The sequence below is a fragment of the Triturus cristatus genome, chromosome 10, assembly GCF_964204655.1.
Source record: "Triturus cristatus chromosome 10, aTriCri1.1, whole genome shotgun sequence".
In the NCBI taxonomy this organism is placed as follows: Eukaryota; Metazoa; Chordata; class Amphibia; order Caudata; family Salamandridae; genus Triturus; species Triturus cristatus.
In genome coordinates, this window is record NC_140593.1 from 235481326 (window position 1) to 235553414 (window position 72089).

Here is a 72089-nt window from a genome sequence, read left to right on the forward strand (position 1 = left end):
CAGCTATTTAACGTCTGGACAAGTGTCATCTGCTTTGTAGGATTGTATGGGACAAGGCAAGTGCCGAATGTGGGTCACACATCCACAGAGGGTCTGGGCTATTTCTTTAGCTACATTGTGAGTCTAGCCTTTTGCTGTCCCCACACATGATCTGACAATCCAGTGGCACATATTGGCTTTGGTGACTGATAAGGTAGTGCAGTACACCGCTGAACAGTGGGGTATTGTTGTGACAGCTACCTGTACATGTGAAATGTCATACAGGCCACTGAGGGTAAGACGTCTGTCAGTGGACACACCTTGCAAATTGAGAAGCACTTAAGAGTGATGCAAGGATGTCAAAGTCTGTCTTGACTCCATGGCACATGATGATATGTCTCAATTGGAACCCAAACTTTACAAATGTAATGCAAGTCACAGCATCCAATACCCTTTGGCCTGCCATGCGCACACTGGGCAGTGTCTGTACCATTGCTCATCCAATGCACACTAGGCCTGGGCAGTAAATTCCGCTCCGCTCGCGGAATTTGCGTAATTTGCGTAATTTCGCGTTCCGCGGAGAACGCGAAATTGCTAAAAAAGTCTGCTTTCCGCGATTTCGCGAAATTTTTGCTTGTTCGCGTTCCCGAAATGCGTGTTCGCGAGATATTTCTCCCCGAGCACGCAAACAGCAATTGTGAACAGGAAAAAAGCATCGCGAACAAGTAATTCCACGTGTTCGCGGAATTTCTGCGTGTTCGCGGAGATTTTTTACCGTTTCGCGGAGATTTGCGTAACGCAATTACGCAAATTCCGCCCACCCCTAATGCACACATCAGTTATGATTTCCTAGTTTCAATTGTAGTGGTGCGGGAAGAGACGATTTCAGTATGAATACACAATTGTGGCTCATTTAGCCAGTTGTCATGAAGAAACTAGAACTCCCAAAATGCACTCTGCCCTGTACAGTCCACATGCCACAGTGTGCCTTTAAAATCTTGGTGACTGCTGCATGGACACGGAATCAGTGAATGGAGGCATGGAACACACAATGGTACAGCACTGTTTCACTCACATCATACTCCCAGACACATTTTGCATATGGTGCACTTACCTCATCAGGACCGCCAAAAGAACCTCCTTCACAGACCGCCTTGACAACAATGTGCACAACAGCAAGGAGCTCTACACCATCGTGAAGGAACTCTTCAATGCCAGCTCCAACTCCAACGACATCCCACCATCACAAGCCCTGTGCGACTTCCTCGCCTCCTTCTTCCACAGAAAATCACCAACATCCATGACAGCTTCAGACCCCGAACGACCCCTGGCGACCACACCGCACCGAACCCACCGCACCCCACCACCCAGGACACCCAGACAACCTGGGCCAACGTGAGTCTCGAGGACACAATCAAGACCATGGGAACAATCCACTCCGGTTCCCCATCCGACCGTCTTCCGCACCACATCTTCAACAAAGCCAGCAACTCCATCGCACCCCACCTGCACAAAATCATCAACCTCTCCTTCGAGACCTCCACCTTCCCAGAGAACTGGAAGCACGCAGAGATCAACACCCTGCTGAAGAAACCCAAGGCAGACCCGAGCGACCTCAAGAACTTCCGGCCCATCTCCTTGCTTCCGTTCCCAGCAAAGGTAATCGAGAAGATAGTAAACACCCATCTCACCCGGCACCTCGAAGACAACAACATCCTAGACCCATCCCAATCAGGGTTCCGCAGCAACCACAGCACCGAGACTGCCCTCATCGCCGCCACTGACGACATCAGGATCCTGCTAGACAACGGCGAGACGGCGGCCCTCATCCTCCTGGACCTCTCTGCCGCCTTCGACACTGTCTGCCACCGCACACTACGCACGCGCCTCCACGACGCAGGGATCTGAGACAAGGCCCTGGACTGGACCACCTCCTTCCTCTCCGGCAGAACTCAGAGAGTCCGCCTCCCCCCGTTTCGATCAGAGGCCTCTAAGATCATCTGCGGCGTCCCTCAAAGATCCTCCCTCAGCCCAACGCTCTTCAACGTCTACATGACACCACTAGCACGCATCGCCTGACAGCACAACCTCAACATAATCTCTTATGCCGACGACAGTCAGCTGATCCTCTCCCTTACCAAGGACCCCCTCACCGCCAAATCCAACCTCCACCAGGGAATGAAGGCTGTCACCGACTGGATGGAGAACAGCCACCTCAAACTGAACACAGACAAGACGGAAATCCTCATCCTCGGGTCCAACCCCTCCGCCTGGGGGGACTCCTGGTGGTCCACGTCACTAGGGTCCCCCCGGCCCCCACCGACCACGCACGCAACCTGGGAGTCATCCTTGACTCAAAACTTTCCATGACCAAACAAGTCAACGCAGTCTCCTCCACCTGTTTCAACACCCTCCGCATGCTCCGCAAGATCTACCGATGGATCCCGACAAACATGAGGAAAACAGTCACCCAGACCCTAGTCAGCAGCAGATTCGACTACGGAAATGCCCTCTATGCCGGAGCCTCATCCAAGCTCATCAGCAGACTACAGAGAATCCAGAATGCCTCTGCATGCCTGATCCTCGACTTCCCGCGCCGCGCCCACATCACCCCCACCTGAGGAACCTGCACTGGCTCCCCGTCAAAAAAAGAATCTTCTTCAGGCTCCTGTTCCACGCACACAAGGCACTCCACAAAACCGGCCCAGCCTGTCTCAACAGTCGACTCTCTTTCTACGTACCCAACAGGAAACTCCGCTCCGCTGACCACGTCCTGGCCACGGTCCAACGCATTCGGAGAACTACTTCCGGAGGCAGATCCTTCTCCCATCACTCCGCCAAGACCTGGAACACCCTCCCCCGCTACCTGCGACAAACCGAAGACCTGCTGACCTTCAGGAGTCAACTCAAGACCTGGCTCTTCGACCAGTAGCAGCTACAAACCCCCCCCCCAGCGCCTTGAAACCTTCCCGGGTATGTAGTGCGCTTTACAAATTATATGATTGATTACCATGTCCCTGCTGCTCATGCTCCTCCAGCTGAGCATGAAGGGTCGGCCAAGCTGCTCGCAGGACACTCCTGTACAGTGGGGAGAGGGGAGGACGATGCACATGGTGCTGGTAAGACTGGCCCACCAGCTCCTCAGCCTTGTGCCGGAACCAGCGTTTTAGGTCCTCCCAGCGCTTGCGACATGCCCTAGCACTCCTAGTGTGGAATCCCACTGCACTGCAGAGCTCCCCGATGTTGGCCCACAGCCTGGCCCGGGCTTCATTGCTCAGCTGGTGTTCAGGGTCCCCCTATAGCTGAGGATATTTGGCCAGCACCCCCTCAGCCAAGATGTCTAACTCCCTTTCAGTGAAAGGGGGTGCTTTCTCTTCGTAACCCTCAGCCATTATGGGGAAAATAAGAATGATGGGAGCAGCAGTATGTCAGAGGATCTGATCTGTGATAGAGAATGACTCAGAATGAACACAAAATGGCTGCCAACTATTTCCTGTGATGTATTTCCTGCCTCCCACTTCCTGTAAAACATTTCCTGTATGAAATAAAGTGTTCCGGGTGATTTTCGGAGTTTACAGCCCGTAAACGCAGTTTCCGGTTCCGGAGCAGAGGGTCCGCACACGCGCATTACGCTCCGCAATCGGGACTTCCGATTTTGGGCCGTAAACTCCGAAAATTACCTGTAACACATTATTTCATACAGGATATGTTTTACAGGGTGTGGGAGGCAGGAAGTACATCCCAGGAAATAGTTGGCAGCCAATTTGTATTCATCCTGATCCATCCACAATCAGAAATCAAATCCACTGCCATTCTGCTGTTCTGTTGTGGATAAAAATGAAATGACAGTACAGGTGAGAATTATAAATATGTAACAAAAGGGGAAGAGACCATTTAATTACATTTCTGCACGGATGGGGGGGCTGACACAACATCAAACCTCAGTTTCAGTTTCTCCTACTTTGCATTATGGTACATGTAGTCCATATTGGGTGCATATTACCAGAGTTGTGTGATGTGTTACGTAACATTGGGGTGGAGCAGTGTGGATATATCACAGACACATGGTGTCTGATTCACCCATGACATCACTCATGTTGTGGGTGCATCATTTGTGGGGGAGTCACATCTGTTGAGGGCACAGGCCCGACAATGCAATGGTTATGGCCTTTTCTGATTAAGTGACCCATCCTCATGAGGTCCGGCTAGGTCTCTCAGAACATGTGTCGTTTTCCATCTGCGTCAATAGATTCTTTAGGGATATCCACTACACTGATCGCTGACATGGGCACATGAGCTGAAGCATTCTCAACCTTTTGACTACTGTCAACAGCTGTGATTTACATGCAGTTAGTGTGGATTGCAAAGTTGTCTGAGGAAGGAATTTATTGACACAGTCGTGTATATCCAAGTTTCATCATTGGCAAGAGACAGCAAACCACATTTGGTCCATGACCCTACAGGTTGCTCATGTGAAAAACGTGGCAACGAGCTGCTCACGGACTTGCATGCCCTGACCTCGGTTATGTGCAATGGCACGGTTTCCCAGATTCAGAGCTAGCCGAGGTTCCAGCAGTATGTGTAAGCCATGCGTTAAGGCAATGTTGTGCAAAACACAACAGGCTAATATGATCTTGCACATGACTTCTGGGGAGTACAGCAGCACACCTCCTGTACGGTCGAGACATCTGAATCGCGACTTCAACAGACCAAAAGTGCGCTCTATGATGGCTCGAGTCCGTATGTGTTCCCTATTGTACCTACGCTGTGGTACAGTGTTTGCATGCCTGTAAGGGGTGAGGAGATGTGGGGTGAGTGCATGCCCAGCGTCACCTGAGGAGTGGAGAAAGGGCAGTTGGTTACATTTCCCTCTTTGAATTGCACAGGACATGATCTATACTGTATTACATGCAGTATCTGTTGGGACATGTATGTAGCTTTATGATTCTTATTGTACAATGGTTAATGTTGGGGGGCATTCAGACATTTCAACAACACATTTACCTAATTTCTAACGCTTGGTACTTACCCAGTAGCCACATGTTGCCAAATTCTCCCGCAGCCATCCGCCGGGCAAGAGGTGACATGCGGAATATGAAGCTTTCATGGGTACTGCCTGGGAACACCGCATGCACATTAATGAACCTCCCACTGGCATCACAGACAGGTTGCACGTTGATGTAATGCTATTGGTGTCTGTTGCAGAAGATGTGTGCAATGTGGTGGGGTGGCTGAAGGGCCACATGGGTACAATCAATTGCACCCAGCACACATGGGATTTGTGCAATGAGATAGAAATCTCGTGCTGCCCTTTGTCTCAGGGCCAGTGTACATGACATTTGTATGTGGTTGTGTGATCTTGCAGTGATTCATCTTAGTACCTGATGCAGGCACCGCGACTGGCTCGCCTGGGATATGCCCACATGGTCACTGAAGACCCTTTGGAAAGACCCAGTGGCAAAGAAATGGAGCGCGGAAAGGATCTTGAGATATTCTGGGATTGCATGTGAGCAGCAGGTCACAGAGTCAAGTTCCTGCTCCCACTCACATACCATATCCAAGATGACTTCTGGAGGGAAACGGTACCTGGCCCTTACATCTTGGCTGGAAATTCCAAATAGGTTGATCCTCTGTCTGAAGATCCTCTCTGCTCTCCGCCTCCTCCTCCTCAAGTAATTTTGCCGCATGGCAAGGGGCAGTGCAACAAACACATTCAGTGACATATTGAAAGGGTTTATGTGTGTCTGCTCTGCATTTATACATGCTGCAGAGCTAGGATTGGCTGGAGTGTGTGAGCTGATGCATGGTGGGGGATGGTAGGGACTTGGACAGGTGTTTACCCTTGGCTCAAATGATCAATGGCCACAATTAATGTATTCTGGCCCCAAATCGGACTTTCCGGCCCGGGAGTGGAGTTTCCAGCCCGAAATTGGAGCTTCTAGCCCGGAAGCGGACTTCCCGCTCCGGGTGTGGAATTTCCGCTTCGGAGGTGGAAATTCCGGCCCGAGTGCGGACGTAAAGTTAGTAGTCGTAAGTCCATTCTGTGAATAGCAAAAGTAGTAAGTCCATTCTGTGAATGCCAAAAGTAGTAAGTGCATTCTGTGAATACCGGAAGTAGTAAGTGCATTCTGTGAATACCAAAATGGTAGTAAGTTTAGGATTTGGTCTTAAGTTAGTTCTGTGAATCTATGTTTTTTTCATTGAATTTCAAAGGTTTTTCAAATGCTTATTTCTAACTATAACATCTCTGAAACCTCAGTTTTTTTCACTGAATTTCTATGGTTTTTTAAATGCTAATTACTAACTATAACGTTCTTGAAGCCTCTGTTTTTTTCAGTGAATTTGTAAGGTTTTTTATAGGCTAATTTCTAACTAGAGCATAGTAGTCGCGTTTCCAGAGTGGTGCAGAAAGAGGGCTGGGTCTCCATCCAGCGCTTAAGAATTCTGCTGCGTAGGACTTACAGGAGGTACCAGGAGGGTTTCTTGGCCCCCAAATTCCCTCTGGAGTAAATTGGACCTCATCCCCCAACCTGTAGTGTGCAAGGAGGCGTATTTGCAGAGTGGTGGAGAAAGGGGGCGTGGCCTCTGAAGACCTCTGAGCAATACCACTGTGTGGGACTTACTGGAGGTAACAGGAGGGGTAGTTGGCCCCCAAGGACGTCTTTTGGGGGCAACTACCCCTCCTATTACCACCAGTAATTCCCACACAGCAGCATTGGTAAGTCCTCATAGCAGGCCACGCTCCCTTTAACCACCAGTCTGCAAACCCGCTCCCTGGCACGCTCTTGGATGGAGATTAAAGTCCCCTTTGCTTCTGGGGGTCTTTAGGGGCCAACTAGATCACCAGGTACCTCCAGTCAGCCCCAGATTATGGAATTCCTGAGAGGTGGACACAAGCCACCCCCCTTTCTCCACCACTCTGCAAATCTGCCTCCTGGCGCACTCTTGGTTGGGGATGAAGTCCCCTTGCCTCCTGAAGGTCTCTGGGGGCCAACTAGCCCTCCTGTAATCTCTAGTAAGCCCCACTCATATATTACCATGTCATGAGTAATGTAATAAATTAGGTCATAAGCAGTGCAGTGTGGGGACATAACTGATGAAATTCAATGATTTTTTATGAGTGAAATCTGAGCATAACTATAACTTCCCTGTACTCTTTGCTTTTTTCAGTGAATATATATATATATTTATATATATATAGATATATATATATTCGCAGGTAGGTAGTTATAATTAGGACCTAGTTTCCATAGGAAAATCGTTTTTTGTTTTGTCAATAACGTTGGGGCCACCAGACAAATCGTTACAAAATTTCATAACTTGATACAATGCTCACTTCAGCTGCTATCTTGAAAGTTTTGGGTTGATCCGTGTAGGAGGAACCGAGAACCAGGGGTTGCTTAAGAGGGGACTTCCCCCATGTTAATTCCGATAGGCCCTTTAGACACGGTTACAGCCAAACTGCTGAGCAGAATAACACCCAATTAGGCAGGAAGGTAGATGTTAGTTCAAGGAAGTGCCTTTTTGTGGTTTCAGCAATTGATGAGAAATGTAAAGATTTTTAAGACAAACAACTGAGGCCACAGTGGATCCGTTACCCCTCCCAATCTCGTGCTGAGATCTAATTGACTGCCCACACTTTAAACCAGGAAGTGTGGGCAGCCATCTTGTGACTCAGTAGAACCAAATCACAAGAAAAAACATTAAAAAAGAAAACGGTGCAGGGTAGAAACATCCTGACCCCCCTAGCCCTCGAAAGGCGGGGGGTCCCACAAGGCCCCCAGGACCCAATTTTTTAAATTTTTTTTTAGAAAAAGCATCAGTCACGCTTGATACATGCCACCCGCCAAACAAAAAGAAAAAACAAGTGCAGGCTCCTGTGGTTTGTTTAATATAGACCCACTGGTGGGCCAAGTACAGGGAGCAAGTTTAAATAATGATGGGGGGCAGTGCAGGCCCCCCCCAACTTGATGGACAGCCATGCCCCTGGGGCTAGACATCTTGAAATGCGGGGGCCATGCAGCCCCCGCTTCCCCTGGGGACTGCCATCTCCCTGGGCTCAATATAACATTAAAGGAGGACTCAGTCCCCATGCTGACACGGTGACCGCCACCTCCCCAGGGCTCACTGTTTTTTTTAAAAAGTAATGTGGAGGAGGCTGTAGGCCTCACCTGCTTCCCCGGGAACCACCCCCTCCCCAGGGCTAGATATAATATTAAAGGGGACCTCAGGACTAAAGAGTGCTTTTTTGCCCCTAAGCAGAAGTGCTTCAGGAGGCACTTTTGCAGAGCGGTGGAGAAAGGGCGAATGGCCTCTGATGACCTCTGAGCAATCCAGCTATGTGGGTATTACTGCAGGTAACATGAGGGCTACTGGGCCCCCTAGACCCTCAAGACCCATAGGTACTTCATCCCCCAACTAGTAGCATCTCAGTGGTAGTACGAGTGTGTGAGTGGGCGTACAAGAGGTTGTATCGGAGTGTGAGTAGGTGTGTGAGTAGTTCTGTGGATGGCGTCATCAATGATATCATTTGAGATGTCATCAGCGATGTCACTGAACATGTCATAAGTGAGGGGTTGTAAGTTATAGTTGGCTCAGGTAACGATAACTGCCGAATTTCACTGGTTTTGTATGAGTGAAATCAGACACTAACAACAACGCCCCTGTAACCTTTGTTTTTTTCAATGAAAAAAAATACATTTGTAATACATATTAAAAGAAATTTCACAAAAATGAATACATTATGTAATTTACATATTTATTAACCATTTAATATTAATTAACAAATAATACTTTGCATTAAAATAAAATAGATTTAAATGTATTTACCTTTCCACCCTATTCCCCTATAAACCCAGAAAATATAACTTATACTCTTTACATAATCAGCAATCAATTAAATAATTTATTAACATTTAAAAATAAATTAAGCAAAATGTGTGACTAATTATAACTTAATTAACTTCCCACCATATATCCGCGCGCTTTTGGATGGAGATTAAAGTCCCCTTTGCTGCTGGGGGTCTTTAGGGGCCAACTAGACCACCAGGTACCTCCAGTGAGCCCCAAATTGTGGAATTGCTGAGAGACACAAGCCACCCCCCCCCCCTTTCTCCACCACTCTGCAAATGTGCCTCCTGGCGCACTCTTGGTTGGGGATGAAGTCCCCTTGCCTCCTGAAGGTCTCTGGGGGCCAACTAGCCCTCCTATAATCTCTAGTAAGCCTCACTCATATATTACCATGTCATGGGTAATGTAATAAATTAGGTCGTAAGCAGTGCAGTGTGGGGACATAACTGATGAAATTCAATTATTTTTTATGAGTGAAATCTGAGCATAACTATAACTTCCCTGTACTCTTTGCTTTTTTTCAGTGAATATATATATATATATCTATATATCTATTTATTATCTACTGGCGGTCGCCAGTAGATAGTTATAGTTAGGACGGTGTTTCCATAGGAAATCTCAAAATTCTATTTTGAATAACTTTGGCGCCGGTTGACGAATCCTCGCGAAATTTTCAAAACTAATGGGGCGCTCCGCTCAGCTCCTACCCTAAAAGTCTGGGGGTGATTTGTCAAGCAGGGGCCGAGTAAAAAGGGGGGTCCCAAAACGCGTTTTCCCCATGCATTTTTCCATAGGACCTTTAGTCGAAGGTACAGCCCGAACGGCTGAACAGAATTACTTGAAATTTGGTAGTCCTCAGGTCAGGGAAGTGCCTTTTGCAGGTCTGGTGTCAATCTGTTCAGTAGTTCCTGAGAAAATAGCATTTAAAAGCATATAAATATCTATAAGCGTGTACCGTGCGCGCACCGTAAGTGCACCGTAAGCGCACGGTGCGCGCACCCTAACGTGCGCGAGCGAAATTCTGATTGGTTGTTACATGCCTGTAAACATTCGAATCGGTCGAAATCAGGAAGTGTCGGCCGCCATTTTGTCTGTCACACTGAAAAGGAAAGGTGGAGAACGTGAAAAGGGGGCAGGGAAGGGAGTTCCTGACACCCTAGCGTTTGTCAGGGGGTCACAGTGGGACCCCGAAGGGCCAAAAAAAAGATTTTAATTTTTTTGCAAAATTCACGGGGTGCAAAAATTAAAAAAAAAAAAGATTTAAAAAAGAAGATTAAGTGTTTAGATATTAGGTGGCTGTAAAAAGAGCCGTTGTGTTTATTGAGTGTTTTTGGTACCTACAAGTAAGTACCGATGCAGAGTCTAAAGTTCAAGAGGAAGACTCTGTTACCTTCATCATTGAAATGTACACCTTCTTCTCTATAAATTCCTTGCATGTTGTAACGCAAGTTGTTGTGGTATATAGAACCCATACCATAGTCTCTGAGGAAAGCAGAAACAGACTTATTGACGTGCTTTCTTGCTTTGTCAATCTGCGGACAATGTTGGTTGGACCAGTTCCACTTTTGCCTTTGGCATATATTAGAATATACAAAGGCAGTTTGTGGAAAAAGTGACATCAATTGCACAAAGGTGTCCTTAATAAGCATTTCCAGACATACCCCAGTTAAAGTGCCTAGGTCATTTCCACCACAGTGCACAATAATAAGGTTAGGCTGTGGGAGATGTAGAAAGGTTTTCACCAAAGGCATTAATTGGTGCCACTTTAACCCTCTCTGACCAATCCATTTAATGTCTACATTTGGCAAAGCAAGATCTTTCACAATACCTCTTTTTTCTGCAAACTTTTCACTCCAGAAGACATAAATGTGACCTATAATCCACACTGTGAACATCTTCCAAGGAGATCTGGATGCACTCAGAAGGTGTCTTTCAGTAGAATGGCAATATGAAAAGAAAGATAGTTGTAAAATGGAGGCTTATATACTTTTTTTTAAATAAAAAGAAATCATTGGCTGTTTCAGACCATTCAACAGTAAAAACTAGGCTGTATGTTTAAATTTTTAAAAGCATGTTTTGTATTGGTTCAGAAAAATGTGTTCCCACAGAACATTAGTTTGGATTTGCTGTTAGGTTTGAAAAGTCAAGCACTCTTGCTATTTGGATTTGAAACATTGTGTGCTGAACTTCTGACCTCTCTGCTCACACCAGTGTTCCATGACCTGTTGCTATGGTAGCAGGCAGAAGTCATGTTGGGGGAAGGGATCATTTTGAAAGGGTTGAAATTTGCAACCAATAGAAATGTGTGATTCCATTTGAAAAAATGTGGGAAACACAGTGATTTGACCGTTTGAATACTTGTAAAACAACTGCGCCAATGTAGAGTAGAACGGAAACAGTGGTGATTGGAGATCCGTTCCTGGTTTTACCGACTGCCGTCCGAGACAGCTGCAGTCCAAGCAAATGAGTGCGCGAGGAGAGAGAGACGCGCTGCTCCTCACTTCTTTCAGCCTCAATTCTACCTCAATTCCAATGCCGGTATCGCGCTGACCGACGCCCGGCTAGGCTTGCCTGCCCTGCACTACCCTTCATTTTCACCAGCAGAGGACCGGCCATTCTCGCAGCTGGTGCTCTCAGCAGATTGCAGTGACAGAGGCAGTCGAGTCGGATTGGACCTGGGGCTCGGGCCTCAACCAGGGGGGTGGCAGACGGTGGCAGAACAGAGAAAAACTGGCGGTGCAAAGTGGGATCGAGGTGAGGTAGAAGCTTTTACAACCGCTCCGAGATTGAGGCAGTGTGAGCTGTGTCACTGGCCTTGCTGGTGCTGGTGCCCGATCGTTGTTTGATCACCGTTTACTCTTTGCCTCAGCCCCCCAGCCCCTGCCCCGACCCTGTCTAGTTTGTTTGTACCTACCAGCTGCCCGCCCTCCGGCCCTTGCTCTTTATCTTTGCTAAATTCTGTAAAACGAAGCCATCGTAATTGACTAACTACAGTCCCTGCCCCGTGAACTGGAGGGTTGAGGAGCCATACCTAGAGTCTTGAAGTTCAGAACTAACTACGGACTCACGTCCATAGACCTTTGATCTAATAACCTCGGAGCCTGCTTTGCCTCTTGCTTGCCCCTGCAAGCTCCATCCTACAACAGTCGACGGTAGTCAGCGAGGAGGAAACGCTGCAAGAAGCCATAGACCTGTTTTATCTGTTTACTTGCTTGACTGTTCCCGGCTCTCGGCTCGCCGCTACCGGCGCTTCAGCCCTCTTCGGCCCGCTGTTCTGCTGCTCCCGTCCCGTTCAGAGGGCTGTGGAGGAGGGCCGTGGAGGAGGGCTGTGGAGGAGTGGTGAGAGTTGTGAGCTCTGCAAGCGACGTGAATCGTAAGAGGAGCTGCAAGAGGAGCAGTGCAGTGCAGTGCGGAGCTGAGACACTGGAAATCCGCGTAAGATATACTTCCTGCCATGCTTACCTGCTGGTTCTAATTGTTGGTCAGTGGGCGGTGGACTGGAGCAAGCGCACAGGTTCCTCTAGTAGCGGTAGTGACAGCGAAGCAGCAGCAGTAGCAGGCTGCAGGAGCCCCCAGACGCGGTATCTGCCCACCCCCCTCTCCATCACTACCGGGCTACCGGATTGTTCGGATTGCCGGACTATCGAAACACCGGCCGTCAGCCCAGGGGAGGCTGGCGTGTTCAGTCCGAGGCGAGAGCTGCCATTAGCCGCGTGCAGCTGACGGCAGCACGGAGGAAGAGCTGTGTGGAGCCGCGCGGTGCCCGGTGCCTCGAGCTTGGAGCCGAGTTGAGCGTGGAGCGAGGAGCAAGGAGGAGCGAGGCGGTTCCTCGGCAGGACAGCCTGGGGTCAGCTTCAGGTTGGTGGCCATTGCTGGGGGACGCCGGAGGTGTCGGAGGTGCCGGGGTGAAGCCTGGCCCGGGGCCTCGAGCCAGTCCTCAAGCTCGAATTTGCATTGATCCTAACTCCGGTCCCCGAGATCTCTGAGACTCCTGAGGTCAGAATCTAAACCTTTTTTCTTTTTTGTTTGAAATCCCTTGAAACTAGTGAACTGCTAGAGCAGGCGCCACTCATCTATTAACCCAACAACTTCACCAAAATTCATTCAAAAAAAGGGGGAAAAGGAAGGGCGCTTGGAATGAGGTCAGGACGAGTAAGGAAAGCCCTGGTAAAACTGCCAAAAAAAGGAGCAAACAACACGGACTTCTGTGAACTATCGGCATCCTCTCCAAAGATGTCAACACCACCCCATACATTAGTAACCACAAGGACAACCTCAGATCCAGGGCTAGCACATGCCCACCCAACGAATGAGGAACAAACACCTGGCTCTAAAAAACAATCAAACCCAGCAAAAAATAAGGTCTCTTTAAGGGATTACTTCAGGTCTATAGCTCCAGCCACAACCCGGAAGAGTGCCACAGGTACTCAGAATAATCAACAGGTATCCCCTTCTCGGCAGGTACCCGTTCAAGTAGCCCCCGAGCCACGGTCATACCAAATAACGGTTCTCCCATTGATCCACAGGGTCGATGGAGGACCAATGGATTCAGGTCAACAGAGTGCCTTTTCAATAACAGAATCTCCTCGCAAGGATGCCCCCGAAGCCCAAAACTTTATCCAATTACAACAGGCTCATCCTCAACTCTCAGTTCAACATTCAATCTATTCAGATCAAGTTCCATTCAAGGCAACAACTCACAGTAATGCTGACCCTTCAATCACCCAACTAATTTTAAACTCAAGTCTGCTCTCTCCGTCTGTATTTTATTCTTCAGTTAATCCCAACCAGGACATATCACAAAAGAGTCCAATAGCCGCTCCATCACAGGCAAGAGCCCTTTCACAAGCGGCCCTTAACAACTCAGCTCAATCCAAATTAGACCCCTGTTTGAATAGAATGAATCAAGGGGCGGCATCTGAGCAAGACCCTATACCAGAAGACCCAAATATTAATATCATAAACACCTCTTTGGACCTATCTTTTTTCAATACCGTGCATAAAGAGCCGGACAGGCAAAAAACACCCTTACCGGCCAATTTCAACAACTTATGGTCCCAACTATTACAAACCTTTCAAACAACGTCAGCTGCTTTAACATACCACTCAGACAAGATGGACATGCAGGTACACTTGCTAAACACGCTTGCAGTGTACACCACCGGGATCAATCAAAAACTGGAGGCGCTCAACGCTCTTATTAAAAAAGCCCAAGCTCAAACAAAGCTGGTGCAATCAGTGTGCTGCTGTTCGCCCATCATAGATTCTCTTTCATCTCTACCGCAATTTCTTTCAGCCGTTTTAGCGGAAATAAAGAAACCCTTGGTGCCCAAGTCACAAGATCCTTCCAATCAGGCCATAAGTCAGCTACAGGATTCTCCTTGTCTGAAAGTCCACTCCAGCACAAAGCCTCCTAACCCAATCGATACAGCAGTTGCTGAACCAATTTTCATTAAAACATCCAAAAAATCAAACCGTTTGTCGAAAAGGGAAAAGAAAAGACAACGAAAAAGCCGTAACAAACTAACAATCGGCCTAACATCTCTTAACACGAGTAACCCCCTCAGGGACGAGGCAGCCCCTTTAGGTAATGCACCATCAACAACACCAATACCTTCCTCGAAAGGAGAATGGACATGCCCTCAACCCCCGTCAAATCAGTCCCTAACACAGACAGCCCTCTCAACCCGGTTTAATAGGCAATCAGCGACATCTCAAGATTTGGAACCTTCTTTTCATTCACTAACTCAAGCAAAATCTGTCTCCACACAACCATCACTTAAGCACCCAGTTTCGGGAGTTGTTCAACGGAGCCTTGCATCATCTCAAACAACTGCTCAAGAATTCAGTTCACTTCAACCCCTCACTGGTGCCAACAAAAATAAACCATGTACACAAAGTATAGCTATAGATTCTGGTTGTAAAAGAGACTTAAACTTAGCAAACCATCGTAGTTTGGAGCTTACAAACAAAAATCATGCCCCACATTCTTTAAATATAAATCACATGGAAAAGCTCTCTTTTTCACCAACCATATCCGTATTGCCAAGAAAGTTCTCCAAAGCAAACCCCAAGCAAAGACAGCCAGCAACGGCCAACAAGCCTTGGGAGCCCCAAAACAGACCAAATTGCTGTTCACCCCAGAATATACCTCAAGGGGCCCGCATGACATTCTCAACCAAGGAAATATATTAAAACTTTTCAAATCATTACCAGATCTAAATCATCTTCAATCGGGGGACATAATTGCTATAGAATTTATCCCAAGCACTGGATCCAATACGGGCGAAGCCACCCAAATAACGTTCTTAACGTCCGCAATTCGGGATCTAGTGTTGACCAAAATCGACCAGTTCAAAACATGGGGTATTATAACAACAACCCCGAGTGTCCCTCGTTATCCCTCAATATTTGAAACGAATCAGGCATGCACTGTAAGTTCCACCTTAGCCCCTTATTCAGTACTGAGGTCCGCCAGAGGCAGCTCGCCCACAGGCAATCCTGAGCCGGCAAATAACCAGCGAAACAGTGGCATTGCAGACTGGTCATGGTTGCCGGGGGCTTTATCCCGAAATCAGACCGACTGACCCATCGTTAATCACAACTTGACAATATGTTCTTGGAATATTAATGGATTCAGTTTGGAAAAACAATCTCCAGCTATAATTGACTTTCTAAAAGAATACGACGTCATCCTTTTACAGGAAACCTGGGCAGGAGAAAGTATCCCAATAGTGGGTTTCTTGGAGTTTAGGACACCTGCTTCCAGGCAGTCCAAGTTCGGCCGTCTTAAGGGTGGTCTCTCGATCTACGTATCAACAAAAATATCAACAAGTGTCAAACAGATCGATTTCGCGGAGGAATGGCTCTCTGGAATAACCTTGGGAAGCTCAACTATCGACCCTCAGTTGTTAATTCTTAATGTCTACATCCCCCCGGCACTACAAAGAAAAAATCTAAAATGGACAGTTTGATCAATTCCATCTGCGATCTCATCAGCAAGTATGGAAGCACACCAAGCATCATCTCGGGTGATTTCAACACTAATCTATTTTATGTAGACGACACATGTCTGGATCCTCCAAGAACCCCCCCACATTTTCTACCTCAGGCAATCCCCGTTGGGAACAAATCATCAAAACTGGGGGAATATGTGGGATCACAGTTTAACAACTTGGGATTTACTTTATTGAATGGGCGATTTTCTTTTGATACTCCGCCCGCATGGACTTGGTCAAATGGCCGTTCCCACTCCTTTTTGGACTTTACCTTAGGGAGCAGAGAAATACTGCCTAGGATCAAGAGCTATCAAATTGCCCAACGGGGAGACAGTGACCATCGGGCCCAAATAATAACACTATCTAGTGGCGACTCATATCATCAGGAATTGGCTCACACTCACTTAGGTAGCCATTCAGAGGATCTTAAGCGGCTAAAGTGGTCAGATTCTATGGCTCCATCTCTGATGGAAAAAAGTAGAGTTTTGTTGCATCAATCTCGAGACACAAATATCCATGTGGTCAGTGGTTGGGCCTCTCTTATAAATTTTCTTCATAATGAATTTCCCCTAAGGAGGGGCCCGAGAAACCAAACCTCTCAATTTTTCATCTCAAAAGCCACAAGGAAATTAAGAACCGAGAGGAATCGAGTACTCCGTCTTTCAAGAAAGTTCCCCAGTAACAAAATCTACTTTAACAATTACAAGCAAGCGCAAGCCCTATTCAGAACAACCATTCAAAAGGAAAAACTAAAGGCCTCGGACCGATTTTGGCTGAAGCTCATCCACGAAAGTAAAAATCCCAATCCGAAGCAATTTTGGTCCCTAGTGAACAGGAGTAACCAAAGTGTAACCGGACATTGCAGCGCAAACATCAGTGAAGCAGACTGGAGCAAGTTTCTATCTCTCCATTTTGGAGACGCACACGACAATAAGTCCCCTTTCTTGAGTCTAGAGAGCCAGGGGAGAGCTTGGCCCGAAAACACTCCTTCAGAAGACTCGGTAAAAAAGGACCCTATGGAATGGAATGACATTCAACCAGAGCCTATGGTGTTGCCAGCAGTACTAAAAAATAAGATCTCAAACCACATAAGGAAAGCAAGAGCGGATGGAGCCCCCGGTCCGAACGGCCTCCCCCAAGAAATGTTTAAATCCGACGTTAATTTATGGTCAGATTATTTGACCCCGCTGTTCCATTATTGCAGGTTAAACAACACGATCCCAGAATCCTGGCGAGGAGCAGTCATTCACCCGATCTATAAAGGTGGAAAGCGAAATGAGCCAAAAAATTATCGAATGATTGCACTTCTTGACGTGGAGTCCAAGTATTTTGCAAACATCTTACTAGAGGAGCTGCAGGCCTGGGCCGAAACAACCGCGCGTCTCCCCTTTAATCAGACAGGCTTCATAGCCAAAACTGGGACAATAAACAATCTGCTAACACTAACAGTTTTGATGGATAAAGCAGCATGTCAACACACACAGCTACATTGCTGCTTTGTAGACTTCAAAGCAGCTTTTGACCGCGTACCCAGAAGCCTGTTATGGCAGAAATTAAAATCATGGGGATTACCACAGTCTCTTCTACAGGCAATAATTCAGCTTCATACTGAAACTTGGATTAAAATCAAGCTGGGCGAAGGCCGCCATGTTTCCAGGAAGATCCTAACAGTGACTGGCGTTAAACAGGGTTGTGTGTTGGCTCCACTCCTGTTTAACCTATTTATATCAGACCTTTCCCCAGCACTTGATAGAGTAAATTGTCATCCCCCAAAACTTGATGGGACCCGCATTACCAACTTACTTTATGCCGATGACCTGGTGCTATTAAGCCATACAAAAGTGGGTCTACAGAGGTTATTGGACGAATTGTTACCATACTCGACAAAAAATCATCTAGAACTTAACCTGTCAAAAACCAAAACTATCTCCTTTGGGAAGCAAAAAAGGACAATAGAAAGGTGGTTCTTCAATAAAACAAAGCTGGACTCAACTTCCAGTTATAAATATTTGGGCATCTTCCTGGAGGCAAGTGGCTCCTTTGGCAAGCACAAGGAAGCACTCCAAATAAAAGCACTCTCATTAGAGGTGGCCGCTGCAAAACTCTCAAACCAGCTACTAGGTCCCAGTCTTACACCTATGCTGAAAGTAATGAAAGCCAAAGTAATCAACGCACTAACATATGGTCATGAGATCACCAAGGGCTTAACCAGCAAATTAATAAACAAATTAATTACAAAAATCTTTAAACGAGCATTCCGGCTGCCAAAATCTGCATCGCCAGCCCAGGTGAGACTAGAACTGGGACTCCAAGATCACCTCGGTGTGGAGGCAGGTGCCTTTGTTAAACTGTGCCATAGACTGCGTCAGGCCCGGGAGGGTTCTTTGGAGGCCCGACTCTGGCAGGAAATACAGAAAAAGCCTACCAGTCAAAAGCACCGACAATACTTGGATCACAGCTTACAGCTTTTAGGCGTAAAAGACCTATGGGACTTAAATCTCTGCCCATCAGTGTTAAAATCTGTCATAAAGAAATCTGTTAGGTTGTGGTCCTTCCATTCAGACAGGACAACACTATCGAAAAGGGGACATGCCTGGGCGGTAATTGCCAACTACGAAGTGGGTGTCCAGTTGCCCTATCTGTCTAGCACATATGCACTTTATTGGAAACGTAAGTTTTTAGCCCTGAGGATGGGAGAATGGCCCTTTTTGAAGAATCTTTCGGCATGGCGCCGGTCGGGCTGTAGCATTACATGCAGGTTGTGCGGTTAGGTTACCATACTGAATCAATGGAACATATTGTTTGTGCATGCCCAGTACTACTTCAAGCCAGACGGCAGTTATTGAGAGGCCAATGTATTAAATTAGGTGTACGTTCCTGCCGTCAAGCAATATTGGCTGCCCTTAACCCTGTGAACACCAAGTTAAATATTGGGCTTGCGAAATTTGTTCATAAAGCGTCAAGACTTCTTGAAGCCAAACCTCCATTTCAGTTAGAGTTGAGATTCTGAACTAAAAGATGTTTTATCCAAAACTACATGAAACCTAGGGTGACGTGTTGCATCAGAATATCACCAGACATTCACGATCACTGAACTCCATTTTATTGATTAATTGTTTTACATTTTTACTATAGTTAAACCAGATTATTTAATTATTAGCATGTACAGTTGTAAATGGTTTTTAAAATCAAACAATAAAGAGTTATTATTATCAGTGATTTGAAGTTAACATGTATATGTGTGAAAAAAAGAGGGAAACATTGCCATTTACTGGTTCTGCTGAGAGGTGTACAGTTCAGAGATTCTGGCTCTGATAATCTGCTGTGTGAGTGGCACATTTCTTTCTCAACTAACTACTTTTAAAAGGTGAGTTATGAATTTGAGAGGGGATGTATGTGGTGTATTTGGATATAAATATTAGAAATGTGATTCTTCTTTTAAAGTTGTGTTTTACATTTTATGTTAAGGAAGATATTTAACTGCCTTGAACATGTCAGATATTATGGAGTATATCTTCACCATAAGTTAAGGTGTACTGATATCACCCAGGAATACTGTTTTGTGCTTAGAATCACACCATGAGTCTGTGCGCACACAGGAATTCTTCTCAGAGATTTAATTTGTGTTGCTCTTGCTCTGTTAGACTTGCACTCGCAGGAAAGGGGCAGCTTGTTTTCAAGAACTGTGATGGTTAGCATTCAGCAGAAATCACTTTCTCACAAATGAGAGGCAAATGCTAACACATTTGAAATTAGCATGGTACATTTTCCTTCCAATTTTAAAGTTGTGTTTTACATTTAATGTTAAGGAAGATATTTAAGTGCCTTGAACTTGAAAGATATTATGGAGTATGTCTAAACCATAAGTTAAGGTGTACTGCTATCACCCAGGAATACTGTTTTGTGCCTAGAATCACACCATGAGTCTGTGTGCACACAGGAATTCTTCTTAGAGATTTAATTCGTGTTGCTCTTGCTCTGTTAGCCTTGCACTCGCAGGAAAGGGGCAGCTTGTTTTCAAGAACTGTGATGGTTAGCATTCAGCAGAAATCACTTTCTCACAAATGAGAGGCAAATGCTAACACATTTGAAATTAGCATGGTATATTTTCCTTTTTCCTTCCACTTTTAAAGTTGTGTTTTACATTTTCTGTTAAGGAGGATATTTAACTGCCCTGAACATGTCAGATATTATGGAGTATGTCTTCACCATAAGTTAAGGTGTACTGGTATCAGCCAGGGATACTGTTTTGTGCCTAGAATCACACCATGAGTCTGTCTGCACACTGGAATTCTTCTCAGAGATTAAATTTGTGTTGCTCTTGCTCTGTTAGCCTTGCACTCGCAGGAAAGGGGCAGCTTGTTTTCTTGAACTGTGATGGTTGGCATTCAGCAGAAATCACTTTCTCAGAAATGAGAGGCAAATGCTAACACATTTGAAATTAGCATGGTACATTTTCCTTCCACTTTTAAAGTTGTGTTTTACATTTTATGTTAAGGAAGATATTTAACTGCCTTGAACATGTCAGATATTATGGAGTATGTCTTCACCATAAGTTAAGGTGTACTGGTATCACCCAGGAATACTGTTTTGTGCCTAGAATCACACCATGAGTCTGTGTGCACACAGGAATTCTTCTCAGAGATTTAATTTGTGTTGCTCTTGCTCTGTTAGCCTTGCACTCGCAGGAAAGGGGCAGCTTGTTTTCTTGAACTGTGATGGTTAACATTCAGCAGAAATCACTTTCTCACAAATGAGAGACAAATGCTAACACATTTGAAATTAGCATGGTACATTTTCGTTCCACTTTTAAAGTTGTGTTTTACATTTTATGTTAAGGAAGATATTTAACTGCCTTGAACATGTCAGATATTATGGAGTATGTCTTCACCATAAGTTAAGGTGTACTGGTATCACACAGGAATACTGTTTTGTGCATAGAATCACACCATGAGTCTGTGTGCACACAGGAATTCTTCTCAGAGATTTAATTCGTGTTGCTCTTGCTCTGTTAGACTTGCACTCGCAGGAAAGGGGCAGCTTGTTTTCTTGAACTGTGATGGTTAGCATTCAGCAGAAATCACTTTCTCACAAATGAGAGGCCAATGCTAACACATTTGAAATTAGCATGGTACATTTTCCTTCCACTTTTAAAGTTGTGTTTTACATTTTCTGTTAAGGAAGATATTTAACTGCCTTGAACATGTCAGATATTATGGAGTATGTCTTCACCATAAGATAAGGTGTACTGATATCACCCAGGAATACTGTTTTGTGCTTAGAATCACACCATGAGTCTGTGCGCACACAGGAATTCTTCTCAGAGATTTAATTTGTGTTGCTCTTGCTCTGTTAGACTTGCACTCGCAGGAAAGGGGCAGCTTGTTTTCAAGAACTGTGATGGTTAGCATTCAGCAGAAATCACTTTCTCACAAATGAGAGGCAAATGCTAACACATTTGAAATTAGCATGGTACATTTTCCTTCCAATTTTAAAGTTGTGTTTTACATTTAATGTTAAGGAAGATATTTAAGTGCCTTGAACTTGAAAGATATTATGGAGTATGTCTAAACCATAAGTTAAGGTGTACTGCTATCACCCAGGAATACTGTTTTGTGCCTAGAATCACACCATGAGTCTGTGTGCACACAGGAATTCTTCTTAGAGATTTAATTCGTGTTGCTCTTGCTCTGTTAGCCTTGCACTCGCAGGAAAGGGGCAGCTTGTTTTCAAGAACTGTGATGGTTAGCATTCAGCAGAAATCACTTTCTCACAAATGAGAGGCAAATGCTAACACATTTGAAATTAGCATGGTATATTTTCCTTTTTCCTTCCACTTTTAAAGTTGTGTTTTACATTTTCTGTTAAGGAGGATATTTAACTGCCCTGAACATGTCAGATATTATGGAGTATGTCTTCACCATAAGTTAAGGTGTACTGGTATCAGCCAGGGATACTGTTTTGTGCCTAGAATCACACCATGAGTCTGTCTGCACACTGGAATTCTTCTCAGAGATTAAATTTGTGTTGCTCTTGCTCTGTTAGCCTTGCACTCGCAGGAAAGGGGCAGCTTGTTTTCTTGAACTGTGATGGTTGGCATTCAGCAGAAATCACTTTCTCAGAAATGAGAGGCAAATGCTAACACATTTGAAATTAGCATGGTACATTTTCCTTCCACTTTTAAAGTTGTGTTTTACATTTTATGTTAAGGAAGATATTTAACTGCCTTGAACATGTCAGATATTATGGAGTATGTCTTCACCATAAGTTAAGGTGTACTGGTATCACCCAGGAATACTGTTTTGTGCCTAGAATCACACCATGAGTCTGTGTGCACACAGGAATTCTTCTCAGAGATTTAATTTGTGTTGCTCTTGCTCTGTTAGCCTTGCACTCGCAGGAAAGGGGCAGCTTGTTTTCTTGAACTGTGATGGTTAACATTCAGCAGAAATCACTTTCTCACAAATGAGAGACAAATGCTAACACATTTGAAATTAGCATGGTACATTTTCGTTCCACTTTTAAAGTTGTGTTTTACATTTTATGTTAAGGAAGATATTTAACTGCCTTGAACATGTCAGATATTATGGAGTATGTCTTCACCATAAGTTAAGGTGTACTGGTATCACACAGGAATACTGTTTTGTGCATAGAATCACACCATGAGTCTGTGTGCACACAGGAATTCTTCTCAGAGATTTAATTCGTGTTGCTCTTGCTCTGTTAGACTTGCACTCGCAGGAAAGGGGCAGCTTGTTTTCTTGAACTGTGATGGTTAGCATTCAGCAGAAATCACTTTCTCACAAATGAGAGGCCAATGCTAACACATTTGAAATTAGCATGGTACATTTTCCTTCCACTTTTAAAGTTGTGTTTTACATTTTCTGTTAAGGAAGATATTTAACTGCCTTGAACATGTCAGATATTATGGAGTATGTCTTCACCATAAGATAAGGTGTACTGGTATCACCCAGGGATACTGTTTTGTGCCTAGAATCACACCATGAGTCTGTGTGCACACAGGAATTCTTCTCAGAGATTTAATTTGTGTTGCTCTTGCTCTGTTAGCCTTGCACTGGCAGGAAAGGGGCAGCTTGTTTTCAAGAACTGTGATGGTTAGCATTCAGCAGAAATCACTTTCTCACAAATGAGAGGCACATGCTAACACATTTGAAATTAGCATGGTACATTTTCCTTCCACTTTTAAAGTTGTGTTTTACATTTTCTGTTAAGGAGGATATTTAACTGCCCTGAACATGTCAGATATTATGGAGTATGTCTTCACCATAAGTTAAGGTGTACTGGTATCAGCAAGGGATACTGTTTTGTGCCTAGAATCACACCATGAGTCTGTCTGCGCACTGGAATTCTTCTCAGAGATTGAATTTGTGTTGCTCTTGCTCTGTTAGCCTTGCACTCGCAGGAAAGGGGCAGCTTGTTTTCTCGAACTGTGATGGTTGGCATTCAGCAGAAATCACTTTCTTACAAATGAGAGGCAAATGCTAACACATTTGAAATTAGCATGGTACATTTTCCTTCCACTTTTAAAGTTGTGTTTTACATTTTATGTTAAGGAAGATATTTAACTGCCTTGAACATGTCAGATATTATGGAGTATGTCTTCACCATAAGTTAAGGTGTACAGGTATCACCGAGGAATACTGTTTTGTGCCTAGAATCACACCATGAGTCTGTGTGCACACAGGAATTCTTCTCAGAGATATAATTTGTGTTGCTCTTGCTCTGTTAGACTTGCACTCGCAGGAAAGGGGCAGCTTGTTTTCTTGAACTGTGATGGTTAGCATTCAGCAGAAATCACTTTCTCACAAATGAGAGGCAAATGCTAACACATTTGAAATTAGCATGGTACATTTTCCTTCCACTTTTAAAATTGTGTTTTACATTTTATGTAAAGGAAGATATTTAAGTGCCTTGAACTTGAAAGATATTATGGAGTATGTCTTCACCATAAGTTAAGGTGTACTGGTATCACCCCGGAATACTGTTTTGTGCCTAGAATCACACCATGAGTCTGTCTGTACACAGGAATTCTTCTCAGAGATTTAATTCATGTTGCTCTTGCTCTGTTAGCTTTGCACTCGCAGGAAAGGGGCAGCTTGTTTTCAAGAACTGTGATGGTTAGCATTCGGCAGAAATCACTTTCTCACAAATGAGAGGCAAATGCTAACACATTTGAAATTAGCATGGTACATTTTCGTTCCACTTTTAAAGTTCTGTTTTACATTTTATGTTAAGGAAGATATTTAACTGCCTTGAACATGTCAGATATTATGGAGTATGTCTTCACCATAAGTTAAGGTGTACTGGTATCACACAGGAATACTGTTTTGTGCCTAGAATCACACCATGAGTCTGTGTGCACACAGGAATTCTTCTCAGAGATTTAATTTGTGTTGCTCTTGCTCTGTTAGACTTGCACTCGCAGGAAAGGGGCAGCTTGTTTTCTTGAACTGTGATGGTTAGCATTCAGCAGAAATCACTTTCTCACAAATGAGAGGCAAATGCTAACACATTTGAAATTAGCATGGTACATTTTCCTTCCACTTTTAAAGTTGTGTTTTACATTTTCTGTTAAGGAAGATATTTAACTGCCTTGAACATGTCAGATATTATGGAGTATGTCTTCACCATAAGATAAGGTGTACTGGTATCACCCAGGGATACTGTTTTGTGCCTAGAATCACACCATGAGTCTGTGTGCACACAGGAATTCTTCTCAGAGATTTAATTTGTGTTGCTCTTGCTCTGTTAGACTTGCACTCGCAGGAAAGGGGCAGCTTGTTTTCTTGAACTGTGATGGTTAGCATTCAGCAGAAATCACTTTCTCACAAATGAGAGGCAAATGCTAACACATTTGAAATTAGCATGGTACATTTTCCTTCCACTTTTAAAATTGTGTTTTACATTTTCTGTAAAGGAAGATATTTAAGTGCCTTGAACTTGAAAGATATTATGGAGTATGTCTTCACCATAAGTTAAGGTGTACTGGTATCACCCAGGAATACTGTTTTGTGCCTAGAATCACACCATGAGACTGTGTGCACACAGGAATTCTTCTCAGAGATTTAATTTGTGTTGCTCTTGCTCTGTTAGACTTGCACTCGCAGGAAAGGGGCAGCTTGTTTTCTTGAACTGTGATGGTTAGCATTCAGCAGAAATCACTTTCTCACAAATGAGAGGCAAATGCTAACACATTTGAAATTAGCATGGTACATTTTCCTTCCACTTTTAAAGTTGTGTTTTACATTTTTTGTAAAGGAAGATATTTAACTGCCTTGAACATGTCAGATATTATGGAGTATGTCTTCACCATAAGATAAGGTGTACTGGTATCACCCAGGGATACTGTTTTGTGCCTAGAATCACACCATGAGTCTGTGTGCACACAGGAATTCTTCTCAGAGATTTAATTTGTGTTGCTCTTGCTCTGTTAGACTTGCACTCGCAGGAAAGGGGCAGCTTGTTTTCTTGAACTGTGATGGTTAGCATTCAGCAGAAATCACTTTCTCACAAATGAGAGGCAAATGCTAACACATTTGAAATTAGCATGGTACATTTTCCTTCCACTTTTAAAATTGTGTTTTACATTTTATGTAAAGGAAGATATTTAAGTGCCTTGAACTTGAAAGATATTATGGAGTATGTCTTCACCATAAGTTAAGGTGTACTGGTATCACCCAGGAATACTGTTTTGTGCCTAGAATCACACCATGAGACTGTGTGCACACAGGAATTCTTCTCAGAGATTTAATTTGTGTTGCTCTTGCTCTGTTAGACTTGCACTCGCAGGAAAGGGGCAGCTTGTTTTCTTGAACTGTGATGGTTAGCATTCAGCAGAAATCACTTTCTCACAAATGAGAGGCAAATGCTAACACATTTGAAATTAGCATGGTACATTTTCCTTCCACTTTTAAAGTTGTGTTTTACATTTTTTGTAAAGGAAGATATTTAACTGCCTTGATCATGTCAGATATTATAGAGTATGTCTTCACCATAAGTTAAGGTGTACTGGTATCACCCAGGAATACTGTTTTGCTCCTAGAATCACACCATGAGTCTGTGTGCACACAGGAATTCTTCTCAGAGATTTAATTTGTGTTGCTCTTGCTCTGTTAGACTTGCACTCGCAGGAAAGGGGCAGCTTGTTTTCTTGAACTGTGATGGTTAGCATTCAGCAGAAATCACTTTCTCACAAATGAGAGGCAAATGCTAACACATTTGAAATTAGCATGGTATGTTTTCGTTCCACTTTTAAAGTTGTGTTTTTACATTTTATGTTAAGGAAGATATTTAACAGCCTTGAACATGTCAGATATTATGGAGTATGTCTTCACCATAAGTTAAGGTGTACTGGTATCACCCAGGAATACTGTTTTGTGCCTAGAATCACACCATGAGTCTGTGTGCACACAGGAATTCTTCTCAGAAATTTAATTCGTGTTGCTCTTGCTCTGTTAGACTTGCACTCGCAGGATAGGGGCAGCTTGTTTTCTTGAACTGTGATGGTTAGCATTCAGCAGAAATCACTTTCTCACAAATGAGAGGCAAATGCTAACACATTTGAAATTAGCATGGTACATTTTCGTTCCACTTTTAAAGTTCTGTTTTACATTTTATGTTAAGGAAGATATTTAACTGCCTTGAACATGTCAGATATTATGAAGTATGTCTTCACCATAAGTTAAGGTGTACTGGTATCAGCCAGGGAAACTGTTTTGTGCCTAGAATCACACCATGAGTCTGTCTGCACACTGGAATTCTTCTCAGAGATTGAATTTGTGTTGCTCTTGATCTGTTAGCCTTGCACTCACAGGAAAGGGGCAGCTTGTTTTCTTGAACTGTGATGGTTAGCATTCAGCGGAAACCACTTTCTCACAAATGAGAGGCAAATGCTAACACATTTGAAATTAGCATGGTACATTTTCCTTCCACTTTTAAAATTGTGTTTTACATTTTATGTAAAGGAAGATATTTAAGTGCCTTGAACTTGAAAGATATTATGGAGTATGTCTTCACCATAAGTTAAGGTGTACTGGTATCACCCCGGAATACTGTTTTGTGCCTAGAATCACACCATGAGTCTGTGTGCACACAGGAATTCTTCTCAGAGATTTAATTTGTGTTGCTCTTGCTCTGTTAGACTTGCACTCGCAGGAAAGGGGCAGCTTGTTTTCTTGAACTGAGATGGTTAGCATTCAGCAGAAATCACTTTCTCACAAATGAGAGGGAAATGCTAACACATTTGAAATTAGCATGGTCCATTTTCCTTCCACTTTTAAAGTTGTGTTTTACATTTTATGTTAAGGAAGATATTTAACTGCCTTGAACATGTCAGATATTATGGAGTATGTCTTCACCATAAGTTAAGGTGTACTGGTATCACCCAGGAATTCTGTTTTGTGCCTAGAATCACACCATGAGTCTGTGTGCACACAGGAATTCATCTCAGAAATGTAATTTGTGTTGCTCTTGCTCTGTTAGACTTGCACTCGCAGGATAGGGGCAGCTTGTTTTCTTGAACTGTGATGGTTAGCATTGAGCAGAAATCACTTTCTCACAAATGAGAGGCAAATGCTAACACATTTGAAATTAGCATGGTACATTTTCGTTCCACTTTTAAAGTTGTGTTTTACATTTTATGTTAAGGAAGATATTTAACTGCCTTGAACATGTCAGATATTATAGAGTATGTCTTCACCGTAAGTTAAGGTGTACTGGTATCACCCAGGAATACTGTTTTGTGCCTAGAATCACACCATGAGTCTGTGTGCACACAGGAATTCTTCTCAGAGATTTAATTTGTGTTGCTCTTGCTCTGTTAGACTTGCACTCGCAGGAAAGGGGCAGCTTGTTTTCTTGAACTGTGATGGTTAGCATTCAGCAGAAATCACTTTCTCACAAATGAGAGGCAAATGCTAACACATTTGAAATTAACATGGTACATTTTCCTTCCACTTTTAAAGTTGTGTTTTACATTTTATGTTAAGGAAGATATTTAACTGCCTTGAACATGTCAGATATTATGGAGTATGTCTTCACCATAAGTTAAGGTGTATTGGTATCACCCAGGAATACTGTTTTGTGCCTAGAATCACACCATGAGTCTGTCTGCACACAGGAATTCTTCTCAGACATTTAATTCGTGTTGCTCTTGCACTGTTAGCCTTGCTTTCGCAGGAAAGGGGCAGCTTGTTTTCTTGAACTGTGATCATTAGCATTCAGCAGAAATCACTTTCTCACAAATGAGAGGCAAATGCTAACACATTTGAAATTAGCATGGTACATTTTCGTTCCACTTTTAAAGTTGTGTTTTACATTTTATGTTAACGAAGATATTTAACTGCCTTGAATATGTCAGATATTATGGAGTATGTCTTCACCATAAGTTAAGGTGTACTGGTATCACACAGGAATACTGTTTTGTGCCTAGAATCACACCATGAGTCTGTGTGCACACAGGAATTCTTCTCAGAAATGTAATTCGTGTTGCTCTTGCTCTGTTAGACTTGCACTCGCAGGATAGGGGCAGCTTGTTTTCTTGAACTGTGATGGTTAGCATTCAGCAGAAATCACTTTCTCACAAATGAGAAGCAAATGCTAACACATTTGAAATTAGTATGGTACATTTTTCTTCCACTCCCGCAATGGGTGAGGTAGTTTTTACATGTTCAAAACTCCAATTAACCTTTACCACACATGTACTCTTACATATATATCTGCAGTCTTTATGCAGTTGTGCAAGCGTCCATGCAGATCTGTGTTGCACCTGACAATACACGGTCTCCAGAGGCACGTTCTTAGCACACAGACAGGTGCTTCTCCTGCACTCTCATGCTTACTATTGATCTCTGTGTGGTATTTCAGATAGCACTGTGTAATGCTAACACATTCAACGTCACCAAGGCTCATTTCCTTTGCTCTACTCTAATCACTCACCCTGTAACACAGGCTGATGGTCTCAAGTAGGTGTTAGGACATGTGCTCTTTTCTGCCTCTCTAAAATATAAGGAAAATGTGTCAGGCTGCCATAGTAATTATCACTTACTCTTCCACAGTAGTAAATGTGCTTTGAAATGGCCAAACCAAAATCTTTTTTTGCCTAGAATCACACCGTGAGTCTGTGTGCACAGAGGAATTGATGTTAGAGATTTAATACGTGTTGGTATTGTTCTGTCAGACTTGCAGTTGTAGGAAACGGACAGGTCATATGATAGGATTTGAAAAGCTCAAAAATAAAATCGTAATGTATTAAAATTACATAAAGGTATTTTTTTTTTAGTTTCTTTCAGGTATTGCTGAACAACAGTGAAATTAATTAAAGATGCCTATAAAGTCAAGAAAGAGAAAAGAACAGCAACAACATCTATATTTGAAGAAAGCTGGACAAAAAAAAATAGTTGAAGAACCTCATGTTGGAAAAAAGAAAAAGTCTTCTGGTAAGCAGACTAAGGATTTTAAAAAAAATATCTTCAAACAAAGAAAAACTGTTGAAAATATATCCACTGGAAATAGTGTTTCAAGTACAAAACAACAACAGAGTCGACAGAAAATACTAAAAGCCAATGTAGAATCAGAAGTAAGAAAGAGGGACTTAACACAAAAAATAGATTTTAAAAACATTAGTCAAAAAATGTTTCAGAGAAGAGTGATGTTAAATTTGCTAAAGGATGTGAAACAATATAAGAAGAAAACCAAATTTTATAAAAAAAAAAGAAAGATATTGAAACAATTGTTGCAAAGGCTTTGGAAATAAAACGAAAACTATTCATTTTAATTTTGAACAGGATGCGTAGATTAGAAAAATTAGTCAAAGCAATGAAGTCACAAAGCAAAAGGAAAAGAGTAGTGAAGAAAAATAACTTTTGTAAAGTGTTCTTAGGAGAATGGAAGCATAGTTCAAGTACTGAACCATTTTTTAATGAAGAGAGTTATCTTCAAAGTAATAGTTTGTTGCATGCAGTTGACACCAATGGTCAAGCTTATGAAGTTAAAGATGGCTGTGTAATGGAAAAGGAGAAAATGGTTCCAAGAAATGAGGAAGAAGTGTTAGCTGATGAGGTTATGGGGAGACATCCTAAAGCCCCAGTGTACACTTGAAATTGTAGTAGTATTTGCACTGTGCGACAGGAATCTATTGATAAATTACGTGACTTTCTAAGAGAATAAAGTAAAAAGAGTGTCAAACAGAAGATTAAGGTGCTTCAAAGACTAGACCCATGCAGAGTGAGAGAGAATACTGGTTTGCAAGGACATTCTCTTGCTTGTCTATCTAGGAAAGTTTGCCAAAGTGTTTTTCACCATTTTAGGATGCTGGCTGTTCATCATACTGAAATGAGTAAGTTTGTGAGAACATTGTATTTTGATAAAAGTCCAGCACTAAAGTTAAATGAGTTCAATAGTGCTCTGTTCCGTGGATCTGTATCAGATGTAGTGAAGGTTACTGATGATATTCAGTTTTGTTACTTTGGTCCAGAGCAAGAAAGTGCAGGAAATGACACAGTTATTGAGGAAAATGTGGAAGAGAATGTAGAACTCACTGTTAGTAAAAATTTTGAAGATGAAATGACAAAATTTACAATCATCTCTAATGAAAGACCAAATATTACTTGTATTTGTTGCCGGATAAGCCATTATAAAATTCAAACAAGGAATGTTGATCTCTATAAAAAAGTGAAAATGAAGATAATTATAAGTGGAAGGATTTTGCAACATATATATTTCTGGAAAATAGTTTTGATTTGGGTGAAGATCAGCGTATTTGTAAATACTGTTATAACAAGTTAGAAGAAAATAGAATGCCAGCTAGAGCTGTACATAATAATTTAGAATTGGTTGATATTCCTGCAGAACTTTCTGATTTAAATACGTATGAGTCTATACTCATTCAATGTGTCCATCCGTTTCAGACCATAGTGCGTATGGAGCCCAAAACAGGTAAATTACTTCCTTCGGATTTACAAAGAGGTTTAAAAGGAAGAGTTGTCTATTTGCCATTGGATTTGAAAAAAAATATGGAAACAATTGATGCAGATAGATTGGAAACTGAACCATTAGTTATTCTGGTTAATGGAGTACCAACAAAGAATAAGAAAATTTGGCAGGAGCTGGTAGATGTACGAAAAGTACAAAGAGCACATTTATATTTGAAAAGAAATAATAAATGGTATGAAACAATTTATATGGATCAAGATGAAGAAGGAATACTAGAAGACACAGGAATACCAACTGGGCAAATTGAAAAAGTGGATAAGTCAAAAGAAGAAGAAATTTATGAACATTTCAGCATACATCCTCTTCATTCTAAAGAAGTTATGGGAAACACTATTGATCTGTTTTAGATGAAAAAAGCACAAGGAACTCCTGTGAGTGTATGGGAGGAGAGCTTGGAAGCTCGTTGTTTTCCCCAGCTGTTTCCTACAGGAAAAGGTGGACGATATGATGAACGTCCATTACAGATTCCTGCTTCTGAGTATCGGACTACAAGATTATATGCAGAAGATCCACGATTTCGTCAAAGTATTCCTTATTTGTTCCATCTTTTATTTGAAAGTAACTTGTCTGCACTATCTTATGCAGTAAATCACATTTTGAAAACTGGAGTACATCTACATAATGTGTCTGCAAAGGATTTTATGAACAAAGTGCAACAGCGAGATGATCATTTGGAATCTCAATTGATTAATTTGATGGCTTGTCAGCGAGGAGCTAATGAATATTGGTACCGACGCTATGGAGAATTGAAATGTATGTTACGGAATTTAGGAACTCCTACATGGTTCCTTACCCTAAGCTGTGCTGAGTACGCTTGGGATGATTTACTGGATTTTCTTTGAGAGGCAAATTCAAATATTGAAAACATCCAATACAAGACAGCAGGAGAATTGTGCTCATTGGATCCGGTTAATGTTTGCAGATATTTCAATCATAGATTTGAGGCTATGATGTCCTTCATCTGCAATAAAAAAAATCCACCTCTTGGAGAAGTTGTGGATTTCTTTTGGAGAAAAGAGTACCAAGCAAGAGGTGCTCCTCATATTCATATGCTGTTGTGGATCAAGGATGCCCCAAAATTTGGAATAGATTCTGATGATGCAGTTTTATCTTTCATTGAAGAATATGCAACATGTGCTATACCTAAAAGCACAGAAGAAAAAAACTTAAAAGAGCAAGTTTTACGTTTCCAAAGTCATCGGTGTGGAAAATACTGTCGACGAAAGTACAAGAGTAAAGATAAATTCTACACAAAATGTCGATTTGGATTTCCATGACCAGTTCTTTCAAAAGGAAGAGTAAACAGTTTTATGTAAGCTGTGCGACATACTATTACAAGAAAATCGCCTAAGAATACCTACAACCTAAGAAGAAAAGAAGAGTCAAAATATATAAATGACTACAACCCAGTCATTTTATCCATGTGGAATGCTAACATGGATATACAGTATGTAGCTGACAATTCTATTGCTGTTGCTCGGTATGTCACATCTTACATCACTAAATCTGAGAAAACGGAATTGAAAGAAATGTGGGAAGAGATTTCTCACGAGAAGACTGTCAGTAAAAAGCTATACAGTTTCAGTTTAAAGATGTTATCGCATCGAGAAATTGGATCCTACGAATGCTCAGATAGGTTATCATCTGCAAGTCTGTACTCCGAATCCAGAAGAATAATTTGGGTAAGTTTAGGCCTTGCAGGAATGAGAAATCGGGTATTGAAATCTGTTCGAGAAATTGAATATTTAGCAGAGTACGAACCTGAAAGTACAGACATTTTAAGAACAAACATGTTGGACACATATTACCCACAAAGAAGTCATCATCTTGAGAACATGTGTCTATATGAAGTGCTGCAGAACTACATTTATAAACGGAATACCACAGAAGACATCAACAATGGAAAATATAAAGTCACTGGTGAGGAAGGATGTTTGGTAAAACAAACAAAAGGAAGTTTGATTAATCACCGGAAGCTGAGTTGCGACACTACTGACAAAAGGGAATTTTACTACTTGGCACTTTTACAGCTGTTTAAACCATGGCGTTCAGAGTACGAACTACTTGGAGATTTTCAGAGCTATGAAGATTCCTTTAATGCTTGCAAAGATAGCATAGAATGCAGTACTTTCACAACTTATGTTCAAATGTTAAATGAATAAATTGAACAAGAAGCAACAATTGCAGCTGAGGTAGCTAGAGACAGTTCTCAAGACAGTCAAAGTTCTGGGACGTTCAGTCAAGATCCCCTAGGACAACCAATCGTAGAAAATGAAGCTGCAATAGCCATGACTGAAGTGGAAACAGCTATGAATCAAGCTCAGGAAGATTTAATAAACTTACCAAATATGGAAGAACAACTGAATGATGAACAACAACAAATTTATGAGGAAGTCAGACAAAAAATTTATCACGGATTACTACATGAAAATAAAGAGTGCTCATGCACATCTTTTAAACCAATCAGAATGTATGTGAGTGGACAAGCAGGAACTGGAAAAAGTTTCTTAATTAAAGTCATTAGAAGCTACCTACAGAACAAAACAGATTCAACTTTGTCTTGTGTTGTTACTGCTCCAACTGGGTTAGCAGCGTATAACATAAAAGGAGTTACCTTACATCGTTTGCTAATGTTACCAGTAGAGCATGAGAGCAAAATACAATACCACAAGCTAACAGGAGAAGCATGTTTTGAAGTTTCAAGAGTATTGAAGAAAATGAAAGTACTCATTATTGATGAGGTAAGCATGGTATCAAACTTAATGCTTGCCTTTGTGCATTTAAGAATGCAGCAAATTCTAAAGACAGACTATGACGTCTTATTTGGAGGAGAACACGTCATAGTTTTTGGGGATCTTTTGCAGCTCACTCCAGTTAAAGGACAACCAGTATTCCATACACTTACACATGAAGACACGAAAAAGTCATTAGGAAGTATAGGTAATGTGAATATTTGGACATACTTTGAGTATAAAGAACTCATTACCAATATGAGGCAAGCCAATGATGAGGATTATGCAAGTATTCTCAAAGATATCAGAATTGGACTACTCACAGAACATGGCAGAAAAGCTTTACAGAGTCGATTGCTATGTAATGAGTTTCCAACAGAACAAATAGTTCCAGAGAAAATATACAAGAAAATTGCTGGAAAAAATACTGTAATCTGCTTAATGCCAACACTACATGAATGCTCTATATTCATCAAGAACTTTTGAAATTGGAAAATGAAGAGATTGTAAAACTTGAAGCTGTGGATAAAATACAGCATGAAGGAATAACTATTATATTGACAAGCAAATTGACAACTAAATTGGATTCTCTAGAGAAAAACATCTCGAAAACAGCTGGTTTGGAAAATAATCTTTATGCATGTATGAACTGTCGAGTAATTTTAAGACGTAGGTTGGATGTAGAGAAAGGTTTAGTGAACGGAGCTATGGGTAAAGTTGTCGGTTTTGTTAATTACCAGAAAAAAGTTGGAATTTAATTTTTAAAAATAAAATTTGATCAGATTGAAGAGGTTAAAGACATTTGTCGTTGTTCAGTTTGTTTCTTGCTTGTGAAAGACTTATATGTACGTAGGAAGCAGTTTCCGTTTTCTCTAGCATATGCTGTAACTATTCACAAATCTCAAGGATTAACTGTAGATAGTGCATTTGTAAACATTGGATCTACTGTGTTTAAAGAAGGTATGGCATATGTTGCTTTGTCACGCAAAGAAAAAAATATCTGTTTCATTCATGATAGACTTTGATGACTCAAAAGTTAGTGCTGATGCAAACTGTGTAAAGGAGTTTAATAGATTTAGAAGAAGCTATGCTCCTCTTTTAGGTCTGCATCCTGTGTTTGAAAAACGTGTTGTTTGTCGGAAAAAGAGATTTGAGAATATCTGTAATGAGGATGTACAGAACAGAAAACAAAAAGAGAGTAATGTGACTGCAAGCAAAAAGAAAAAGGACAGTGTTGAAGAGGTTGTTGGTTGTCATTTTGAAAATAGCTCTGGTGTCAACTGCTACGCAAATGTAGTGCTGAATGTTGTATTTTATCTTCAAATTTTGCAAGACCAGATAATACTAAATCATGGAAAAAGATTCTGTTCTCTGCTGAGTCTCCTTTATGAGAAGCTGAGTAATGATAAAACTAAAATAGAAAGTGCTTCTGATGTTAGAAATCTTTTAGATGAATGTTCTGGATGTACACAGTTTACACAAGATGTCCAGCAAGATGCACAGGAATTTTTAATGTATATGCTTATGGTACTTGGAAGATGAAGGGGTAGAAATAGAAAATATATTTGGTGTCTCATATAAATGGGAACATTGTTGTGAAAACTGTATGAACACATGCAGCAGTAATGTTGATTCTGAAAGGTTCATATATTTAACATTACCAGAGAGTAAATCAGTGATTTTTAGTAAATTAGTTAAAAATGCTAATCACAACATGGAATGTTCTCAATGTAAATCAGACATGTTATCAAAGTTATTTTTAAATAAATATGGACAGTATGTAATTTTAATGATGCAACGTTGTAGAGCAGATGGAACTAAATTGGAAACTTTACTAAAGAAGTTTGTAGGAAATCAATTATCAATATCAGGTAAAACTTTTGTTGCAGTTGCAATTATTTTTCATGATGGACCTTCTATAACTTCTGGTCATTACACAGTGTATCTTAAATGTGAAAAAGGTGGACACTGTGTAATGATTCTCAATTGATTTTCAAGCAACGTTTGCCTTATGATTTACCAAATTGTTACTTAATTTTTCTAAAACCAAAATTTTAGATACACATTCCAGCATCTGAAGAAACCATTATTTCAATTTTATAGGATTAACATTGGATATTTCACTTAAAAAGGATTTTAAAATTACCATTTGGCCTCATGGAAAGGTAAAGGTAACAATTGTGGACTTCTTTGACAGATATTATTTTGGTGTACGTGCTTAAGCAGCAAGAATTACAGACGTTATTTATTGCAAATAGTTATTGTTCTTAGAAGGTATTTTTACTATATTTGTGACATTTCTATCAAGGTCTGTTTTAGTGAGGATACATTCAGGGATTTTTTAAACAATCTTTCAGATTGTTTTTTTTTTGCCCGCTGTTAAATGATGAATACAATTGATATCACTATTTTCAGTGAAATTCAATACATTCTGAAAACAGCAAAAAAAGGGCAAAAAAATGCTTTGGTAAATATGAGAAAACATGTACTGCTTAAGAAAATGTATTATTGAATATTAATACTTTTTTTCTTTTTTTCAGATCTTGAAAGAAAATTTAGGAAATGTAATCCATTTTACTTGCAATTAAAAAAAAACATTCAAAAATGTGTTTCAATTTAAAACAAAGGTGGAGAACATGGAAAGGGGGCATGGTAGAGACTTCCTGATCCCCTAGTCTTTGTCAGGGAGTCCCTGAAGGATCACAAAGGGTGAAAAAAACGATGATTTTTTTTTTTTTAAACATGCGCGCACGGTAAAAAAAAACGAAAAATAGATTTTAAAAACTAGTTTTTGTGTTTAGATTTTAGGTGGCTCTAAAAAGAGCCCTTGTGTTAATGTAGGGACAGAGGAACAGAAAAACGAAAAAATGACAAAAACTATGGCCGGGTGCATGAGTGCTGCTCTAACTTTCTCTCAATGAGATCAATACTGGTTTCACCAAGAGAAATAAGAGCATGACAGTCAACGCACCGTGTATACAGCCTCCGAAAAGCAGGGCGTATATCCAGAGGTAAAGAAGTAGGTGAAGGCGCCACCGCAGAGGAAGTACTCGGCTGAGCTGCCAATGATGTGCTCGGCTGAGCTGCTGCGGATGTGCTCGGCTGAGCTGCTTGAGAGTTTTCACTAGCAGCTCGAGCAAAATACACAGGATGTTGTCCTTCAACGTGCCTTAACATCGTGTGAATACTAAAAGAGTATTTCTTATTAGCATTTCCACGTGATAATGTCCGCTTACAAATAATGCAGGTGAATTTGGGAGCATTTACCTTCTTCTGCCCCTCAGGAAAAGTGAAAAACTGCCATATGAAAGAGTCTTTCTGCTTCCTCTGTCTCTGTGGCACAAGAGTCTCCTGATCACTACTAGAAGATGGCTGCTGCTCTGCCATTGTATCTCAAAAACAGATCAGCTCCTTCTCCCAGAGAATCAGAAGTAATAATGAGGGGAGTGGGTGTGGTATTGGAAGAATCTGGAACTGAAACTAATAGGAACCAATGAAAAGTGTTGTTTCCTAATCACATGACTTGCCTGGGTGTGGTGTTGGAAGAATCTGGAAGTGAAAGTACTATGAACCAAAGAAAAGTGTTCTTTATTAATCACATGACTTGCCTGGGTGTGGTGTTGGAAGAATCTGGAAGTGAAAGTACTATGAACCAATGAAAAGTGTTCTTTCTTAATCACATTACTTACCGTGCGCGCTCCGTGCGCGCACGGCACATGCGCGGAGCACGCGCGCATGCGCGAACGTACCACGCATGCGCGAACTTAGCGCGCGTAGTACGCGCGCATGCGTAAACGTACTGCGCGGAGCACGCACGGCGTACGCATGCGCACACGAAGAACGTACGCATGCGTACGTAGTGCGCGCACCGAGCGCGTACGAAACACATGCGCATGCGCAAACGTAGCGCGCGGAGTACACACGACGTACGCATGCGTATGTGGAGAACGTACGCATGCGCACACAAAGAACGTACGCATGCGTACGTAGTGCGCGCACCGAGCGCGTACGAAGCACACGAGCATGCGCGAACGTACCGCGCGGAGTACACACGACGTACGCATGCATACGTTGAGAATGTACGTACGCGCACAGCACCGAGCGCGTACGATGACGTAGCAATCACCGTGCGCGCACCGAGCGTACACGGTAAAAACCCTTTTAACAAAAAAAGAAAGAATTAAAGTGTTTATAAGTTAATAGAAGATAATAACTATGCTGTTAAACTTTATCAAAAAAATTTTTTTAAAAGGAAGAGCCATTCCAAATGAAAGGATAGAGGTAATCTATAACTATACATAGGTAACTTTTTATAAAAGAGATTTATAAAAAATATAATAAAAAATACATAAATTAGCATTAAAAAAACCTTTGAAATTCACTGAAAAAACCATAGGTTTCACAAACGTTATAGTTAGGAATTAGCATTTAAAAAACCTTGCAAATTCACTGAAAAAACCATAGGTTTCACACACGTTATAGTTAGCTGGAAATTTCACTCGTACAAAACCATTGAAATTCCACCGTTATAGTTAGTTCAGCTAACTATAACTCGCGTGCCCGCAATCCACTGCTGATGACGTCACATATTACATCACTCATGACATGGTCAGTGACATCACTGATGACATCACTGATGACATCTCAAATGACATCACTGATGACATCACTGATGACATCACTGATGACATCACTGATGACGTCATCCATGTGAAAAATGAGTGCATCTTCTGACACCCTAATATAACCTTTGATACATCGACTCAAAATTTCAGACGACCATTTTGACAACCATAGATACTCCAATACCAATAACTACTCACCCACTCATTGACTTTTAGGTCTACATACATGTCCACTCACTCACCTCTACGGTCACTCATACTTACAGTCACTCTATTTATACATATATATAGACACTCACACACCACCAATCATCCATTGAGGTACTGACACATCTAGTCAGTCATGCAAATAATTAATCACAGTAAAATGTACTCACCTATACAGCTAAAAACACCCAGCTTCACTTACTCATTAAAATACTAACAAATTCTGTGTCTTCCTGCAGAAAAAACAAACAGCACATGACACAGATATCCTTGCACTATGGCACATACAGCCACTCCCAAAATCACACACTCTCACGTATAAATAGTTATATACTCTTACACACATATACACTGCGTTTCACATATGTAGTTACTGACACATGTACAACTGAAATATACATTCAACCACTAACACACCCATACATACACTCACCCAACCATACAGTGCATCACAGATGCACTCTTAAAACCATGCACCCAATGAATCACCCACTCACACATCTAGTCACAGAGTCACACACACCCTACCCACACAAACACTCAGGCACCCATACAGATACTCAGACAACCAATCAATTAGCCATATAGACAATCATATAGCTATTCACAAAGCCATGCAGCCAGTTATACACCAACACACAGACACATACAGACATTCACACAGTTTAGTCACTAGTCTACAGTAAGATACATTTATTGACTCACTTATAGAGTCAGTTACGCACCTAGAAAATCATCCATTCACACACTTGTACACCCACTTATTTTTCAACAGGCCTTTCCCTACATATATTAAACATATTAAAACTGTTCAGAAACACATACTCACATGGATGACGTCATCAGTGATGTCATCAGTGATGTCATTTGAGATGTCATCAGTGATGTCATCAGTGATGTCACTTACCATGTCATGAGTGATGTAATATATGACGTCATCAGCAGTGGATTGCGGGCGCGCGAGTTATAGTTAGCTGAACTAACTATAATGGTAAAATTTCAATGGTTTTGTACGAGTGAAATTTCCAGCTAACTATAACGTGTGTGAAACCTATGGTTTTTTCAGTGAATATATATATATATATATATATATATATATATATATATATATATATATATATATATATATATATATCCAGCACAACATCCTCCGTTTACTGGGGGCCACCGACTCTGCAGGGTGGGCTCAAAGGTTGCAGGAGCGGAGAAGCCTGCATATTCAATGCTTCAAAAATAAAGCCCCACTCCGACTTCTGTGCAAACACGAGACTTTATTCGTCTGAAGCAGCATATATATAACTCAAGTCCTGACCGGTTTCGGCGTCACCACACCTTGCTCACAGGTGAGTTCAATATTTACCATGTGGTCACGAGGCCATAGGATCAACTACAGCCCCCAGCATGCATCATCGTTGCTTTGTAATCACGAGGCATTGCTTAGTATTCATGTTTTGCCCAAATAGCGTTTTATGAACAATGTCTCAACAACGTACCAAATTGTAATATGCACGCATTCCATTCTCACAGCAAGTGCACTTTTATGCTGCCTCTGTCCATGATAAGGGTTAGCACTGCGGAGCTTCCAAGAGGAGAAAACTCCCCTATTCCCTTTCTCTCTGATGCGCTACCAATACTTCTAGCAATCCTTCGTTTGGTGCGCGAGAGCGTGTCATGCCCCCTCCATAAAATCCAGCACAACATCCTCCGTTTACTGGGGGCCACCGACTCTGCAGGGTGGGCTCAAAGGTTGCAGGAGCGGAGAAGCCTGCATATTCAATGCTTCAAAAATAAAGCCCCACTCCGACTTCTGTGCAAACACAAGACTTTATTCGTCTGAAGCAGCATATATATAACTCAAGTCCTGACCGGTTTCGGCGTCACCACGCCTTGCTCACAGGTGAGTTCAATATTTACCATGTGGTCACGAGGCCATAGGATCAACTACAGCCCCCAGCATGCATCATCGTTGCTTTGTAATCACGAGGCATTGCTTAGTATTCATGTTTTGCCCAAATAGCGTTTTATGAACAATGTCTCAACAACGTACCAAATTGTAATGTGCACGCATTCCATTCTCACAGCAAGTGCACTTTTATGCTGCCTCTGTCCATGATAAGGGTTAGCACTGCGGAGCTTCCAAGAGGAGAAAACTCCCCTATTCCCTTTCTCTCTGATGCGCTACCAATACTTCTGGCAATCCTTCGTTTGGTGCGCGAGAGCGTGTCATGCCCCCTCCATAAAATCCAGCACAACATCCTCCGTTTACTGGGGGCCACCGACTCTGCAGGGTGGGCTCAAAGGTTGCAGGAGCGGAGAAGCCTGCATATTCAATGCTTCAAAAATAAAGCCCCACTCCGACTTCTGTGCAAACACAAGACTTTATTCGTCTGAAGCAGCATATATATAACTCAAGTCCTGACCGGTTTCGGCGTCACCACGCCTTGCTCACAGGTGAGTTCAATATTTACCATGTGGTCACGAGGCCATAGGATCAACTACAGCCCCCAGCATGCATCATCGTTGCTTTGTAATCACGAGGCATTGCTTAGTATTCATGTTTTGCCCAAATAGCGTTTTATGAACAATGTCTCAACAACGTACCAAATTGTAATGTGCACGCATTCCATTCTAACAGCAAGTGCACTTTTATGCTGCCTCTGTCCATGATAAGGGTTAGCACTGCGGAGCTTCCAAGAGGAGAAAACTCCCCTATTCCCTTTCTCTCTGATGCGCTACCAATACTTCTGGCAATCCTTCGTTTGGTGCGCGAGAGCGTGTCATGCCCCCTCCATAAAATCCAGCACAACATCCTCCGTTTACTGGGGGCCACCGACTCTGCAGGGTGGGCTCAAAGGTTGCAGGAGCGGAGAAGCCTGCATATTCAATGCTTCAAAAATAAAGCCCCACTCCGACTTCTGTGCAAACACAAGACTTTATTCGTCTGAAGCAGCATATATATAACTCAAGTCCTGACCGGTTTCGGCGTCACCACGCCTTGCTCACAGGTGAGTTCAATATTTACCATGTGGTCACGAGGCCATAGGATCAACTACAGCCCCCAGCATGCATCATCGTTGCTTTGTAATCACGAGGCATTGCTTAGTATTCATGTTTTGCCCAAATAGCGTTTTATGAACAATGTCTCAACAACGTACCAAATTGTACTGTGCACGCATTCCATTCTCACAGCAAGTGCACTTTTATGCTGCCTCTGTCCATGATAAGGGTTAGCACTGCAGAGCTTCCAAGAGGAGAAAACTCCCCTATTCCCTTTCTCTCTGATGCGCTACCAATACTTCTGGCAATCCTTCGTTTGGTGCGCGAGAGCGTGTCATGCCCCCTCCATAAAATCCAGCACAACATCCTCCGTTTACTGGGGGCCACCGACTCTGCAGGGTGGGCTCAAAGGTTGCAGGAGCGGAGAAGCCTGCATATTTTTAGGGTTAGCACTGCGGAGCTTCCAATATATATATATATATTCGCAGGTAGGTAGGTAGTTAGTTATAATTAGGACCTAGTTTCCATAGAAAAAGCGTTTTTTGTTTTGTCAATAACTTTGGGGCCACCAGACAAATCGTCATAAAATTTCACAACTTGTTACAATGCTTACTTCAGCTGCTATCTTGAAAGTTTTGGGTTGATCCGTGTAGGAGGAACCGAGAACCAGGGGTGCTTAAGAGGGTACTTCCCCCATGTTAATTCCGATAGGCCCTTTAGACACGGCTACAACCAAACTGCTGAACAGAATAACACCCAATCTGGCAGGAAGGTAGATGTTAGTTCAAGGAAGTGCCTTTTTGTGGTTTTGTGTAAATCCGTTCAGCAATTGATGAGAAATGAAAAGATTTTTAAGTCAAACAACTGAGGCCACAGTGGATCCGTTACCCCTCCCAATCTCGCGGTGAGATCTGATTGACTGCCCACACTTTAAACCAGGAAGTGTTGGCAGCCATCTTGTGACTCAGTAGAACCAAATCACAAGAAAAAACATTACAAAATAAAACGGTGCAGGGTAGAAACATCCTGACCCCCCCCCTAGGCCTCGAAAGGCGGGGGGTCCCACAAGGCCCCCAGGACCGAAAAACATTTTTTTTTTAGAAAAGGCATCAGTCACGCTTGATACATGCCACCCGCCAAACAAAAAGAAATAAACAAGTGCAGGCTCCTGCGGTTTGTTTAATAAAGACCCACTAGTGAGCCAAGTACAGGGAGCAAGTTTAAATAATGATGGGGCAGTGCAGGCCCGCCCCAACTTGATGGACAGCCATGCCCCTGGGGCTAGACATCTTGAAATGCAGGGGTGCCATGCAGCCCCCGCTTCCCCTGGGGACTGCCATCTCCCTGGGCTCAATATAACATTAAAGGAGGACTCAGTCCCCATGCTGACACGGTGACCGCCACCTCCCCAGGGCTCACTGTTTTTTTTTTAAAGTAATGCGGAGGAGGCTGTAGTGCCTCACCTGCTTCCCCGGGAACCACCTCCTCCCCAGGGCTAGATATAATATTAAAGGGAACCTCAGGACTAAAGTGTGCTTTTTGCCCCTAAGCAGAAGTGCTTCAGGACGCACTTTTGAAGAGCGGTGGAGAAAGGGCGATTGGCCTCTGATGACCTCTGAGCACTCCAGCTATGTGGGTATTACTGCAGGTAACATGAGGGCTACTGGGCCCCCTGGACCCTCAAGACCCATGGGTACTTCATCCCCCAACTAGTAGCATCTCAGTGGTAGTACGAGTGTGTGAGTGGGCGTACAAGAGGTTGTATCGGAGTGTGAGTAGGTGTGTGAGTAGTTCTGTGGATGGCGTCATCAATGATATCATTTGAGATGTCATCAGCGATGTCACTGAACATGTCATAAGTGAGGGGTTGTAAGTTATAGTTGGCTCAGGTAACGATAACTGCCGAATTTCACTGGTTTTGTATGAGTGAAATCTGACACTAACAACAATGCCCCTGTAACCTTTGTTGTTTTCAATGAAAAAAAATACCTTTGTAATACATATTAAAAGAAATTTCACAAAAATGAATACATTATGTAATTTACATATTTATTAACCATTTAATATTAATTAACAAATAATACTTTGCATTACAATAAAATAGATTTAAATGTATTTACCTTTCCACCCTATTCCCCTATAAACCCAGAAAATATTACTTATACTCTTTACATAATCAGCAATCAATTAAATAATTTATTAACATTTAAAAATAAATTAAGCAAAATGTGTGACTCATTATAACTTAATTAACTTCTCACCATATATCCGCGCGCTCTTGGATGGAGATTAAAGTCCCCTTTGCTGCTGGGGGTCTTTAGGGGCCAACTAGACTACCAGGTACCTCCAGTGAGCCCCAGATTGTGGAATTGCTGAGAGCTGGACACAAGCCACTCGCCATTTCTCCACCACTCTGCAAATGTGCCTCTTGGCGCAATCTTGGTTGGGGGATGAAGTCCCCTTGCCTCCTGAAGGTCTCTGGGGGCCAACTAGCCCTCCTGTAATCTCTAGTAAGCCCCACTCATATATTACCATGTCATGAATAATGTAATAAATCAGGTCACAAGCAGTGCAGTGTGGGGACATAACTGATGAAATTCAATGATTTTTTATGAGTGAAATATGAGCATAACTATAACTTCCCTGTACTCTTTGCTGCTTTTTTTCAGTGAATATATATATCTATATATATATTCACTGAAAAAACCATGGGTTTCACACACGTTATAGTTAGGAATTACCATTTAAAAAACCTTAGAAATTCAATGAAAAAACCAAAGGTTTCACACATGTTAGCTGGACATTTCACTCGTAAAAAACCAATGAAATTCCCCCGTTATAGTTAGTTCAGCTAACTATAACTCGCGCGCCTGCAATGCACTACTGATGACGTCACATATTACATCACTCATGACATGGTCACTGACATCACTCATGACATCACTGATGACATCTCAAATGACATCACTGATGACATCACTGATGACATCATCCAGTGAATGTGTGTTTTTCTGAAAATTAAATATGTTTTATATATGTATATCTCAAGGTCAATGGAAGAATAAATGGGTATATAAGTGTCTAAACGGATGCTTTGTTTTTGAAAAATTGATTGTGTAACTGACTGATTAAGTGTATCATAGTGAATACATGGCTTACTGAGTAATGTTTAAATATGATAATATCTGTATCAGTCTCTCACTTTGTGTATAAGTGGCTGCATGGGTTGGTGAGTAGCTTCATGGGTGTCTATATAGGTTATTAGTTGTTTTTTTGAGTATCAGTCTGAGTGTCTGTATGGTTCGGTGGGGGGTATTATGTAGTGCATAGGTGCATGAATGAGTGATTCACTGTTTGTATGTGTTGAAGACAGCATGTGTGCAGGACTGTATGGGTGGATGAGTGTGTGTTTGGGTGTGTTAGTGAGTGAATGACTGTCTCAATAGTGTCTTTATGAGTAACTACATATCTATTAAACTAGTATATGTGACTATTGGTGTATATAAGTGAGTATATGTGAGAGTGAGAGATTGAAAGAGTTCCTGTATGAATAAGTATGTGTCTCTATAAGTGATTGTTTATAAGACTAAGTATGTGTAAGTTTCCGTAGAAGTAAGTGTGGTGGTGTGTGTATAACTGTATAAGCTAATAAATGGATGTTTGATTCTTTATTAGCATGAGTGACTATGTGTGTGAGTAACTCTATGGATGAGTGGCATTGTGTAACAGGATGTATAGGTGTATGAGTACATATGATGAGTGAGTGCATGTATGAGTGACTGTATAGGACTGTTGGTGAATGAGTGGATGTGTATGTGGTTCTTAGAATTACTTAAGAGGTTCTTGTAACTGGTATTGGTATGTCCATTGTTTTGAAAATTTTAGTCTCTATTTTTGAATGTGTGTATCAAAGGTTATATTAGGGGAAGAGGAGGTCTGCCACTCTATCACAAGGATGATGTCATCAGTGATGTCATCAGTGATGTCATTTGAGATGTCATCAGTGATGTCATTAGTGATGTCAGTGACCATGTCATGAGTGATGTAATATGTGACGTCATCAGTAGTGCATTGCGGGCGCGCGAGTTATAGTTAGCTGAACTAACTATAACGGGGGAATTTCATTGGTTTTTTACGAGTGAAATGTCGAGCTAACTATAACATGTGTGAAACCTTTGGTTTTTTCATTGAATTTCTAAGGTTTTTTAAATGCTAATTCCTAACTATAACGTGTGTGAAACCCATGGTTTTTTCAGTGAATTTGCAAGGTTTTTTAAATGCTAATTCCTAACTATAACGTGTGTGAAACCCATGGTTTTTTCAGTGAATTTGCAAGGTTTTTTAAATGCTAATTCTTTTTTTTTTTCAATTTTTTTAACATATTTTTATTTTAATTTTCTATCCTTTTTTAAAGACTATGGTTAAATTTTAAAAATTCTACAATATATATATTTTTTTAACCATTTTTTTAAACTAAACAGGTAAGAATTATTAGTATAATATAGTGGGTTTTTTTTCCCCATTTTTATTTTTTTTTTATTATTTTTTTAACGTGCGCGTACGGTAAGCGCACGTCTTGCGTACATAACGTTAGATTTCTACGCTGTTTGCGTTCATTTACGCAATTTGCGTAGACGTACGTCACGCGCGCGCAGCACGTAACGCGTACGCTGCACGCGCATGATACGCGGAAGTGAAGGGGCGTGCCTGTTTTGTGCATGCGCGGGTGCGTGTGTCTTTTTTACGCGCATGCGTACTTTTACCGTAAGCGCTCCGTAAGTGTAACGTACGCGCACGGTGGGTCATGTGATCATGAAACACAACTTTTGATTGGTGGAAACTACTTTCAGTTCTTGAACTGTCCTACACCACACCCATTCCCCTCATTTCTGCTTGTGATCCCTTAGGAGAAGGAGCCGAGTTGTCTTTGTGATACGATGGCAGAACAGCAGAACTCTTCTGAGAGTGAGGCTAGCAGCACTACCTTGAGGCAGAGAAGGAGGAAACAAAAGAGCTCTTTCATATGGGAGTATTTTTCTTTGCCAGAGGGCAAGAAAAAGGTAAATGCACCCTTAGTGACTTGTAAGCTTTGTGGCCGTGTACTTTCAAGAGGGAATCCCAACAAGAAGTATTCCTTCGGGAATCACACCATGTTAAGACACCTTCAAGATGTACACGGTAGGACATTTGCTCGACATACTGAAGGTAGCCCTTCAGTAAGTCAACCAAGCACATCCACATCAGCTCAGCCTGGTCCATCATCTGCAGGGCCGAGTCCATCTTCGGCAGGTCAGCTGAGCCCTTCATCTGTGGGGGGAGCATCTCCTTTTTCTCGTCCTCTGGAAATCAACCATCGGTTTGCGAGGGTTTTAGTTCGGTGCGCCACTTGTCATGATCTAATTGCTCATAGGGAGACCAGTGTTGCCCTAGTGAACAATTTAATAGATCAGCACATTTGTCGTAACGACTAATATTCCCATTCTTTCTTTCCTCTGTCCCTGCATGAACACAACGGCTCTTTTAAGAGCCAACCTTACCTTTCAACTTTTTTTTATATATTTTTTTCAACTTTTTTTTATTTATTTTTTACCGTACGCGTACGGTACGCGTAATTGTTTTTTTTTTTTAAAAAAAACACTAAAAATCAATTATCACATTACAAGGTCCTTGAGAGACTACAATGAAAAACTGAAAATGTGATTGTGGAGAAGTGGAAAAAAGGGACCATGAAATTTTTGACTTACCATACCCACTCAAAAAAATATTTATTAATTTAAATTTAATTTTAATTGCTTTAAAAATGGTTCAAGTTTTCGAAAATTTTCTATCTCAATCTGAAAAAAAAGAAAAAAGTATTAATATTTAATAAAACATTTTATAATACAATACACATATTTACATATTTTTCAAAAAAAAAATTTGCCTTTTTTTTGCTGTTTTCAGAATATATTGCATTTCACTATAAATTGTGAAAGCAATTGCATTCATCATTTAACAGCGGGCAAAAAAAAAATAACAATCTCAAAGAATGTTTTAAAAAAGCCCAGAATCTCTTTTTACTTAAACATAACATTATAGAAATGCATAATATTCTTAAAAAATATCATCTAATATCAATACTTATTTCTTTAAAATACCGTCTGACAATTTTTTTTCAGAAGTATAATCACAAAAATATATCTCAAATAACTCCACAATACATCTGGTTCCATTTCCTTTAGGCCAAATAGTAATTTTAAAATTCTTTTTTGATTAAATTTCCAATGTTAATCCAATAAAATTCTAAAGTTTAAATTGTACAGATCTCACCGATTCTCTGTAACATTTTGGTTTCCGAAAGATTAATTAATAATTAAATAAGTCCACAATACAATTGTTTACCTTTCCTCATGGCCAAATAGTAATTTTAAAAATCTTTTTTGAATAAATTTCCAATGGCAATCCAATAACATTCCAAAATTTAAATTGTGCAGATGTTACTGATTTTGTCTAAATTTTTGGTTTTCCAAAGTTTCATTAAAAATGTAAAAAGTCCACATTACAATTGGTTACCTTTCCATTAGGCCAAATGATAATTTGTAAAATCATTTTTTTTGAAAATTCCAATGGTAATCCAATAAAATGGTAAAATTGTTTTGTACAGATCTTGCCAAGTCTCTCTAAAATTTAGGTTTCAGGAAGATTAGATAGGAATTTGCTAAATCAAAAGGCAAACGTTGCTTGAAAATCAATTGGGAATCATTACACATTGTCCAGCCTTTTTTACATTTTAGATAAACTGTGTAATGTCCAGAAGTAACAGTAGGTCCTTCATGGAAAATTATTGCAACTGTTACAAAAGTTTTTCCTGAAATTGATAATTGCTGTCCTGTAAACTTCTTTATTAAAGTATCCAATTTTGAACCATCAGCTTTACATCGTTGCATCATTAAAATTACATACTGTCCGTATTCCTTTAAAATTAACGTTGAAAACATTTCAGATTGACACTCACCGCATTCCATGCTATGATTAGCATCTTTAACTAATTTAGCAAAAGTGACTGTTTTACTTTCTGGCAATGTTAAATAAATAAACCTTTCAGAATCAACATTAGAGCCACATGTATTGTAACAGTTTTCACAACTATGTTCCCATTTATAAGAGACACCAAATATATTTTCAATGGGAACCCCTTCTTCTTCCAGTACCTGAAGAAAAAACATCAAGAATTCCTGTGCGTCTTGCTGTACATTTTGAGAAAACTGTGTTCGTCCTGAACATACATCTAAAAGTTTTCTAATTTCAGTAGCACTTTCTATTTGAGTTTTATCATTACTCAGCTTTTGAAAAAGGAGACTCAACTCAGAACAGAATCTTTTTCTCTGATTTACTATTATCTGCTCTTGCACACTTTCCAGATAAAATGCAACATTCAGCACTACATTAGCGTAGCAGTTGACACCAGAGCTATTTTCAAAATGACATCCTACAACCTCTTCTTCATTTTCCTTTTTCTTTTTGCTTGCAATTACATCACTCCTCTTTTTTTTCCTCCTCTCTTCCTTACAGATATTCTCATTTCTCCTTTTACGAGAAACTACACGTTTCTCCAACACAGGATACTGACCTAAATGAGGAGCATAGGTTCTTCTTAATCTATTATACTCCTTTACACAATTTGTATCAGCACTAACTTTTGAGTCATCAAAGTCTATCATGAATAAACCAGATAATGTTTTCACTCGTGACAAAGCTACATAAGCCATACCTTCTTTGAACACAGTTGAACCAATGTTCACAAAAGCACAATCTACAGTCAATCCTGGAGACTTGTGAATAGTTACAGCACATGCTAGAGAAAACGGAAACTGCTTCCTACGTACATATAAGTCTTTCACAAGCATGAAACGAACTGAACAACGACAAATATCTTTAACTTCTTCTATCTGATCAAATATTATTTTTAAACATTCAATTCCATCTTTTTTCTGATAATTAATAAAACCCACAACTCTTCCCATAGCTCCATTAACTAAACCTTTTTCAACATCCAAATTTCTCCTTAAAAATACTCTACAGTTCATGCAAACATATAGATTTTTTTCTAATCCAGCTGTTTTGGAAATGTTCTTCTCTAGTGAATCCAATTTATTTTTCAGTGTGCCTGTTAATGTGATAGTAATTCTTCCATCCTCAATTTTGTCCACTGCTTCCAATTTCCTGATATCTTCCTTTTCCAATTTTAAAAGCTCCTCATTGAATATTGAGCATTCACGTAGAGTCGGCATTAAGCAGATGACACTTTTCTTTTGTGCAATGTTCTTGTATATCTTCTCTGCAACTATTTCTTCCTTTGGAAATAAATTATGTAGCAGCCGACTCTGTAATACTTTTTTGCCAACTTCTGTGAGTAGTCCAATCCTGATATCTTTCAGAATACTTCCATATTCTTCATCGTTTGCTTGCCTCATATTAGTAGTAAGTTCCTTGTACTCAAAGAAGGACCAAATATTTGCATTACCGATGCTTCCCAATGACTTCTTTGTGTCTTCATGTGTCACAGTATTAAACACTGGTTGTCCTTTAACTGGAGTAAGTTGTAGAAGATCCCCAAAAACTATGACATGTTTTCCACCAAATAACACGTCATAGTCTGTCCTTAGAATTTGCTGCATTCTTAAATGCACAAAGGCAAGCATTAAGTTTGATACCATGCTCACCTCATCAATAATGAGAACTTGCATCTTCTTCAATACTCTTGAAACTTCCAAGCATGCTTCTCCAGTTAGCTTGTTGTATTGTATTTTGTTCTCATGCTCCACTGGTAACATTAGCAAACGATGTAAGGTGATTCCTTTTATGTTATATGCTGCTAACCCAGTTGGAGCAGTAACCACACAAGACAAAGTAGAATCCGTTTTTTGCTGTAGGTAGCTTCTGATGACTTTTATTAGGAAACTTTTTCCAGTTCCAGCTTGTCCGCTTACATACATCCTGATTGGATGAAATGATGTGCATGAGCACTCTTTTTTTTCATGTAGAAATCCGTGATCAATTTTGTTTCTGATCTCTTCATCAATTTGTTGCTGCTCTTCATTCAGTTGTCTTTCCAAATTTTGTAAGTCTATAAATTCTTCTTGAGCTTGATTCATAGCCGTTTCCACTTCATTCATTGCTATTGATGCTTCATTTTCAACGATTGGTTGTCCTAGGGGATCTTGACTGAGTGTTCCTGAACTTTGGCTGTCTTGAGAACTGTCTCTAGCTACTTCTGCTGCAATTGTAGTTTCCTGTTCAATTTCTTCATTTAACATTTGCAGATAAGTTGTGAATGTTCTGCATAGTATGCTGTATTTGCAAGCATTAAATGAATCTTCATAGCTTTGAAATTCTCCCAGTAGTTCATCCTCTGTACGCCATGGTTTAAACAGCTGTAAAAGAGCCAAGTAGTAAAATTCCTTTTTGTCAGTAGTGTCGCAACTCAGCTTCCTGTGATTTATCAAACTTCCTTTTGTTTGCTTCACCAAACATCCTTCCTCACCAATGACTTTATATTTTCCATTGTTGAAGTCTTCTGCGGCTTTCCGTGAATAAATGTAGTTCTGCAGCACTTCATAGAGACACATGTTCTCCAGATGATGACTTCTCTTGGGATAATATGTGTCCAACATGTTTGATTTCAAAATATCTGTACTTTCTGGGTCATTCTCGGCCAAATATTCAATTTCTCCAACAGATTTCAGTACCCGATTTCTCATTGCTGCAAGGCCTAAACTTGCCCAAATTATTCTTCTTGATTTCGAGTAGAGACTTGCAGAAGATAACCTATCTGAACATTCGTAGGATCCAATTTCTCGATGCGATAACATCTTTAAACTGAAACTGTACAGCTTCTTACTGACAGTCTTCTCGTGAGAAATCTCTTCCGACATTTCTTTCAATTCAGTTTTTTCAGATTTAGTAATGTAAGACGTTACATATCAAGCAACAGCAATGGAATTGTCAGCTACATACTGTATATCCATGTTAGCATTCCACATGGATAAAATGACTGGGTTGTAGTCATTTATATTTTTTGATTCTTCTTTTCTTTTTAGGTTGTAGGTATTCTTAGGTGATTTTCTTGTGATAGTATGTCTCACAGATGACATAAAACTGTTTACTCTTCCATTTGAAAGAACAGGTCTAGGAAATCCAAATCGACATTTAGTGTAGTATTTATCTTTGCTCTTGTATTTCCGTCGACAGTATTTTCCACACCGATGACTTTGGAAACGTAAAACTTGCTCCTTTAACTTTTTCTCTTCTGTGCTTTTTGGTATAGCACATGTTGCATATTCTTCAATGTAAGATAACACTGCTTCATCAGTATCTGTTCCAAACTTTGGGGCATCCTTGATCCACAACAGCATATGAATATGAGGAGCACCTCTTGCCTGGTACTCTTTTCTCCAAAAGAAATTCGCTACTTCTCCAAGGGGTGGATTTTTTTTATTGCAGATGAAGGACATCATAGCCTCAAATCTATGATTGAAATATCTGCAAACATTAACCGGATCCAATGAGCACAGTTCTCCTGCTGTCTTGTATTCGATGTTTTTAATGTTTGAATTTGCCTCTCGTAGAAAATCCAGTAAATCATCCCAAGCGTACTCAGCACAGCTTAGGGTAAGGAACCATGTTGGTGTTCCTAAATTCCGTAACATGCATTTTAATTCACCATGGCGTCGGTACCAATATTCATTTGTCCCACGCTGACAAGCCATCAGATTGATCAGTTGTGTTTCCAAATGATCATCTCGGTGCTGCACTTTCTCCATAAAATCCTTAGCAGAAACATTTTGTAAATGTACTCCACTTTTTAAAATGTGATTTACTGCATAAGATAGTGCAGACAAGTCGCTTTCAAATAAAAGATGGAACAAATAAGGAATACTTTGTCGAAATCTGGGATCTTCTGCATATAGTCTTGTAGTCCGATACTCAGAAGCTGGAATCTGTTCTGGACGTTCATCGTATCGTCCTCCTTTTCCTTTAGGAAACAGCTGGGGAAAATATCGAGCTTCCAAGCTCTCCTCCCATACACTCACAGGAGTTCCTTTTGCTTTCCTCATCTGAAACAGATCAATATTGTCTCCCATAACTTCTTTTGAATGTAGAGGATGTATGCTAAAATGTTCATAAATTTCTTCTTCCTTTGACTTGTCCACTTTTTCAATTTGTCCAGTTGGTGTTTCTGTGTCTTCTTGTAAATCTTCTTCTTCTTCTTCTATATAAATTGATTCATACCATTTGTTATTCCTTTTCAAATACAAATTTGCTCTTTGTACTTTCCGTACATCTACCAGCTCCTGCCAAATCTTCTTATTCTTTGTAGGAACACCATTAACCAGAATAACTAATGGTTCAGTTTCCAAAGTATCTGCATCAATAGTTTCCATATTTTTTTTCAAATCCAAGGGCAAATACACCACTCTACCTTTTAAATCTCTCAGTAAATCTGAAGGAGGTAATTTACCAGTTTTGGGCTCCATACGTACTATGGTCTGGAACGGATGAACACATTGAATAAGTATAGACTCATATGTATTTAATTCAGAAAGTTCGGCAGGAATAGCATCCAATTCTAAATTATTATGTACAGCTCTGGTTGGCATTCTATTTTCCTCTAACTTGTTGTAACAGTATTTACAAATACGCTGATCTTCACCCAATTCAAAACAATTTTCAAGAAATATATATGTGGCAAAATCCTTCCACTTATAATTATCTTCATTTTCACTCTTTCTATAGAGATCAACATTCCTAGTTTGTTTTCTATAATGAGTTCTGCGGCAACAAATACAAGTTATATTTGGTCTTTCATTAGAGATTATTGCAAATTTTGTTATGTGATCATTAAATGTTTTACTTACAGAGGGTTCTACATTCTCTTCCACTTCTTCCTCATTTACTGTGTCCTTTTCTGCACTGTCTTGTTCAGGACCAAAGTAACAAAACTGAATTTCATCAACAACTTTCTCTACATCTGATACCGATCCACGGAACAGAGCCCTATTCAATTCATCTAACTTTATTGCTGGACTTTTAGCAAAATACAACCGTCTCACAAACTTTCTCATTTCAGTATGATGAACAGCCAGCATCCTAAAATGATGGAAAACACTATTACACACTTTTCTAGATAGACAAGCCAGAGAATGACCCTGAAAACCAGTATTCTCTCTCACTCTGCATGGATCTAGACTTTGAAGCACCTTAATCTTCTGTTTTACACTTTTTTTTACTATATTCTCTTAGAAACTCACGAAATTTATCAATAGATTCCTGACGCACAGTGCAAATACTACTACAATTCCAAGTGTACACTGGGGCTTTAGGACGTCTCCCCATAGCCTCATCCGCCATCACTTGTACCTCATCTCTTGGAACCATTATCTCCTTTTCCATTATGCAACCATTTTTCACTTCATAAGCACGAGCTCTGGTGTCAACTGCATGCAGCAAACTATTACTTTGAAAATAACTCTCTTCATTAAAAAAAGGTTCACTACTTGAACTATGCATCCATTCTCCTAAAAACACTTTACAAAAGTTTGTTCTGTTCACTACTCTTTTCCTTTTGCTTTGTGATTTCAGTACATTAACCATTTTATCTAATGTACGCATCCTATTCAAAATTAAAATGAATAGTTTCCTTTTTAATTCTAATGCCTTTGCTGCAATGGCTTCAATTTCTTTTTTTCTCTTGTAATATTTTGCCTTTTGCTTATATTTCTTCACATCCTTTATCAAATTGGACATAACTCTTCTCTGAAACATTTTTCTACGTATCTCTTTAAACGCTGTTTTTCTGTTTAAGTTAATCTTTTTTGTTGCAGAAGGTATATTTGCATTAACTAAATTCTCAATTTTTTCCTGTTCTTTTCTATTGAAAACATTCTTTCCAGTACAGACATTTTGTACATTTTTCCTTTTTTTGAAGATGTTCTTTAAAAAATCTTTTGTCTGCTTACCAGAAGATTTTCTCTTTTTCCCAACATGAGCATCTCCAGCTAACTTAGGTCCTCCAGTTGTCTTCAAATATAGATTTTTTTTGTGGTTTTTCCTTTGTCTGGATTTTGTAGGCATCTTAAATTTTGTTCACTGCTCTTCAGCAATACCTGAAAAAAACTTTAAAAAAATTCCTTTATTTTATTTAAATATATTACTACATTTTTTATGATCTTTTCAAATCTTAAAATACTATGTACCCCTTTCCTACAAGTGAAAATCACAATAACACCATCACAAATTAAATATCTAAAAACAATTCCTGTGTGCACACAGAGTCATGGTTTGAAATTAGGCAGAAAACGAAATTTCTTTGCCATTTTGAAAGCACACTTACTACTCTTTTTTTTTGGCAAGTAATAAGTACTTTTACAGTCTGACACATTTTGAATCCACTTTTCAGATTCTTCAAAAAAGCACATGTCCAAACAACATTTTCAGACCAGCAACATGTGTAACCTGGGTGACTGAGTACACTCCAGCAAGGGCAACCAGCCTTAGTGATGCTGAATGTATTTGCATTACTGACTGAAACCTCAAACCCCACTCGGTTGTGAATACTGTGCATGATTCCACAGGATAAGCAGCTGGCTGTGTGCTAAGAGTCTGCTTCTGCACAAAAAAATACCTCCCCCTTTCCATCTAATGCAAATGTAAAATCACCAGAGCAATACGCAATAAATATCTGCCTGTAATTCCTATTTACACACAGAGTCATGTTTTCACATTAGTCACAAAACGAAATTTCTTTGCCAATGTGAAAGCACACTTACTACTCTTATTTTTGGCAAGTGATAAACACTTTTACAGACTGACACATTATGAATCCACTTTTCAGATTCTGATAAAAGCACATGTCCAAACAGCTTTTTGAGACCAGCACCATGTGTAACCTGGGTGACTGAGTACACTCCAGCAAGGGCAACCAGCCTTAGTGATGCTGAATGTATTTGCATTACTGACTGAAACCTCAAACCCCACTCGGTTGTGAATACTGTGCATGATTCCACAGGATAAGCAGCTGGCTGTGTGCTAAGAGTCTGCTTCTGCACAAAAAAATACCTCCCCCTTTCCATCTAATGCAAATGTAAAATCACCAGAGCAATACACAATAAATCTCTGCCTGTAATTCCTATTTACACACAGAGTCATGTTTTCACATTAGTCACAAAACGAAATTTCTTTGCCAATTTGAAAGCACACTTACTACTCTTATTTTTGGCAAGTGATAAACACTTTTACAGACTGACACATTATGAATCCACTTTTCAGATTCTTAAAAAAGCACATGTCCAAACAGCTTTTTCAGACCAGCAACATGTGTAACCTGGGTGACTGACTACACTCCAGCAAGGGCAACCAGCCTTAGTGATGCTGAATGTATTTGCATTACTGACTGCAACCTCAAACCCCACTCGGTTGTGAATACTGTGCATGATTCCACAGGACAGGCAGCTGGGTGTGTGCTAAGAGTCTGCTTCTGCATAAAAAAATACCTCCCCCTTTCCATCTAATGCAAATGTAAAATCACCAGAGCAATACGCAATAAATCTCTGCCTGTAATTCCTATTTACACACAGAGTCATGTTTTCACATTAGTCACAAAACGAAATTTCTTTGCCAATTTGAAAGCACACTTACTACTCTTTTTTTTGGCAAGTGATAAACACTTTTACAGTCTGACACATTTTGAATCCACTTTTCAGATTCTTAAAAAAGCACATGTCCAAACAGCTTTTTCAGACCAGCAACATGTGTAACCTGGGTGACTGACTACACTCCAGCAAGGGCAACCAGCCTTAGTGATGCTGAATGTATTTGCATTACTGACTGAAACCTCAAACCCCACTCGGTTGTGAATACTGTGCATGATTCCACAGGATAAGCAGCTGGGTGTGTGCTAAGAGTCTGCTTCTGCACAAAAAAATGGCTCCCCCTTTCCATCTAATGCAAATGTAAAATCACCAGAGCAATACGCAATAAATCTCTGCCTGTAATTCCTATTTACACACAGAGTCATGTTTTCACATTAGTCACAAAACGAAATTTCTTTGCCAATTTGAAAGCACACTTACTACTCTTTTTTTGGCAAGTGATAAACACTTTTACAGACTGACACATTATGAATCCACTTTTCAGATTCTGATAAAAGCACATGTCCAAACTGCTTTTTCAGACCAGCACCATGTGTAACCTGGGTGACTGACTACACTCCAGCAAGGGCAACCAGCCTTAGTGATGCTGAATGTATTTGCATTACTGACTGAAACCTCAATCCCCACTCGGTTGTGAATACTGTGCATGATTCCACAGGATAAGCAGCTGGGTGTGTGCTAAGAGTCTGCTTCTGCATAAAAAAATACCTCCCCCTTTCCATCTAATGCAAATGTAAAATCACCAGAGCAATACGCAATAAATCTCTGCCTGTAATTCCTATTTACACACAGAGTCATGTTTTCACATTAGTCACAAAACGAAATTTCTTTGCCAATTTGAAAGCAAACTTACTACTCTTATTTTTGGCAAGTGATAAACACTTTTACAGACTGACACATTATGAATCCACTTTTCAGATTCTGATAAAAGCACATGTCCAAACTGCTTTTTGAGACCAGCACCATGTGTAACCTGGATGACTGACTACACTCCAGCAAGGGCAACCAGCCTTAGTGATGCTGAATGTATTTGCATTACTGACTGAAACCTCAAACCCCACTCGGTTGTGAATACTATCCATGATTCCACAGGATAAGCAGCTGGCTGTGTGCTAAGAGTCTGCTTCTGCATACAAAAAAATGGCTCCCCCTTTACATCTAATGCAAATGTAAAATCACCAGAGCAATACGCAATAAATCTCTGCCTGTAATTCCTATTTTCACACAGAGTCATGTTTTCATATTAGTCACAAAACGAAATTTCTTTGCCAATTTGAAAGCACACTTACTACTCTTTTTTTTGGCAAGTGATAAACACTTTTACAGACTGACACATTTTGAATCCACTTTTCAGATTCTGAAAACAGCACATGTCCAAACTGCTTTTTGAGACCAGCACCATGTGTAACCTGGTTGACTGACTACACTCCAGCAAGGGCAACCAGCCTTAGTGATGCTGAATGTATTTGCATTACTAACTGAAACCTCAAACCCCACTCGGTTGTGAATACTATCCATGATTCCACAGGATAAGCAGCTGGCTGTGTGCTAAGAGTCTGCTTCTGCATAAAAAAATACCTCCCCCTTTCCATCTAATGCAAATGTAAAATCACCAGAGCAATACCAAACAGCTTTCTGAAACCAACAACATGTGTAACCTGGGTGACTCACTACACTCCAGCAAGGGCAACCAGCCTTACTGATGCTGAATGTATTTGCATTACTGAGTGCAACCTCAAACCCTTAAAGTATTCCTTATTTTTACCAGTACACCTTAATTTATCGTGAAAACATAGTCCATATTATTTTACATGTTCCTCACATTTAAATTTCTCCCAAAACAGAAAATAATAAACACAACTTCAACAAAAGGAATTCCAATTCTATTATTCATTTCTTAATTTACCATATACATCCCCTCTCAAACTCTAAACTCACCTTTAAAATTAGTTAGTTGTGAAAGAAATGTGGCACTCAAACAGCAGATTATCAGAGCCAGGATCTCTGTTCTGTACACCTCTCTCCTCTCAGCAGAACCAGATAATGGCAAACTTTCCCTCTCTTTTTCCACACATATACATGTTAATTTCAAATCTCAGTGCTTCCCCCTTTTTTTTCAAATGTAATCACACATTTCTATTGGTTGAAAACCAACCCTTTTCCAAAAGTACCCTTCCCCCAACTTGACTTCTGCCTAGTACCCTTCCCCCAACTTGACTTCTGCCTGCTACCATAGCAACAGCTCATGGAACACTGCTGTGTGGAGTTAGGTCAGAAGTTCGCCATACAATGTTTCATTTCCAAAGAGCAGGAGTGCTTGACTTTTCAAACCTAACAGCAAATCCATAGTACTGTTCTTTGGTAACACATTTTTCTGTACCAATACAAAACATGCTTCTATAAATTTACACATACAGTCTAGTTTTTATTCTAGAATGGTATGAAACAGCCAATCAGTTCTTTTTTTTATAAAAAAAATATGCATGCCTCCATTTCCAAACTGTCTTTCATTTCTTTTTACCATTCTACTGAATTACACCTCCTGAGTGCATCCAGTTCTCCTTTGAAGATGTTCACAGTGTGGATTGTAGGGCACAGCTATGTCTTCTGGAGTGAAAAGTATGCAGAGAAAACAGATATGGTGAGATACCTTGCTTTGCCAAATGTAGACATTAAATGGATTGGTCAGAGAGGGTTAAAGTGGCACCAATTGATGCCTTTGGTGAAATCCTTCATGCAAATCCAACACCCTGACCTCATAATAGTGCACTGTGGTGGCAATGACCTAGGCACTTTGACTGGGGTAGGTCTGGAAATGCTTATGAAGGAGACCTTTGCACAACTGTTTTCACTTTTCCCTAAAACTGCCTTTGTGTTTTCTAACATATGCCAAAGGCAAAAATGGAACTGGTCCAATCATTTTTGTCCACAGATTGACAAAGCAAGAAAGCACGTCAACAAATCTGTTTCTGCTTTCCTCCGTGACTATGGTATGGGTTCCATTTACCACAACAACTTGCGTTACGACATGCAAGACATTTATAGAGGAGATGGTGTACACTTCACTGATGAAGGGAACAGAGTCCTCCTCTTGAACCTTAGACTCTGCATCGGTACTTACTTGTAGGTACCAATAAAAAATCACTTCATAAACACAACGGCTCTTTTTAGAGCCCCCTAATATCTAAACACTTAAATCTGCATTTCATTCCTTTTTTTTTTTTTTTTTACCGTACGCGTACGGTGAGCTTACCGTACGCGTACCCCGCGATTTTTTTTTAAAATCAATAAATGTTTTTTTTGTACTTTTCTGTCCTTCTTTGACCCCCTTACAAATGTTAGGAGGTCTGTAACTCTCTTCTTTGCCCCCTTTTCAAGTTATCACCCTTTTTTTTCTGAGTGAAATAAACAAAATGGCGGCCGCCGCTTCCTGGTTTCGACCGATTCGAATGTTTACTAAGATCTAACAGCCAATCAGAATCGCGCTCGCGCACGCCACCGTACGCGTACGGTAAGCGCACCGTAAGCGCACCGTAAGCTGGCTCAGATATATATATTGGCTTAAGGACTATTTTCTCAGAATCTACTGAACAGATTTACACCAAACCTACAAAAGGCACTTCCTTGACCTGAGGACTACCTCTCTGCCAAATTTCAAGTAATTCTGTTCAGCCGTTCGGGCTGTAGCTGTGTCTAAAGGTCGTATGGAAAAATGCATGGGAAAAACGCGTTTTGGGACCCCCCTTTTATCTCAGCCCCCGCTTGACGAATCCCCCCGAGACTTTCAGGGTAGGAGCGGAGCGTAGCGCCCCACCTATTTTGAAACTTTCGCGAGGATTCGTCGACCGGCGCCAAAGTTATTCAAAATAGAATGTTGCGGTTTTCCTATGGAAACAGGGTCCTAACTATAACTACCTACTGGCGACCGCCAGTAGGTAATATTTATATATATATATATATATCCCCAATTTCACTCGCGTTACTCTGCCTCTTAATGGCGGCGGGCTCCGGTGAGGTAGCGAACCTCAATATTACTCCAACTCATGCGATTGTTTCTTATCACAAAAACCGAGCCCAGATCCGTGTGCGTGGTTGAAAAGGTTTATTTTCGTTACATGGCAAACAAAAGCCATGGCTTTTGTTTGCCATGTAACGAAAATAAACCTTTTCAACCACGCACACGGATCTGGGCTCGGTTTTTGTGATAAGAAACAATCGCATGAGTTGGAGTAATATATATATATATATATATATATATTCCAACGTAAGTTCGGCAAACCGAAGCCACTTCAACGGCGGGCAACACGGCCGGGATGCCAATCCCAACAAATTCCAACGCAATCCAGTACAACAGTTGTAAAGAAAACTCACTGGTGCCGTGGCCTCTATTTTCAAGACGTGCTTTATTCAACGGATATCCCTACGCGTTTCGGAGTTTCAATCACTCCTTGATCACGGGCGGGGATTCAAAGTGCAAGTGATACATTTAAAGGTGCAGTCTCCATGTTACGTCAACGTATAATGGACATAGAAAACATTTTCTGTTACAATGTTGCAAATAAAGTTGTAATTCAATAATATCGTATTCATTGTAAAAACAGAGCAAGAAATGTAATTCACTATTTCAAATGTTGGCACCAAACATAAATGTTTTAACTTCATAACCATGAAGAAAAATAATAATAATGTGCGATTAATAGTCCAACCCAAGTGGGTGTTTCCATATACATGTACATTATTATAACTCCAGTGAGTAATAGTCATATCAGTGTGGTGTCTTCTTTACATCTATTCAGAGTGCTACAACTGCTCGTTTTTTAATTTCTTCAATCCTGCAACAAACCAAAAGTTTATAGTTAACTTAGAAGACTGCTATGTGTCAAAATTACATAAACTTTAAAAACCCTTAAAAACATGTTACGACAGAAGCAGCATTTGGACAAAGTTCATCTTAAATGTATCGACATTTCCTCATCCTGATTCAAACCTATGGGGCACATGGTGTCATATTTAATAATCATTTTTGATTCCATCTTCCTTAATTCCAATGTCCGACTGCCCCCCCTCTCCCTAAGGGGAATACAGTCTAACACCACGAATTTCAGAAGATTCACATTTTGGTTGTGTTTCTGGTAGAAATGGCGGGCTACCGGATATTGCTTGTCATGATTCTTTACAGCCCTAAAATGCTCCAGAATCCTTTTCTTTACTTTATTGATAGTACTACCAATATAAAATTGGTTACATGGGCATTTCAAGGCATATATTGCATATTCAGTGTCACAAGTCAAATGCTTCGTAATTTTGTACGCTGGTTTATCAGAATTTAATTTCACAGTCTTACAGCTTTGACTGAATTTGCATGCTTTGCATTTATTGCAAGTGAAGAAACCTTGTATCGCATTAACTTTCTTGGTTTCTTTTATTGTACTAGTCATCAAAACATCTTTTAGGGATCTAGCTTTTCTGAACGTGATAGAGGGATGCAACCCTATCTTTTCTTTGAGATCACTATCAGTTTTTAGAATTTCCCAATATTTGTTGAGACTTTTTCTTACATCCCAAGCTTGGTTATGATAGGTTGTAATGAATCTTAACTGTTCATTTGTTTCCACCCTCTCTCTTCTTGTGAACATGTCTTCCCTGTTTATTTTAGCCACTCTCTCAATAGCTGAATTAATGGTGGCTTTACTATAGCCACGTTCTGTAAATCTTTGATTCATTACTTTTTCTGCAAGTGCATAATTTTCTTCAGTGCTGCAATTTCTTTTTGCACGTAGCAATTCCCCAAAAGGAATGCTGTTAATCAAATTTCTACCAGAAACACAACCAAAATGTGAATCTTCTGAAATTCGTGGTGTTAGACTGTATTCCCCTTAGGGAGAGGGGGGGCAGTCGGACATTGGAATTAAGGAAGATGGAATCAAAAATGATTATTAAATATGACACCATGTGCCCCATAGGTTTGAATCAGGATGAGGAAATGTCGATACATTTAAGATGAACTTTGTCCAAATGCTGCTTCTGTCGTAACATGTTTTTAAGGGTTTTTAAAGTTTATGTAATTTTGACACATAGCAGTCTTCTAAGTTAACTATAAACTTTTGGTTTGTTGCAGGATTGAAGAAATTAAAAAACGAGCAGTTGTAGCACTCTGAATAGATGTAAAGAAGACACCACACTGATATGACTATTACTCACTGGAGTTATAATAATGTACATGTATATGGAAACACCCACTTGGGTTGGACTATTAATCGCACATTATTATTATTTTTCTTCATGGTTATGAAGTTAAAACATTTATGTTTGGTGCCAACATTTGAAATAGTGAATTACATTTCTTGCTCTGTTTTTACAATGAATACGATATTATTGAATTACAACTTTATTTACAACATTGTAACAGAAAATGTTTTCTATGTCCATTATACGTTGACGTAACATGGAGACTGCACCTTTAAATGTATCACTTGCACTTTGAATCCCCGCCCGTGATCAAGGAGTGATTGAAACTCCGAAACGCGTAGGGATATCCGTTGAATAAAGCACGTCTTGAAAATAGAGGCCACGGCACCAGTGAGTTTTCTTTACAACTGTTGTACTGGATTGCGTTGGAATATATATATATATATATATATATATATATATATATATATATATATGTATGTATATATATATATATATATATATAAAGTATCACGGTCCCGTCTTGACTGAGAATCCCAGGAAAACAGGTACGGACCACAGCATTTTCTGGTATTCAGTGCAGTTTATTGCTTACGTTATCAGCAATTCTGGCATAGCAGCATTACGCGTTTCGACAGTGAACCACTGTCTTGATCACATGACATGCATACGGCCAATCAATGCTTATATGATGGTGAAAAAACAGTGAAAACAGACTCATTATGCCGTTATTTTTGAAATTACTCAATGTAGACATTGTTTCACAATATTTGTCTGTCATATTGTTAAAAAATACATATAAATATTCATACTAAGGCAAATGAGCAAAAAACACAGTTTACAATAAATAAATAAATATGTAAACAGAGTGTAAAGTGCAAGTGCTTAAAAATTCCCTGAATAAATTCAATCACCAATTATTTTTAAAAAAGTTTAAAAGTTGATAAAATATCCATATTAAAATCATATGTATTTTAAACAATGAAGAGAAGCTAATCGTTTGTATATATGTTTGATTTTGAATAGACATCTTTTTGGCAAATATATTTGTAAAGTATACAAAGAGACAAATACTAAGCGATATTCTTCTATCCCATGTGAGATTGTGATGTAAACTTTAACAATAATCTAACACTTTAATCACTAGCTAGTGCTGATGTATATCAGATAAGTTAGAGAAGTTACCATGCATTGAAGGATCACTTCTATAATTGCCATAATCCTAGTGAAATCAAAAATATCAAACACGTACAAACATAGAAGGATTATTCTCCCTATAAAACCAGTACCCAATGTCACTATTCGCAGGTAGGTAGTTATAATTAGGACCTAGTTTCCATAGGAAAAGCATTTTTTGTTTTGTCAATAACTTTGGGGCCACCAGACAAATCATCACAAAATTTTACAACTTGTTACAATGCTCACTTCAGCTGCTATCTTTAAAGTTTTGGGTTGATCCGTGTAGGGGGAACCGAGAACCATGGGGTGCTTAAAAGGGTATTTACCCCATGTTAATTCCGAAAGGCCCTTTAGACATGGCTACAGCCAAACTGCTGAACAGAATAACACCCAATCTGGCAGGAAGGTAGATGTTAGTTCAAGGAAGTGCCTTTTTGTGGTTTTGTGTAAATCCGTTCAGCAATTGATGAGAAATATAAAGATTTTTAAGACAAACAACTGAGACCACAGTGGATCCGTTACCCCTCCCAATCTCGTGCCTGAGATCTGATTGACTGCCCACACTTTAAACCAGCAAGTGTTGGCAACCATCTTGTGACTCAGTAGAACCAAATCACAAGAAAAAACATTAAAAAAGAAAACGGTGCAGGGTAGAAACATCCTGACCCCCGTAGGCCTCGAAATGAGGGGGGTCCCACAAAGCCCCCAGGATCAAAAAAAATGTTGTTTTAGAAAAGGCATCAGTCACGCTTGATACATGCCTCCCGCTAAACAAAAAGAAAAAAACAAGTGCAGGCTTCTGCGGTTTGTTTAATATAGACCCACTGGTGGGCCAAGTACAGGGAGCAAGTTTAAATAATGATGGGGGGCAGTGCAGGCGCCCCTCAACTTGATGGACAGCCATCCCCCTGGGGCTAGACATTTTGAAATGCAGGGGGGCCATGCAGCCCCCGCTTCACTGGGGACTGCCATCTCCCTGGGCTCAATATAACATTAAAGGAGAACTCAGTCCCCATGCTGACACGGTGACCGCCACCTCCCTAGGGCTCACTGTTTTTTTTTTTTAAAGTAATGCGGAGGAGGCTGTAGGGCCTCACATGCTTCCCCGGGAACCACCACCTCCCCAGGGCTAGATATAATATTAAAGGGCACCTCAGGACTAAAGTGTGCTTTTTGTCGCTAAGCAGAAGTGCTTCAGGAGGCACTTTTGCAGAGTGGTGGAGAAAGGGTGAATGGCCTCTGATGAGCTCTGAGCAATCCAGCTATGTGGGTATTACTGCAAGTAACATGAGGGCTACTGGGCCCGCTAGACCATCAAGACCCATAGGTACTTCATCCCCCAACTAGTAGTATCTCAGTGGTAGTACGAGTGTGTGAGTGGGTGTACAAGAGGTTGTATCAGAGTGTGAGTAGGTGTGTGAGTAGTTCTGTGGATGGCGTCATCAATGATATCATTTGAGATGTCATCAGTGATGTCACTGAACATGTCATGAGTGAGGGGTTGTAAGTTATAGTTGGCTCAGGTAACGATAACTGCCGAATTTCACTGGTTTTTTATGAGTGAAATCTGACCCTAACAATAACGCCTCTGTAACCTTTGTTTTTTTCAATGAAAAAAAATACATTTGTAATACATATTAAAAGAAATTTCACAAAAATGAATACATTAAGTAATTTACATATTTATTAACCATTTAATATTAATTAACAAAAAATACTTTGCATTACAATCAAATAGATTTAAATGTATTTACCTTTCCACCCTATTCCCCTATAAACCCAGAAAATATAATTTATACTCTTTACATAATCAGCAATCAATTAAATAATTTATTAACATTAAAAAATAAATTAAGCAAAATGTGTGACTAATTATAACTTAATTAACTTCCCACCATATATCCGCGCGCTCTTGGATGGAGATTAAAGTCCCCTTTGCTGCTGGGGGTCTTTAGGGGCCAACTAGACCACCAGGTACCTCAAGTGAGCCCCAGATTGTGGAATTGCTGAGAGGTGGACACAAGCCACCCCCCCCTTTCTCCACCACTCTGCAAATGTGCCTCCTGGCGCACTCTTGGTTGGGGGATGAAGTCCCCTTGCCTCCTGAAGGTCTCTGGGGGCCAACTAGCCCTCCTGTAATCTCTAGTAAGCCCCACTCATATATTACCATGTCATAAGTAATGTAATAAATTAGGTCTTAAGCAGTGCAGTGTGGGGACATAACTGATGAAATTCAATGATTTTTTATGAGTAAAATCTGAGCATAATTATGACTTCCCTTTACTCTTTGCTTTTTTTCAGTGAATATATAAATATATATATACATATATCTATATATATATTTATATATATATAGATATATATATATATATTCGCAGGTAGGTAGTTATAATTAGGACCTAGTTTCCATAGGAAAAGCGTTTTTTGTTTTGTCAATAACTTTGGGGCCACCAGACAAATCGTCACCAAATTTTACAACTTGTTACAATGCTCACTTCAGCTGCTCTCTTTAAAGTTTTGGGTTGATCCGTGTAGGGGGAACCGAGAACCAGGGGGTGCTTAAAAGGGTATTTACCCCATGTTAATTCCGAAAGGCCCTTTAGACATGGCTACAGCCAAACTGCTGAACAGAATAACACCCAATCTGGCAGGAAGGTAGATGTTAGTTCAAGGAAGTGCCTTTTTGTGGTTTTGTGTAAATCCGTTCAGCAATTGATGAGAAATATAAAGACTTTTAAGACAAACAACTGAGACCACAGTGGATCCGTTACCCCTCCCAATCTCGTGCCTGAGATCTGATTGACTGCCCACACTTTACACCAGGAAGTGTTGGCAACCATCTTGTGACTCAGTAGAACCAAATCACAAGAAAAAACATTAAAAAAGAAAACGGTGCAGGGTAGAAACATCCTGACCCCCGTAGGCCTCGAAATGAGGGGGGTCCCACAAAGCCCCCAGGATCAAAAAAAAATTTGTTTTAGAAAAGGCATCAGTCACGCTTGATACATGCCTCCCGCTAAACAAAAAGAAAAAAACAAGTGCAGGCTTCTGCGGTTTGTTTAATATAGACCCACTGGTGGGCCAAGTACAGGGAGCAAGTTTAAATAATGATGGGGGGCAGTGCAGGCGCCCCTCAACTTGATGGACAGCCATCCCCCTGGGGCTAGACATTTTGAAATGCAGGGGGGCCATGCAGCCCCCGCTTCACTGGGGACTGCCATCTCCCTGGGCTCAATATAACATTAAAGGAGAACATAGTCCCCATGCTGACACGGTGACCGCCACCTCCCTAGGGCTCACTGTTTTTTTTTTTAAAGTAATGCGGAGGAGGCTGTAGGGCCTCACATGCTTCCCCGGGAACCACCACCTCCCCAGGGCTAGATATAATATTAAAGGGCACCTCAGGACTAAAGTGTGCTTTTTGTCGCTAAGCAGAAGTGCTTCAGGAGGCACTTTTGCAGAGTGGTGGAGAAAGGGTGAATGGCCTCTGATGAGCTCTGAGCAATCCAGCTATGTGGGTATTACTGCAGGTAACATGAGGGCTACTGGGCCGCCTAGACCATCAAGACCCATAGGTACTTCATCCCCCAACTAGTAGTATCTCAGTGGTAGTACGAGTGTGTGAGTGGGTGTACAAGAGGTTGTATCAGAGTGTGAGTAGGTGTGTGAGTAGTTCTGTGGATGGCGTCATCAATGATATCATTTGAGATGTCATCAGTGATGTCACTGAACATGTCATGAGTGAGGGGTTGTAAGTTATAGTTGGCTCAGGTAACGATAACTGCCGAATTTCACTGGTTTTTTATGAGTGAAATCTGACCCTAACAATAACGCCTCTGTAACCTTTGTTTTTTTCAATTAAAAAAAATACATTTGTAATACATATTAAAAGAAATTTCACAAAAATGAATACATTAAATAATTTACATATTTAATATTAATTAACAAAAAATACTTTGCATTACAATCAAATAGATTTAAATGTATTTACCTTTCCACCCTATTCCCCTATAAACCCAGAAAATATAATTTATACTCTTTACATAATCAGCAATCAATTAAATAATTTATTAACATTAAAAAATAAATTAAGCAAAATGTGTGACTAATTATAACTTAATTAACTTCCCACCATATATCCGCGCGCTCTTGGATGGAGATTAAAGTCCCCTTTGCTGCTGGGGGTCTTTAGGGGCCAACTAGACCACCAGGTACCTCAAGTGAGCCCCAGATTGTGGAATTGCTGAGAGGTGGACACAAGCCACCCCCCCTTTCTCCACCACTCTGCAAATGTGCCTCCTGGCGCACTCTTGGTTGGGGGATGAAGTCCCCTTGCCTCCTGAAGGTCTCTGGGGGCCAACTAGCCCTCCTGTAATCTCTAGTAAGCCCCACTCATATATTACCATGTCATAAGTAATGTAATAAATTAGGTCTTAAGCAGTGCAGTGTGGGGACATAACTGATGAAATTCAATGATTTTTTATGAGTAAAATCTGAGCATAATTATGACTTCCCTGTACTCTTTGCTTTTTTTCAGTGAATATATAAATATATATATACATATATCTATATATATATTTATATATATATAGATATATATATATATATTCGCAGGTAGGTAGTTATAATTAGGACCTAGTTTCCATAGGAAAAGCGTTTTTTGTTTTGTCAATAACTTTGGGGCCACCAGACAAATCGTCACCAAATTTTACAACTTGTTACAATGCTCACTTCAGCTGCTATCTTGAAAGTTTTGGGTTGATCCGTGTAGGAGGAACCGAGAACCAGGGGGTACTTAAAAGGGTATTTCCCCCATGTTAATTCCGATAGGCCCTTTAGACACGGCTACAGCCAAACTGCTGAACAAAATAACACCCAATCTGGCAGGAAGGTAGATGTTAGTTCAAGGAAATGCCTTTTTGTGGTTTTGTGTAAATCCATTCCGCAATTGATGAGAAATGAAAAGATTTTTAAGACAAACAACTGAGACCACAGTGGATCCGTTACCCCTCCCAATCTCGTGCCTGAGATCTGATTGACTGCCCACACTTTAAACCAGGAAGTGTTGGCAGCCATCTTGTGACTCAGTAGAACCAAATCACAAGAAAAAACATTAAAAAAGAAAACGGTGCAGGGTAGAAACATCCTGACCCCCCTAGGCCTCTAAAGGAGGGGGGTCCCACAAGGCCCCCAGGACCCCCCAAAAAATGTGTTTTAGAAAAGGCATCAGTCACGCTGGATACATGCCACCCGCCAAACAAAAAGAAAAAAACAAGTGCAGGCTCCTGCGGTTTGTTTAATATAGACCCACTGGTGGGCCAAGTACAGGGAGCAAGTTTAAATAATGATGGGGGGCAGTGCAGGCCCCCCTCAACTTGATGGACAGCCATCCCCCTCGGGCTAGACATTTTGAAATGCAGGGGGGCCATGCAGCCCCCGCTTTCCCTAGAGACTGCCATCTCCCTGGGCTCAATATAACATTAAAGGAGGACTCAGTCCCCATGCTGACACGGTGACCGCCACCTCCCCAGGGCTCACAGTTGTTTTTTAAGAAAGTAATGCGGAGGAGGCTGTAGTGCCTCACCTACTTCCCAGGGAACCACCACCTCCCCAGGGCTAGATATAATATTAAAGGGGACCTCAGGACTAAAGCGTGCTTTTTCCCCTAAGCAGAAGTGCTTCAGGAGGCACTTTTGCAGAGTGGTGGAGAAAGGGCGAATGGCCTCTGATGACCTCTGAGCAATCCAGCTATGTGGGTCTTACTGCAGGTAACATGAGGGCTACTGGGCCCCCTAGACCCTCAAGACCCATAGGTACTTCATCCCCAACTAGTAGTATCTCAGTGGTAGTACGAGTGTGTGAGTCGGCGTTCAAGAGGTTGTATCGGAGTGTGAGTAGGTGTGTGAGTAGTTTTGTGGATGGCGTCATCAGTGATATCATTTGAGATGTCATCAGTGATGTCACTGAACATGTCATGATTGAGGGGTTGTAAGTTATAGTTGGCTCAGGTAACGATAACTGCCGAATTTCACTGGTTTTGTATGAGTGAAATCTGACCCTAACAATAACGCCCCTGTAACCATTGTTTTTTTTCAATGAAAAAAAATACATTTGTAATACATATTAAAAGAAATTTCACAAAAATGAATACATTAACTAATTTACATATTTATTAACCATTTAATATTAATTAACAAAAAATACTTTGCATTACAATAAAATAGATTTAAATGCATTTACCTTTCCACCCTATTCCCCTATAAACCCAGAAAATATAACTTATACTCTTTACATAATCAGCAATCAATTAAATAATTTATTAACATTTAAAAATAAATTAAGCAAAATGTGTGACTAATTAAAACTTAATTAACTTCCCACCATATATCCCAACAAACCCAACAACCAACTACTAAAATATAGCTTACTATTACTAATAATAAAAAAAAATTAAAATCAAATTTTTAATTTTAAATTCAAGATACAACACTTACAAAATGTGCATAATCAATAAAACCAAATAGATACAAGACAAATTACAATAAATAAAAAATATTTCTCATTTAAATGACATCCCACCCTATCTCTCGACAAACTTAATTGCCCAACACAGCACTATAAATTGTTAATAACATTATTTTTTTGTATTTAAATCAAGTACAATTTCAAACTATATTGTATAACATTGATAACAGTTATACCACTTGTACTAACATATCAAATTAATATCTTAACTAAAACACATAAAATAATTAAAAAACATTTTTTTTACACTATACTACTGAAAACGATATTAAAAACAACATTATTCTTGAAAATGTTATTTGTTTAAAAAAACGATATTCTTGAGGATGTTCTATACTGCGATATTTTTGAGTCACAATGGGCCCGATTACAATGTTGGGCGGAAAGCCATCCGACAGCTAGTAGGAAGCTTTCCACCCGACATCAGTGGTTTCTGTCCAACTGCCGTATTACAATACTGGTGGTCGGAGGGAAAGCAGGGGTTGGGGCGGTGGGCGGAATCATAATGCCATAATGACAGCAGAGCTAGCCTTGGCTACGACGACGGGATTATGGTGTTGCTTTCAACCTGCCCTTTTATGGCGGCCCACCCGCCATAAAAAGGTAAGCTATCCCCTTGGCCCTCCGCTATGGCCCCTGCTGGGTCCCCTTTGGTGCCCCCTAAACATCCCTGCATGCTGCAGGGATGTTTGAAAACACCCATTTTACAATTGTAGCTTGTGCTGTGATCCTTTTCCTCACGCCACACAAGCTGCAATTGTAAAATGGATGTTTCCCACCATAGGGCGTTCACATTCAATTATAGCAGGTGGAACTGCCAAACTATATTCGGGAGGTTCCATTCCGTGACGGTGTTGGTCTGAAATTCGTTCAACTGACATCATAATTAGGCCCAATATTTATGTTATATGACATTTTAAACTTGATATTTTATCCAAACGCCCTACAGTCCTTTTGATGGAACAGAAAATCTTTTACCGTGAATTTCTTTTAGGATAATTTAGGTGCCGATTCTGATCCTGTAAAACCCGGGTACGAATGGTCGTACAGAGCGAATTCTCCGTACGACTCGTACCCGGGAAATCCACCTTACAAACCAGCAAGTACGATTTGTACAGAAATACCATTTCTGTACGAATCGTAAAAAACACCGTACAGCTAAAAAATACCTAGTATTCTGATCCTGGACAGCGCTCACGCGACGTCCGCACGGAGTCAGGCAGCGTTTTACGGACCAGCAAGTACGATTCGTACCAACAGCACTCCGCACGGCAATTTTTTTACCGGAGCCACAAAGTGCCGGAAAAGCTAAGTATGCTGCGATGCACGACGAAAAGGGGGCCCGGTACGCGACGTACACGCCATCAACCACATCGTACGTGTCATCATGTACGGTGCGTACCCCAACATTGCATATGTACGGTGTGCACTTTTATTCACCACGGCATGGGATGCTGATGCTGGCCATGTGAGGAGGGACTTCCTGTCCCAGAATTACAAGGGGCAAAGAAGGAGGCCACATGTGCTTTTGGTGCTCCAAAGCTCACATCTGTTACCCACTGTGTGGTATACGAATGGGCCGCACCCAGGCAAAGCCCGGGCTAAGGCCCTTCCTCACCCGTCATAGCCCAGAAAAGGGTGGGCCACCCTTTTCGATTTTTACTTCTTGCGTCAATAGAAGCACTGACAGGTATTTCTTTGTGTATTCAATAAGCTATGATGATTACAACTGTTTTCAAACTGTACTCATAGCTGTTATAAGACTGGGTTGATTGATGCTTAAATATGTTAACACTATTAACTGACCTTCGAAGGTCTTTTGTTGGTTCTTGAGACAATTGCAATTTTCAATAACAAACTTACTTTCTCCTGTCTTTTTCACTTTTAAAATCGGCCCTGTGTTTCTAGTGGCCGCATGAACAGTACTCCACAATGGGCAAAGTGTGCCTTTGTCTCCCCAGTCTCATTTTAATTTCTTTCTGTAACCGCGGCTGGGAACTAGGTTTAAAAATTTGTAGCCGCTCTATTAATGTTTTCCCTTGGACTTTGCCAATGGTCTTGTATGTAATTGTTAAAGGAGGTTGTGCCTTAGTTGTGTTCAGTGGT